The sequence below is a fragment of a genome, unplaced genomic scaffold, assembly GCF_019419815.1.
Source record: "Pyrus x bretschneideri cultivar Hongxiangsu unplaced genomic scaffold, Pyrus_bretschneideri_v1 Contig15, whole genome shotgun sequence".
Lineage (NCBI taxonomy): Eukaryota > Viridiplantae > Streptophyta > Magnoliopsida > Rosales > Rosaceae > Pyrus > Pyrus x bretschneideri.
In genome coordinates, this window is record NW_025999446.1 from 7254332 (window position 1) to 7326420 (window position 72089).

The following is a 72089-nucleotide window of genomic DNA, read 5'->3' on the forward strand; positions in this document are numbered from 1 at the left end:
GTTTTGTTTGTGGAAACTTGATGAAAGTTGGAGAAAAATGTGAGAGAGAATGTGGTTTTTTTTTCTTTCTTCAAATTAGAGTTGCTATGATCACATGTGGGTAAGGTTTGAAAAAAAAAAAAAAACAGTAAAAATTTCATTTGTGCAAAATTAAAGTATTGTCCATGATTTTATTTTGTGATTGAAGAACAAATTGACTTTTCTAAATTGTTTTTGGTTGAGAAAGAGATTTTTTCGCTCAAGAACTAAAATTGATTAGATCGAGGGAGCATGGTTACAACTAGTACCAGTACAATCAAACAATAGGCCCGAATAGTGACTGCATCCCATCCCAAATATAAGAGTTTGTACTTTTAAAGCCTAGACTAGTGACTGCATCCGCCACAAAGTTTTCTTCTACGAAAACATGCTTCCAGGATATAGACTCGAACGAAACCACCAAATAATTGATGTCCATAATGATATATTTAAGTTTCCAAGGTGTTGCGCTGATCCCTGTTACGGCGTCAATGACTAATTTTGAATCTTCTTCAGCATACACATTTCTATATCCTTTCCTTTTTGCCATGTACAAAGCATCTCTTAAAGCTAACGCTTCAGCCACAGAGATGGTATTAGCCCCAAGCCATCTTTGCTCCTACCATATCAGGTTGACCCTCCTCATCTCTAATGACAAACCTCGCTGTAGCATTCAAATTTTTTACGTCCCCATCAAAGTTAATCTTCGGCCGACCAGGATGAGGTGGAAACCAACTGATTTTCTGTTAGGGCTTTCCTACCAAGGAGCCTCTGTTGTTTGCCTGCAAGGAATCCGACCCCAACAAGAAGCAAGTATGACAGTTCTTCCGTGATTAAAATTCCCATTATTGAAATCACATTATTCTTCCAGATTTGCTAATAGACAAGTAAGACCTTACTTAGCTTAGAAATGTTATCACCATCAGAACTATCAAGATTTGTTAACCAATCAAATAGATCACTATTATTTGCCACATTCAAAGGAGATAACTAAGTCCCTAACGAACTTTCGTATAAGATTTACTAGGACAAATCCGCAATCCGCACTGGAAAGGTAGCCCTTCTCAGTCACACGTGCAATATCTAAAAACTTCAGACCCCGAATAGGCAAGGTGAATGAACAAACGCACAAAGACTTGGCAAATGGACCCAATTGAAGAAAAGAACCTTAATTATCCTGGAGGCCATTCCAGGTATTCACCTAATGACTCTTCACTTTTGGTCTACATCAGTGCGAAGGGCGAGTCTGGGGCAAGAGGCAAAGGCGGAGCCATCTTGTAGATAGGGTGGACATTTGACCCTTGTGAACTTTTAATGATTCCCATTAAAATATATAGTATGTATTAATATTACAATTTATTAATAATCTATATTCTTATACATTGACCTTTGTGGCCCACTAAACAACTTAATCCCTATTTGTTAGATGATCGAAGAGTCCAATATAGTAGAGTTATTTCTTACCTTTGTGTCATCTTTCATTATTTAATACATTTATAATATTTAGAAAATTAGGGAAATTTATATACTAAAAAGGTAATCAATCAATCAGCATTAAATTTTAAACTTGTCCTCCATCAACAAAATACTTTTAAACTTGTCCTCCATCAACAAAAAACTTTTAAACTTCTCCTATTGAAAGAATCGGGCATCTCCAACTCTAAGATAGCAAGCTTTCACCATTTCATCTTTGAAATTCCTTTCTTAATCAACAAATCAATTAGGTAATTCTTTCTTAATCAACAAATCAATTAGGTTATTCTTAACTCTTAGTTTACAATTTTCTTGCTCGTGACAGTGGAACTAATCTTACTAATTGCCACTGCTAGTGTCGAAAGAGTTTTTTTTTACTATGAATATATTGAAAAGTGGTTTTCGAAACCAAATGGGAAATATGTGGATGAATGACAACATGGTAATATATATCAAGAAAAGTATCTCTGATAATATTAACCAATGGTGTGATTATGAGAAGATTTTAGAATTTAGACAATGAAAACTCGTCCAGCAAATTGTAATTTTAGTAGTATGTTTTATGAATACCTATTAAGACTAAGGAATATTATTTTTATATGAGTTTTTCTTATTATCTTTTAATCTTATAATTTTTAAAGTTGACCCTCCTTAAAAGTTTTTTTTTCCATGGGCCATAAGTCTGGTATTAGAGTAAGGTGGTACTTCGATTATCGTGTTGGGAACCTTTATAAATACTAAATTTAGGAGATAGTGTTTCTCCGAATCAACACTACTTAGTGGGGGGCAACAAGCTCTGTCCCGGGCTCGCAAGCTTACTATTTTGGAGTTAGCTTAAAAGCACCGGGAGACAAAAATGCATCCTATCATGCAAGAACACCAAATAGCTCTGCTAGACAGGCTCAAACACTTAGGGTTGAATCATTCATTCTAATTGAAAGGAAAAATGCAAGCAAGCATGTTCAAGTACAAGAGCCCAAGTCCCATGACAAGGGCAAATTGTTCAGAATAATTATAAAAGGCACAAGCCCCCTTCCTAGACAAATGAGTGTGACTACGATTACTCAATGAGTAGCGCATCATCCTCAAGGATAGAATCCTGGAAAACAACGGTGGATGTCCGTCCAGAATGCCCAGAGCCTTGCCAACATCGCCTCTATCTGGCGAACCAACATTCGAATCTGGTTTCGACTCCTCAGAAGCTTCTAGCTCCACAACTAAGGCGGACAGTGATGGAGGTTCGAAAGTCCTACACTCTGACTTTCAGCCAACTTTCAATGGTCGTCCCACCCGTCGCAGTTTCCCTGACCTGCCAGGCCTGTGGCATATCCTAGATTATATCCTTCTACGAGTTTTAGATTAGCCGTTGTCTAAAACAGAGCTCAAACCTCCGCCAACTCTGAAGTGTTGTCCTTCATGACTTGATGAAATACTTCAATGTGCATTTTCTCCTTTTGGCTTATTTCTTGTTGGGCTTCTTTGAGCTTCGACTGAAGAACAGAGCAATATGCGTTCCACGAACCATGCTTCTCCGCAAGTGCACGTTCGGCATCGTCCCTGGCCTAACAAAATTGTGCGAAATTAGCTTCAAGATAGGCCACTTTCGCGCCCAAATCGCTTACTCTTCTTTCCTCATTACGAAGCGCTCCAATATCTCACTGTACTTGGTCAGAAGCCTCTTCAGCTCCGCAGTTCTTTCCAGCAGCTGTCTCTCTGCTTGGATCCTACGACTTAGCTTGGCCTTGCAGACCGCTTCAACCTAGAGGATTTTGCTTGTTTGACTCCAAAGGGTAGCTTGTCAAGCTTTGATTCTGAGATAAAACTGGAATTGGCTGTACATAATCATAATACATTCACATGTAGGAATGACATTGGTATCATAATCATAATCATAATACATAAGTATACTAGTAAATCTTCCAAGAGATCCTGGGCTTTGACTTCGGATATCAGAATATGATCCAAGTATTAGAGATCAAATCGGAAGAGCTTATGTACAGAGGGAATTAGTTCAACCTCAAACTCATCCATTTCCATATATGTACGAATGGCAATTTAACCCATTAAACCCGATCCCTGCAGGTAACCGATCCGAACGATTCGGTTTTGGGTACCAAATTTTGGGTTTTTTTTTTTTATGGTTATGGGTGACCATTGGGCAAATTGTTCGGTTTCAAGTTTGGTTATGGTTATAGGGATATCCATCCCAAACGCATACCCAAACCCACCTCGTTTTCTTTCCTTAATAAAAAAAATATAAATATTTTTTTTTATATTTTTTTTTAAGAATGAAATCCCTATTTTTTCTCCAGCAACTTTAATACTCCATCAATTGAGGGATTCTAGGAGACTCTACAGGTCTTGAGTGTGTAGACTTCAAAGGTCTCCAACTTTATTCCAAAAATTTTTATGCTTTTAATCAATCATAGAATTTGGAAGAGCTCAATGGTCAGAAAAGATGGTTCAATATTCAATTTTGGGAAGAAAAACCTATTTATTTTCTCTTACAAATTGACAGTAGCAGCAGATATTGCTTCAAGCCTTCAACCTTTTCCTTTTTTTTTTTTTTTTTTTTTTTTTATCAAATGATAGATTTTGTTAGATTAGATGTTAGATTAGCCACCAACAATGTTTGAATCCACGCTGTCATGCAAGGGCTCAGCAACTTTCTACCACATGCGTTGGCTAAAACAAATCTCCAAGTCTTTGAATCCATTAATATGTATGTTTTCTTCAAATTACTCTTCTTTGGGGTTGAAATACCTTCCTTCTCTTTTTGGGGTTGAAACTACCATACCATTGTTTTCATTAATAGGCATGCCTCTGGCCGTATCTTAACTAGAAAAAGAAAAAAAAGAAGAAGCATTGAAACTCTTTTTGCATTGGCTAAAAACATTGACTGATAATGTATTCTAAAATACATGCTCTTGTTTTGAACTTGCAGCCAGCAATTTGGGAATCATTTTGTCAAATGCGCCGGTGTATTCGACTGTGTTGGAGTTCTTGCTCCAGCTAGCTATTATGTTGCTTCTATACAAGCAGATTTGTGCCGCGTGATCAAATGACCGTCTCACTTCTTTTGGCCTTCTTGCTTGGATCAGGTAATCTAAAAGTCATGGCATTTCCAATATTTATGGACTTGTTTTAATATCTGAACACTTGTGTACTTGTTTAATTATTTGGTTCTTTCTTGTTTAATTAATTAGTTTGTTGTTGGATTTTATTCTTTTAATTTTGTTTGTAGGAATCCACTATGACTAAAAAAAAATTTTGTTCCCAACAATCTGATCAAATTGATTATAATCCAGAATCTCATCTGAATCCAAGCGTTCAAATCCAAGAAATACCAAATCACACTACTCAGCCCCAAAATATAGCAACTCCGAGTGTGGTTGATATAAGGAAGATGCTAAGGAAAGGGTTTCCAAACTTGAAGGTGAATGTATTACCTCAAATCTCTGAAGTGCGGTATGGAAACATTTCACCAAACAACTTGTTGATGGGAAAATGATGGCAATATGCATGTATTGTAAAAAGAAACTTGGTGGGGCGACATTTAAGGAATCATTTAAAGGTATGTGTGTATCGGAAACGAAAAAGATTGAAGCAAACATTGACACAAAATAGAGGAGATGGCAAAGTGGAGCTCTATGCCTTTGATCAAGAAACTACAAGGATAGAGCTTGCTATAATGTTAATATTACATGAGTACCCTATTTTTGTGGTGGAGCATTTTGGATTTTGAAGGTTCATGAGTGTTATTCAACCATTGTTCAAACTGGTGTCAAGAAACACAGTCAAGAGTGATATTTTTAAAATTTTTATTATGAGAGGTCAAAACTATGCAATTGTTGGACAAGATAAAGGAAAAGCTGCTATAACTACTGATATGTGGACTGCTAGTAACTAGAAAAGGGGATACATGGTGATTACAACACATTTTATCGATGATTCTTGGTTGTTGTAGAGCCAAATGATAAGGTAATATATATATATATATATATATATATATATATTTTAATATTATTGTCTTGTTCATTTAACTTCTAATTTTAAGATTGTTCAGAGACAAATAACAGAAACATAGACCTTTAATTTCGAAAACATAAAACCATATTATAGGTAAATATAGTACAAAGTATCTAATACAAATATAAGTCTAAAGTCTGAAGAAAAAAATATTTCATATCTTTTGCATTATCCTTGTCCAAGGTACCAACACCTAATCTAAAACAACTCAATAGCCTAGCCAATTTACTAAGATGATGATCATTTATGTACCATATTCAAAGGGGTTCCATTTCATAAGGTTTTTTTGAAGTTTTTGTGTAATTGCAAGTCTAAAAGGTAGATGCCATAAAACTTGACCGGATTATTTTTAGTAATCATTTTTCATGGAATTCTTTTTTTAGGTATCTATGTGCCTTGTCCCTATACTGTTGAGACACTTATAGGTGCTTTGATGGGGTTGCTTGCTAGATTGGAACCTTGATTGTAAGCTTTCTACCTTAACTATTGATAATTGTACTACAAATGATTCCATGATTGGAAAAACGCTTGAAAAGCTTTCTACTGGTTCACTTTTGCTAGTTGGAAGAAATTTTCATTTGCGTTTTGTGCACATATATTAAATTTGATTGTTAAGGATGGCTAAAAAGTGATTGGTAGCAGCGTTAAGAGAATTCATGATGGTGTTGCTTATTGGTCAACAACACAAAATAGAGGAAAAGTTTGAAGAAGCAGCATGTCAATTGAAAATTCCAAGCAAAAGGAAGTTGGTGCTTGATTGTAGGACTCAGTAGAATTCCACATTTTTTATGATTCAAACTGCCTTGCTCTACAAGGATGTTTTTTATCATTTAAAACAACTAGAATCACAATATAAGTGTTGCAGGAGGAGAAAGATTGGTTGATGGGAAAAAGGCTTGTGGGAAGTTGAAATTGTTTTATAATATCTCGGAGTTGTTCTCTAGAACTAAAAACCCCGTTGCTAATCTTTATTTTCGAAAAAGTTGTGAGATTAGAATTTCATTGTCTCGATGGCTTAACTCTCCATATGATGAAATAAAACTGATGGCAGCGAACATGATTAAGCAGTTTGATAAGTATTGGAGTGTAATTAGTGAAGTAATGGCTATAGCAACTGCTTTGGATCCTAGATTTAAGATGAAGTTGATTAAGTATTTTTTTCCCTCTCATCTATGGAAGAAGTGCTTCAAGTGAAATTGAGAAAATTCGCAACATTTATTATGAGTTGGTGAAAGAGTATGGGTCCAATCTCAACTCCACCATAGGGTCTCAAAAATCATTTGCTTCTTCATCAGACTTGAATTTGTTTGAATTTGAAGATATTGATCCTTTAATGGATAACTATGACTATTTTGTGTCTAGTACGACGACTACAATTAATGTGAAGTCAGAACTAGATCACTATTTGGATGAGACTGTTTTGTCTAGAACATCTGACTTAGACATTTTGTGTTGGGGGAAGTCAAATGTGACTAAGTATCCAATCTTAAGCTCTTTGGGTAAAGATATTTTGGCCATTCCAATGTCTATATTTGCTTCTGAGTCGGCTTTCAGTACTGGTGGGAGGTTTGAAAGTCCCCACTGTAATAGACTTCATCCAAAGACGTTGGAAGCCTTAATATGTGCTTAAGATTGGTTATGGAATGAAATTAAAGATGCTCAAACTCTTAATATTATCTGCATCATATTATATTCTTTGCTCTTATATACTATATCTACTTTATTAATATACTTTCAATTTTCCAAACAAATTTAGGTTTGTTGTTTTACAAACAGCTTCTTCTTCTGATGAGCATACTGGTTGTTGCTTAAACTTTGAGGATATGGACGTGGATGAGGTAAGTATTGGTAATCATGCACAGTATATTTTTGTTATTGCATAGTTACTTACATTGGCTTATTTCTTTTTCATTGTTGATTTATTTTTCAACTAAATAGTTACATATATTTTTATAACTGAATATTTTGTAATCATGCTTATTTCTTTTTCATAGTTATATACACTGAATTGTTACATACATTGAATTTTGCATATTAAATTTTTTTTAACTGAATGTTTTTTTTTTTTTATCATGCTTATTTCTTCTTGATAGTTATACACCAAATTGTTACATACATTGAATTTATGCATATTAAATTTTTGTAACTGAATATTTTTTTAATCATGCTTATTTCTTTTCTATTGTTTTCATTGAATGGGTTATGTGAAGATGGTCATGAGGGAGGAACTGGAACATCATGAATTATGGCTGCTTGTTTTGTGGACACAAGAAAAATATTAGTTGTTAATAAGTTGTAGGCATGACATTAGGTGGAGCATTTTGAATTTCTTTTCTTTTTTGCTACTGAATTTCCTTTTTTTGCTAGAGTGTATTGAATTATGATCAATTTTTCAGAACATCTAAGCATTGTTGTTATGCTTTTAAGATTTCAATTTGAAAGTGGTTGATATCTTGGATATGATCCTTATAGTGTCCATTTTGTTTGTTTAAGAATCATTGTTTAATCAGTTGAATTTTAGCAAGTGTTACAACACACTTGCTTAATTTTTCATAAGAAAGAAATATCATAAATTGATAGGGTTTTTATCACAAATGGTCCCTCAAATTGACCCTTGCCTTCAAGATGGTGCCTGAAATTAAAATCAATCAATGTAGTCCTTGAAAATAGGTGTCATAAATCAATATAATCCTTTTGTCAACTTTCTGTTAAAAATTTCATTAAGTGCTGATATAGCACATAAATAGGCCCCACAAGATTTATGGGTTTTTATCATAAATGATTTCTAAAATTGACCAACACCATTAAGATGGTCCCTGAAATTGACTCACACCATCAAGATGATCCCTGAAATTGACTCACACCATCAATATGGTCCCTGAAATTGAAAATCAATCAATGTAGTCCTTGAAAATAGGTGTCGCAAATCAATATTATCATTCCACCATAATTCTATAAAAAAATTTGTTATGTGCTGATGTGGGTTTAATAATTAATTAAAAAAGTTATCTAAATACCTTTTTACACAACGGAATTTTTTTTTCTTATAGTAGGGCCTAGTCCAAAAAGAGCTCCCTTCCATAAATTCTCAAAGGCACAGAGCTTAACCAAGGCCTAAGAGGGGATGTGGAAATAGTTTTCAACCAACAATGGATGCACCTCGGTCATAACCTCAATATCTCAAGGAAGATCTCGTCGTTCTTTGTATCACCAGACAACCAAGGAAGCGCCAAACAAGCTTTCCAAGATTAAGGTTGTGAGGATGTTGATCGCCTAAATGTTAACGATGATGTCCCAGAAGTCGTTGCCAATGGGCCAAGCCGTCACCAAAGGTAATCTCGATCCAGTTTCAATTCGATGAAGGGTGTCGAAGTGTGTAAAGGGTGTATTGAGATTTTTTTTAGAGAATAGAGAGCGAATGATGTATAGAAATGTGGACTGGGATCGAAAGTGATTGCAAGACTGGGTTTTCAGGTTAATTTTTTTATTAACTATTAAATTTTTAAGCCTATTTGTAATTTTTTTTAATTTAATTAGACTTGTGTGACCTATTTATGTGTCATATCAACACATAACAAAAATTTTGATAGAATTGTGACGGAATGACTACATTGATCAATTTTCAATTTCAGGGACCATTTTGATGTCGCATGTCAATTTCAAGGACCATTTTGATGTCATGGGTCAATTTCAAGGATCATTTGTGAGGAAAAAAGGGGGGGAGGGACTCATGGGGCCTATTTATGTGCCACATCAGCACTTAAACAAAAATTTAACATAATTATGACGGAATGACCACATTGATTTGCAACACCTATTTTCAGGGACTACATTGATTGATTTTCAATTTCAGAGACCATCTTGATGGTGAAGGGCAATTTCAAGGACCATTTGTGATAAAAATCCTAAATTGATATTGGGAAAATCGTTACCTGATGGGAATCCGTTACCCAACAAATTCATTACGGGGAATCCCCGTTCTGTTTTTTTACGGTTTTGGGTAAGGGAAAAACAAACGGGTTTGGTTTTGGGTATGGGGATGGCACATCCGAACCCAATCCGTCCCATTGTCATCCCTACATATACGTCATTTGCAGGAGTGCAACGACGTTTCAATCCTATTGATAATGATGTTGTCATACAACGTTCCCAAAATATGAGAACACATTGTGGACAATTATAAATGAAAGTATGATCAATTTTTGAATTCTATTTTTTGACCTTATCGTTTTAAGTTCATGTCTTTGCCACTAGTTAGACTGCACAACTATACAAATAATATACAATAACTGAAAAGTTTATCCCATTCCTCATGACATAAAGACTTTACAATTCAACTCTTCGTGTCGTTCCTTAGACCTAGTACCCATGATTCTCGACCAATTTGACCTTTATGTCTGTCGAAAGTATCGTTTCGAATACATGGAAACTCAAGAAACTGCATTAAGTAGATTTTAAATTGAAAGGACATGCTTTGCATTATTATTGGTCCATGTTTTTTTTAGTAAGAATATTGCGTTCTGATTAGTTAGGATCCGAGTATTGTCTCTGCCAAGTTAACTTTGACACTTAACAAGACAAATTTATGTAATTATTGGGACAAGAAAAGTATTTAACTTAAAAACAGCATCAAGATTTCAAATTATTTTAATTTTTTTTCAGCAAAAAAGCTTTAATTAAGAAAAAGAAGCATGAAAATTGAAAGAAACAACCTATAAAACAAAAGCTGGAATATCTCGTCTTCTTCAATTCTTTTTAGGAGCACAGTGGAATCAATTGTGTGTGGCTTGTAAACGTCCAAATCATTTCACATGCTCTTCAAAGAACCAAGATGTAGAACAAAAGTTTTACCTTCTTGTTGAATGCTAGAGATATCCTTCTTGAGTTGCAAAAGGCGAGCAATATTGTTTTGGATTCCATACATTTCCTTCACTGTTGTCCATAGTAGGAGTGAGGACTCAGATTGAAAATCTCAACTATTTTTTTTTCCATGGAATTGAGCAACCATGCCATAACCAGTTGGTCTTTGCAAAGCCAAGGTTCATAATCTGGTGATGTGGTCTTAGGAGCAAGAACATTGCCATTCATGAATCCCAGTTTGTTTCTTCCATCAAGAGCCAATGCGACTGCTCTTAACCATGAGATTAGTAGAACTTATTCAGTAAAGCTAAACTGATTCCTTGGTTTGGATTTATATCTATTACAGAGAGATTCTCAGGTAGTGAAGCAATGGTGCTTTCACCCCCTTGATTAACTGAGTTTTCTTCTGCCACGTTTTTGAAGCTGGAAGAGACACAACAAAAAGGATATACAAAGACAGGCTCAGAAGTACGCAGCTCTGATACTATGTTGACTTTTGAATGAAGATCTTTTCTGTCTGTATTGAATCGTGAAGAGATTACAAGAAATTCTAGGATATATAAGGAGGTTTGTGTGAAAGGAAAAAAAACTCAGTTACCTCATTGATTCACGCCATTTACGTTAACCATTGCTTCTCTAACTGCTTTAATCCTGTCAAACCTTTGTACTCTAACATAGATATTTGCTGACAACACATAGGAGCCCCCTATTCATTGCTTCTAAGTCTAAAATATGGTCATCCGCCCACTCTCCTACCACAATATCACCATGAATGCTACAAGCATTAAACAGTGATCCCCATATAATTACATTTGGTTCAATATCTATCCTCTCAATAAGCTTCCTTGCTTCTTTCAAAAGTTCAGCGTGCTCAAGAAGATCAACCATGCAACCGTAATGCTCAACTTTTAGGGTGATTTTATAATTTTTCACCATTAGATATCAAAGTATTACGTACCTTTTTCAACCAAACCACCATGCGCACAAGTATGTAAAATCGAAAGGAAGGTTACGCTATCTGGCATGGCACCTAATTTTCTCATCTCATCAAAGAACGTTATTGCAGATCCACGCTGCCTATTTGACGCACATCCACAGAGAACAACGTTCTATGTCGCAAGCAGTTTTCTATCCATTTGATCAAACACTTGTCTAGCTTATCAATAGAACCAGATTTTACATGCAGGTCTACCAAAGATGCACCTATGAAAATATCCCAAAGTCCATTCTACTCTGCGAATTTTCGAACCTAATTTCCTATATTAGCAGCACCCATATATAAGCACAAGTGGACAACAAGCTTGAAATCGTGACCTTATCAAACTTAACATCCAACAAAAAGAAAAAATCAATTGCTTCTTTCGAAAATCCGTTAAAGGAATAACCACTTATTTAAAGAGTTCCACACTAAAGACACACATCATCCTCAGTCAAGTCAACAGTGCCAGCTAGACTCCAATTCATCAGTACAGTCATCCATTACTTAGTGTAGAAGTTTTGTTTGTTGTAATTGTAAGTAACTAATCTTAGCTTAAGTTATTTAGTTACATTAGTTGGTAACTAATCTTTATTGATTGTTTTGTCTAAATACCCCAATGTAAAGAATTTTTTATCAATGAGAAATATATTTCTAATATGGTATCATCCCTTTAAGCTTAACCGCTTTTCTCTGATCTTCTTCGACGTCACTTCCTGCGATCTCTAATTTCTTCAATCTCCAATCTCTAATTCAGGTCAGCTATATGGTTCCTACAAAGCTTAAAAGAGACAATTATCTCATCTAGAAGGCATTGTTAACTCCAATTTTTCATCGATATAAGCTCACAGGAATTGTTGATAGCTCTGAGGTCTGTCCATCACCATTTATTATTGATGCATTTGGCAAGAACACAGGAATTCCAAATTCGGACTTTGATTTGTGGTATGAAAAGGATCAAAATATTATAACCTAGCTTAATTTCACACTTTCAGAAGATCTTATTCCTTCACAAGTCGATGTTACATAGTCTCGTGAATTATGGATCAATCTTGAGCAACACTTCAGAGGTGTTTTTGCTACTCACATCCATCATCTCCGATCTCGTCTTCATTCTATTCAAAAAGGAGATCTAGCAAATTCAAAATATATTCAGCTTATCAAAAACATTTCTAATGCTCTTATGGTTGCTGGAGCTCCAGTTTCTGATAGTGATATGATTGCGGTCACACTCAATGGTCACTCTGATGACTATAAATCTTTCATTGACTCAATTATAGTTTTTATCTCATCCACTTCTTTGGACGAATTACATGGATTGTTGTTCAATAAAGAGCTCTTTATGAATCACAAGAAAAAGGTTGTGGCCTCATCTGTCTCTAAACCATTTCAAGCCTATATGGCCTAGTATCCCTAATCACAAGCTCTTCTTCTTCCTACACCATAGGGTTATGCTACACAAAATTCTTACAATTTAGCTTCCAAACAATTCAATTGTGGCAAAGGCAATAACTATCATGGAAACAACTATCGTGGTAATAGCTATCGGGGCAATTACAGAGGCAATTCTAACAAATTCAATCTCAATTTTGGAGGCCATCATAGAAATTCTTTTGGAAATAGCTCCAGCCCCAAAATTCCATGTCAAATTTGTCATTCTTCAGATTATGAAGTACTGATTGTTCGAAAGGATGAATTAAGCTTTTGCTGCTAAAATACCTTCTGCAAAACTGGCAGCTATATGTGCTTACACCAACTTCAAACCTTGTACCCTTACTTGGCTTATGGATTCTTATGCCACATCTCATATTACGAATGACATTTCTGCAGTCCAATAAAATACCTTCTGCAACTCTATACAATGGTCAAGACAAGGTTTATATTGGTGATGGTCAAGGGATGCCCATCCATCATACTAGGTACTCCTATTCTTAATACTCCTGATGCAATTTTTTGTTTGCATAATGTTCTACATGTTCCTGCAATGAAGTATAATCTTCTATCTGCTTATCAATTCTTAAAAGATAATCACTACAAATTAACTCTTGATTCTGATGGATCCAAAATCAATGATCTTCTTTTGGGGATGATGCTTTTTTGGGGGCTAGTTAGACATGGATTTATCCTTTTCAAGCTAATCCTACTGCATCTAATTCTCCATCTGCCCTTGTCAATACTAAAAGCACCATTGCAAGTTCGGCATAAAAGGCTTGGCCATCCATCAACTGCAATCTTTAGAAAGACTTTAAATGGTAGTACTATTGTAATAATGATAAAAAGTTTACTTTTTTCTTTTGTTCAGACTGTGCAATTGGCAAGAATCACAAATTGCCTTTCACTTCAAGTGTTAGCTCAAACTTTGCTGCTTTAGAACTTATTCATTGTGATGTTTGGGGACCTGCTCCTACATGTTCTGTTAGTGGTTATATATATATGCTTTTTGTTGATGAGTTCACAAAATATAGTTGGCTCTTTCTATTGAAACTCAAATCTAAGGTGTGTTCCATCTTTATACATTTCAAGAGCTATGTAGAAAATTTGGTTGGAAATAAAATCAAAGTTCTCAAATCTAATTCAGGGGGTGATTTCTTAGTTCAAATTTCAATTGTTTTCTATTGCAACATGGCATTTTGCATAAGTATTGTTGTCCTCACGCACCTAAATAGAATGGCTATGTAGAAAGGAAACATAGAAACCTCACAGAAATTGCTAGAACTCTCCTTTCTACATCCAAGGTTCCACACAAGTTTTGGGTTGACGCATTTGCCACTACCTTGTATTTGATCAATAGACTTCCCATTTCTGGTAGTAATAAATCTCCATGGGAATTAATCTTCAACAAGCCACCAGATTATTCTAGACTTAAGGTTTTTGGGTGTAGTTGCTACCCCTGGCTCAAACCTTACACTAATTTCAAGTTAGATGACAAAAGTGTACACTATGTTTTTCCGGGATATAGTTTGCAGCATAAAGGATATAGATGTTTAGATCATCTCACATCTAGAATCCAAATATCTAGACATGTGTTATTCAATGAGGCACATTTCCTTTTTCATGAGTTCAAAGTGCCATCTTCACAGCTGCAGGTCACTCTATTTCATCATTTACCCTTCATTTTCCCATGCCATGTACCCCACAACCCCCAGTAATACAGTCAGCAACTCTAGCACAAACCACTTTTATCCTTTTACCCCATTAATTCGGTTCAGCACCATCATCATTTGCTACTCCAACATAAACTACTTCTCCAAATCCAAATCCCATTCCTTCTCCAGCAATACCACAACCTCCAACTACGACATACACCCATTCAATGATTAGAAGATCAAAAGCTAGGATCTTCAAACCAAAATCTTTGGCAACCACTAAACATCAACTTGATACTTTGAACTTTTGTCCCAGCTTCTTACTTACAAGCTTCTAAGCATAACCATGGGAAAAAAACAATGGCAGAGGAATTTCAAGCACTGCAATCTATAGGAACTTGGTCTCTTCTTTCTTATTCACCAAATCAGAATTTGGTGGGATGTAAATGGGTTTCTTAGACTAAAAGGAAACCATATGGTACAATGGACAGGTATAAGGCTAGATTAGTAGTCAATGGGTTCCATCAACAAGAGGGAATTGATTTTCAAGAAACCTTTAGTCTAGTTGCAAAGCATGTGACAATCATGATTCTTTTAAATTTAGCCATGCAGTTTGATTGGTTCTTGAATCAGTTGGACATCAGTAATGATTTCTTGCATATAACACTCAAAGATGAGGACTTCATGCAACAACCTCCTAGTTTCATTGATCAATCTAAAGCTTCTTATGTATGCAAGCTCAACAAATCTTTGTAGTCTAAAAAAAGCCCCCAGGGCATGGTATGATAAGTTGTTTCATACTTTAATTTCTCTGGGTTTCTACAACTCTTAATCAAATTGCACTCTGTTTGTTACATTTGAGCCTACTCTTGTCATTGTACTAGTATATGTTGATGTTATATTAGTTACTGGACATAATGCTTAAATATGCAAGGCTTTCATTCACAAACTAAGTCAGATTTTTCCAGTCAAAGACTTAAGTCCTTTACACTATTTCTTGGGTTTGGAGGTACATAGAAACTCAGAGGGTATTTTCTGTCTCAACACAAGTATGCAATGGATCTTCTCCTCAAGACACACATGTATGGTAGCAAACCTTGTGCTGCACCTCTTGGCACTTAAAAATTGGATTACAGCGGTACACTTCTCTCAAATCCACATGAATACAGATCAATTGTTAAGGCATTGCAATATTTGACTTGGACTAGGCCTGACCTTTCTTTTGCTGTTAATCAACTTTGTCAGTTCTTACATTGTCCTAGAGATATTTATTTTCAATCTGTCAAAAGAGTAGTAAGATTTCTCAAAGGTACTGTTGATGAAGAACTTTGGTTCAAGAAAAGTTTACTTAATCTCACTGCCTTCTCGGATGCTGGTTGGGCAGGATGTGTGTTTAACAAATTTTCTACTAGTGGCTACTGTGTTTATCTTGGTAGTAATCCAATTAGCTAGAGTGCAAAGAAGCAACACATAGTTGCTCGTTCCTCCATTGAAGTTGAATATTGATCTTTGGTGCATGAATTTGTAAAAGTCACTTGGATATGTAAAATTTTCAAGGACATAAGCTTCCTTCTATCCAAAGTTCCAGTTCTTTGGTGTGGTAATGTATCTACAATTTCTTTAGCATCCAATCTAGTCTTCCATGCTAGAACTAAACACGTGGAAATCGATTACCACAACATTAGGGAACTTGTCTTAGCTTATATTCTCAAAGTTCAATTTGTTCCCAGTCACAACCAAATTGCAAATATTCATAAGTCTCTGTCAAAAGCTCGATTTCAGTTTCTTAGGTCCAACTTTCACTTGGCTATCCTCTGTTCAACTTGAGGGGGTGTAAAGACACACATCATCCTCAGTCAAGTCAACAATGCCAGCTAGACTCCAAGTCATGAGTATAGTCAGCAATTACTTAGGGTAGAAGTTTTGTTTGTTGTAACTGTAATGTAACTAATCATAGCTTAAGATTAATTAGTTACATTAGTTGGTAACTAATCTCTATTGACTGTTTTGTATAAATACCCCAATGTAAATCATTTTTAATCAATGAAAAATATATTTCTAATACATACCACATCATTCTTCTCAGGCATTCCCTCAAACACTCTCTTTGCATAATCCAAACACGCACATTTTCATACAAATGAACCATTCCAGCACTAACTTTCATACTTAACCCAAAACTCCCCTCTTTTCTCACAAACCCACTGAATCTCTCTCCCAAATTTCAAGTTTTTTGACATTGTGCAAGCTGATATCAACGCCAAAACCGCACTTTCATTGTGTCTAACCTCTCCCACTGCCACCATCTCCCTAAAAACCTCACAAGCCTAAAAAACACATCCCATTTCGAGTGTAACACATTATCATATGATTCCAGAAAGCAACATCATTCACCGTAAATTCATCAAACACCTGCCTTGCACTCTCAATTCTACCACAACCCCATAAAAGTCCAACAAAGAACTACAAAAAAAACTACTGAAATCAAACCCAATTCTCACAACCACACCATAAGCCTACCACCCTTTATCCACAACCGACTTGCTAGCACAAGCCTTGAACACAAAAGGGTAATTAAACTTGTAGCCCAAGGCATTTTCTTGCAACCTCATAATATTATGAATCGACAAAGCAACAAATGGGGTTTTAGATTGAGATGTGCTCTGATCAGGGAATTGTAGATGAAAACGCTTGGTTCTTGGGTTCGAATCAATAAGCCGGTGGCGTAGTTCAGAGATTGAGGGAGTAAGAATGAATTGGTGATTTGGGTGAGGATGAATTGGTTATAGGAAAGGCCTGAGATTATAGATTTGGCGTGGATTTGCTTCGGTTGTTGAAGGCTTGTGTAGATCTCTATAAGAGTTAGGAGAGATTTGGGGACCTGAGAGTTCATTGGGAATCAATGGATCGTTGGGAATGTTTAGCTCTTGTGACGTTGACCTTCACTGTACAGCGGCGGGGAAATAAGGAGGGAAACGAAGAGCCAGCGGAACGTTTTTGAGTAACGGCATTTCAAATTTGAATTACTCAAATGCTAGGTCACACTCTCTTCCTCACTCTCTCACTCTGAGCTCGACATGTGTCCAAGCAACTGGATAATAAAAAATGCAACTCTGACTCTTGAACGAAGATGAGGTTTATACCCCTTAATTTGGTTTCCCCTTACTCCACTGTCGCGTCGGACTTGTGGCCGAGTTTCCGATTCAGCTGAAAAATCCTGGCCGCACACGTGCTGCGCATCGGATCCTCCTGCCCCGTCCCTCCACCTTCGACGGCGCCGTAGAAATGGGTACCGAAACAATCCCATGAACAGAGTTCAAGAATCTCAGGAAATTTTCAAGAACCCAGAAATCTAACCCACCCTCTTCACCTAAATCTAACCCGCCTTCGATTCAGCTCCATCTTTAAAAAATTAAATATTTTCACGGGAAGAAGATGATCAAAAGTGTTCAATCATCATCTTCTATTTTTTATTATTTAAATATTTTAAGTTCACATAATGAAGTTTTGTCAAATTTGTAGGACCTATTTAAGAGCCACATCAAAAATTAACAGAATTTTTGACAGAATTGTAACGAAATGATCAAATTGATTTGCAACGTTTATTTTCAAACACTACATTGATCAATTGTCAATTTCAAGGAGCATCTTGATAGGATAAGTCAAGGCCATGAATCATTTGAGATAAAAATCCTTTATATAATGCATGACAAAAGCGCGTGGGCCTCCAATAGTTAGTACACCTGCATTAGGATTTGTTTAAGTAAACAAACTTGTTTTTTTTTTGTTGAGAATAAATTTCATATTGATGAGAGGAGGGGTCTTGTATGTATTTATAAGTAATTGGGTTACTCTTAATATTGTCAATTAATTTTATGCAGAGCCTCAACTTCTTCATGATATCAAAGTAGATTGTAAAGCCAAAGGCCACACGTCCTCTCCATCACCAGATTTGTGTTGTCCACGTTTTAGGCTTGACAATTTACCACATGTGAGGAGTGTATTGAGAATGAATCCCACATTAATAGGAGGATGGAAATTTGCATGTGCTTATAAGTTGCAGATCAGTTCATGCATCAGCTTGAGAAGAATAAAACCAACAGATACAAATACTTGAGTTTTTGAAGTAAAGGGCTCCCGCGTCTACTTTTGAAATAGATATGTGTACATGTAAAACTTTGGGTAAATTACAAAAAACTATTTCAAGTTTAAGTCGAAACACAATCTTATAACTCATATTTTAAACATTGCAATGTCATACCTCAACTTATGAATTCATTGCAATGTCAGACCTTTGTTAAATTTTCTGTCAATTTGATTGTTAAATGTAATATGGCAGGAGTGGGGTCCACTCATTCTCCAACTAAAATAAAAAATTAATTAATTCATAAATTATTAATTAAAAAAGAAAAAAAGACACTTCGTCCTCACTCACTCTGTGCTGCAACTCCTGTTGCTCAGCCTCGCTGGCCAAGACGTCACGGACGCCCCAAGAAAAACTCAGCACCCACAATAAGCCTAGAGATCCATGGATCTCGATACAGGGCAAGATCTACAGTGCCTTTCTATGCGGATTGTCGATATCGTTGATAATGCGAACTTACAGTCAATATTTTGTTTGCATCACTTGTGTGAAACTTGTTAAAACACCATTAGTTTTGTATTTTTGGTCAAGAAAAATGATAAACACACCATTTTTCTCATCTTTTTATAGATTCCTGTTTAATTTTGTCCGCTGTTTCCGCCATAAATAGGATGAAATGAAATAATGGTTAGCCTAGTTTGGCGACAAACACTGCTCAAGGGTTTCCATACAAAGGCCTCCTCGTCTCCACTCTCATACTGCATAAGATTTATTCAAATACATGGGCACAATATTTTCATTTCCCAGTTCAATAAACAATATTTCAGAATAACATACAAATTTTAACAACTCTTGCTCTGATCATAGTTCTTTTGTCCCTGCTGAAAGAAGTCGCGAATTCAAATTTTCCATCATAACACCTGAATTTTATGAATTTTTTTTGTTTGGAAGTCAAATAAAATGAAGGGAAGGTGTTCCCAGGTAGATTGTCGCAACATATGGATACGCTCCCGCCGCTGCCATATAAAACACACTGCATTGTTAACTGATACTGAAAGCATTAATAACCTGGTTTGAGCTAATAAGGTCGATGTGGTGAGTGGAAAGAACCATCATGAAGTCCCAACAACACGAACATGATATGGTGGTCCACGGCAGAGAATTGGCTCATCGGATGATTTTGTTCTTGCACGAGCCCTGAGGATATCATTAGCATCATCGATCACTGAGGCAGCTACCAGCGTGTACTCACCCAGGACAAGAAAATACAAAGAGAGAGAATGTTTAATTTCTCGAAGTGGAGGAACCTCCGCAGTGATCCCGCTCAAAACACCTGCGTACAAATTCAATTATCACAGAACGCATGAGTAAGATTATATTGCAAATTTCAAGGGAAATTTAATGACACTGACTTCCAAACAAACGGTTTCAGAAACAAACAAAATATAGGCAGGATTCAACATTTGATAACAAATTAACCAGGTACTAAAATGCTTATTTCTGAAAAATTTACATGCACACTCGCACGCAGACACCCACACGCACGCGCACACATAATAGAAGGGTGAATATCACTAGACTTAAACAGGCTTGTGAAAAAGGCATAATCATAGACCATTACCAGAACACAAGACAGTTGCCTTTGTACACTCCACGCAATTCTCTCCAGCAACATCTCTGCATGTAATGCTAAGACTCATTTTGATCATCTCCTTTGTGTTATTACGAACCATAACTTCCATTGCAATTATTTCATGCGCCAGCGCAGAACCCTTAGATGCAAAAGGGTGACCATGAAAATTGGGCTCTGTGTGTGAACCAGAAGTTTCAGGTACACGGCCATTTCTAGAAAGGTGATAGGAGCATATTTATGCGACTTAATTGGTTTGTTCTCATGCATTTACGTTGTGTTTCTTTAGTTATTTTAGTCCTTTATGCCATTTTCGTGTGTTTCTAGGTTCATATGGCTAAGGAAGCAAAAAGGAGCATTTTGGAGCATTTTGGAACAAAATTGGGCTTGGAATGGATAGCTTATGTTTGAAGCAAAAGGAATGGACGAAATTGAAGACCTAATGAAGTTAGGATTCCTAATCACAAGAGGATTCCTAATCACAAGAGGATTCCTAATCACAAGAGGATTCCTAATCAAATGAGGAATCCTAGTCAAAGAAGGTTTCCTACTTGAAGTAGGAAAGTTAAGCCAAGGTTTCCTATTTTGGTTTAATCTTTCCTAAAGCCTTAATGACTCCATATTTCAACAATATCAAAGGATCCTACCTATTCTAGGTCACAAAACTTGTAACCTTAAGCCATGTCGTGAGTCCCTTTGTGTTCCCCTTCCTTGCCGTGCAAGGAGGGGCCTTGTTTCCTGTTTTAAACCATTTAAACACATTCCTTTTTCATACCAAGCTCAGCCATAACTCACATACCCTTTTCTATACCAAAATTCTTGCCTAATTTCAGAAATAAAAAGCATTCCTTTCTTGCAAACCCTTGCCGCAGCTTTTAATTAAGTTTCCTTTAAATTTCTGATTTGATTTCCTATTTCTAGAACCTTTGACTTAATTTCTGTTTACCTAAATAACCTAGGGTTTTAATTCCTGAAATCATATAAATAAACATCCTTGTTGCAGCCACAAAACTCTCCATTCTTTCACCATTCACGCCAGAAAATAATCCCCTCTCTCTAATACCTCCATACCTCACCATTCTCCATATTTTCTGCCAAAAATCAACCCTTGCCGTCCCCTATATCCATCCCAAACCTAAATTCATCCTTCTACATCATCCATACCCCCCCTAAATTCCCCAAAACCTCTTGTGCCGTGGCAAAGGAGAGAAGGAAGACTGCTTGAAGATTCTAGCTATTCAACGTTGGATCGTTGGAGTATTTAGGTGTTCTTTCTCATATTTACAATGTATACATCTATTTTCCTTTGTTTTACGAACATGAGGAACTAAGCCTTTTGGCTAGGGGGCTATTCAATACCATGATTATGCTTGCAAAATGATTTGATTACATCCAATTGTTATTTCATAAGTTGTGAATTCAATTTGCTTAACTGTTTGATTGATAACTCATTCTTGTGTGTTGATTAAGGTGGCCACTTAGTTTTTTATGCAGGGATTTGAAGCTAAAATATAAGGGAATTTCACCTAATAGTTATAACCTTATATTTGCTAGTAGTGGAGGTTATTTATCGACAATCGCGTTAAGTGAATTCTTGGCAAAAGTTTCATGCTTTTCATAGTAACAATTGCCTCGTCAATACTTATAGTTCATGAAACTTAATGATCTTTAATTGTACCTTTATTGTGCTTTTCACGTAAGGGACTTTTAGAGAATGTTTTGAGTTGTTGTATGCGCATTCCCATCTAATTCACTAGCTTAAGGAAAACTTGAAAGTTAAAAAAGTGCTGTTCACGGTTAACTTGGAGTATTGAGTTTCATGATTTATTGAAAGAAGCAATTGGAAATCAATTTGAATGCAAGTGTATCATGTGTGGCGAAGAACCCTCTAGTTAACTCATCATTCATCAATTCACCTAATTTAGTCTAAAGAATCTGTTTTCCTTGTTCTTGTCTTAATTTGTTTAATTTTCGTCAAAATCAATTCCCCCATTAATTTAAAGTGTTAGATTAGTTAGAAATCAATTTAGTTCATGTTTTTAAGTGTTTTGAGTCAAGTGATAAATTAATTTCGTCCAAAATTGAGTCTAGTGTTCAAAACTGCCCAGAAAGTGTTTTTAAGGCAGTTTTGAGTGTTAGTTTGCTGTTTCGAGTCTTTTGGTTTGTTTTTGTGTCTTATAGTTTAGTTTTGCATTCTTTGAGTCTAGTTGAGTGTTTAAACTTTGTTTTTACGATTTTTGAGTCAGTTTAGAGAGTTTAGCAATCCCTCCTAATCCCCGGTTTAAGAACGATCCTTACTTACATATCTACTACAATTGTCAAAAAGAGGGTTAATTTGCGTGTTAAGTAATTTTCACATCAAATTTTGGTGCCGTTGCCGGGGATTAGCAACTTTGCTAATCCCTCGTTATTTCTTTTTGTTTATTTTTCATTTGTTTTCTATTTTAGTTACTGATTTGTTTGTTTCATTGTTTTTAGGTACTAGTTTATGACTCGAAGTTCCCAACCTGTTGATAAGAATATTTTGGACTTTGACAACGATTTTGAGAGGACTTTGAGAAGACAAAAGAACCAGCAAGAGTCTAACACACCTAGCCCTGAACCTAACCTTGAAGAACAAGTTTTAGAAAAGGAAGAAAGGGGCACGGCAGAGACTTTTGAGGAAGCACCCATCATGGTAGCCGACAATCGAACAATCAAGGAGCTTTCGGCTTCGGGAATGGGCAATGCCGCACCTCTATGTATTCAATATCCCGAGGCAGCTCAAGGCAAGACCGATGAGTTTGAATTGAAGTCTAGCTTGTTGCACCACATCCCAAAATTCCATGGGCTGTCCATGGAAGACCCTAACAAGCACTTGAAGGAATTTGAAGTGGTTTGTTCGAGCATGACCCCTGTTAATGTCGATGGTAGCATCCTAAAGATGAAGGCTGTTCCATTCTCTCTAATGGACAAAGCTAAAGATTGGTTATATGAGCTAGCACCGGGGACAGTGACGTCTTGGGAAAGTATGAAACGAGCATTCTTGGAGAAGTTTTTTCCCACTTCAAGAATCATTCTCCTAAGGAAACAAATAAGTGGCATACAACAAAAGCAAGGTGAATCTTTTCCTACTTATTATGAACGTTTTAAATCACTTGTTGCTTCTTGTCCACAGCATCAAATGAAGGAAGAGTTGCTCCTTCAATATTTCTATGAAGGCCTTCTACCAATCGAACGTCAAATGCTAGATGCCTTGGCGGGAGGAGCTTTGGTAGATAAAACACCCATGGCAGCAAAGACACTCATTGCAAACCGTGCATTGAATGCACAACAATACGAAGGCATGGGACAAAGGGATAACCCACGGCCACAAGTGAATGAGGTAAGCTCTTCATCCGATATTCAATCACAATTAGGTAATCTTACTTCCATTGTGTCTCAGATGGCCGAAGGAATAAGGATGCAAGGACCAATGGTATGTGGAGTATGTTCTATCCAAGGACATGCCTCTGAGAAGTGCCCACAACTTATTGAGAATGGTGGATGGGAGAACGCGAATGCAATTGGATTTCCAGGCCAAAACCAACCAAGGAACGATCCATATTCAAACACTTATAATCCAGGGTGGAGAGACCATCCAAACTTCAAGTGGAGGGAGCCTCAACAACAACCACAACAAGAAGGATTTAGACAACAACCTCCGGGCTTCTACAACAAACCCTACGCACCCACACAAGCTCCTCCACAATCTGCCTAAACAAGTTCAGGTAACACTTTAGACAATGATACACTTCTTAAATTACTAACTAATTTGTCTCAGGGACAAGAGAATCAAGCTAAAGCCATGCAAAGCCAAGACAAGAGGGTGGATCAATTGGAGAAACGAATTGGGCAGATTGTAGATTTTGTAGGGAAATTTCAAGATCAAGGCCAACTCCCTAGTTCTACCATTCCAAATCCAAAATGAGGGTTCGAAAGTGCAAAAGTCCATATTGTTAAGAAGTGGAAAAGAAGTTGGGGCAGATTCTTCATCAAAAACAGGTCACAAAGAGGATGAAAAACTGCACCTTGAAGAGGGGGAAACAAGCAAACCCACGGCAAGGGTGGAACTCCCTTTGCCGCAAGTTCCTAGTGTCTCTAAACCATCCAATTTGTCCAATAAAGGTAAGAATGTGTCAAATTCAGTTCCTACTAATGTTTTTCCTTCGAATGTTCCTTTTCCTAGTAGGTTCATGCAAACAAAGAAGGAGGAAGCTGAAAAGGACATTCTTGAGACATTTAGGAAAGTTCAAGTGAACATACCCCTTTTGGATGCAATCAAGCAAGTTCCACGCTATGCCAAGTTTTTAAAAGAGTTTTGCACCACTAGGAAAAGGATTTCGACCAAGGAGGTTGTTAAGGTAGGTGAAAATGTCTCCGCCATCTTGCAACGAAAATTACCCCCAAAATGCAAAGATCCAGGTAATTTTACAATTCCTTGTGTCATTGGTAATGTTCGCTTTGAATCTGCCATGCTAGACTTAGGAGCCTCTACAAATGTTATGTCATACTCAATTTATGCATCTATGAATTTAGGAGTGTTGAAAAATGATGGTGTAATCATACAATTGGCCGATAGATCTAATGCCTATCCAAAGGGAGTTTTGGAAGATATTTTAGTGCAGGTTAACCATTTAATCTTCCCGGCGGATTTCTATGTTCTTGACATGGATGAATCGGATCATGCCACTTCATTGCCCATCCTCCTTGGAAGGCCATTCATGAAAACGGCCCGGACCAAGATTGACGTGTTTAATGGAACTTTATCCATGGAATTTGATGAGGAAGTTCTTAAATTCAATCTTTCTGATTCTATTAAGTACCCTAGTGAGGACCATTCATGTTTCTCTATTGATATAATTGACTCTTTGGTGCAGGGATATCTTGAAGATTTGAACGATGATGCGCTTGAAAAAGTCATTACAAGAGGCATGGAACGCAACAACAAGGAGGTACACCCTAGGCTAACCCACGGCAACCCTCAAGCACTTCATGCCGTGCACCCTAGTGAGGACCTTCGTGAGATGGTTGCTTGCCGTTGAGTTGTTACCTACGCATGATGGTAAGTCTCCTAATCATGAGTCAATTCCTATTTCGACTAACAAGTTGCTTCCATCCATAATTCAGGCACCCAACCTTGAACTAAAACCTTTACCAAGCCATTTGAAATACATTTTCTTGGGAGAGAATGAGACCCTACCTGCCATCATCTCCTCATCCCTCACGGCACAAGAAGAGGCGAAACTAGTTCAAGTTTTGAAAGAGTTCAAATCTGCCCTAGGATGGACATTGGCCGATATTAAAGGTATAAGCCCTACGACATACATGCATCACATATTTCTTGAGGAGGGGGCCAAACCAACTAGAGAGGCTCAACGCCGTCTTAACCCTCCGATGATGGAAGTTGTGAAAAAAGGAGATAATCAAGCTTCTAGATTGTGGAGTCATCTATCCAATCTCGGATAGTAAGTGGGTCTCACCTATCCAATGTGTGCCGAAGAAATCAGGTGTGACAGTTGTGGAAAATACCGAGAATGAGCTTGTTCCTATGCGCATTCAAACTGGTTGGAGGGTGTGCATCGACTATAGGAAGCTAAACGCCACCACAAGGAAGGACCACTTCCCATTGCCGTTCATTGACCAAATGCTTGAAAGGTTAGCGGGTTATGCTTTCTATTGTTTTCTTGATGGTTACTCTGGTTATAATCAAATTGTCATAGCACCCGAGGACCAAGAAAAAACAACTTTCACATGCCCTTTTGGTACATTTGCATATCGTCGCATGCCTTTTGGTTTATGTAATACACCTGCCACATTCCAAAGATGCATGATGAGCATATTTTCTGATTATGTTGAGAATATTATTGAAGTGTTTATGGATGATTTCAGCGTCTTTGGTGATTCTTTTGATGGTTGCTTGCATAATCTTAGTTTGATTCTAAAACATTGCGTTGAAACTAACCTTGTTCTTAATTGGGAAAAGTGTCATTTCATGGTTAAAAAATGCATAGTTTTAGGTCATATCATCTCTGAGAACGGCATTGAAGTTGATAAATCCAAAATAGATCTTGTACGTCACTTACCCTCTCCAACTTCAGTTAGAGAGGTTCGCTCTTTTCTTGGCCATGCAGGATTCTATCGTAGGTTTATCAAAGATTTCTCAAAAGTTGCACAACCTCTTTGCCGTCTCCTACAAAAAGAAGTGGCGTTTGAATTCACCAAGGAGTGCTCGGCTTCATTCAATCAACTCAAGGAGTTGTTGACCACGGCACCAATTATATCCCCACCAGATTGGTCCATTCCTTTCAAACTCATGTGTGATGCATCGGATTATGCACTTGGAGCTGTTTTGGGCCAAAGGAAAAACAAGCAGCCACATGTTATTTATTATGCTTCACGCACTTTAAATGATGCTCAATTGAATTATTCTACAACTGAAAAAGAACTTTTGGCGGTTGTATTTGCATTAGATAAGTTTAGATCATATCTAATTGGCACTAAAGTAATTGTTTTCACTGACCATGCAGCCTTGAAGTATCTTCTCACCAAAAAGGAGGCCAAACCAAGACTCATTCGTTGGATGCTCGTACTTCAAGAGTTTGATATTGAAATTAGGGACAAGAAAGGGTGTGAAAACGTGGTGGCTGACCACCTAAGTAGAATGGTGCGTGAGGAAGAACCCATCCCCATTTTAGAAACGTTTCCGGATGAGCAACTTCTGTCCATTCAGGTAAGTACTCCTTGGTATGCCGATTTGGTCAACTATTTGGTATCTAGACAAGTTCCTAGCACCCTAAACAAATTCCAACGTAATAAGTGTAAACACGAAAAATTTGAAATTTCGATGTCTACAATAAGCTTAAAAAGGATGCTAAATTTTATGTTTGGGATGACTCATACTTGTGGAAACATTGCTCATATCAGATTATAAGGAGATGTGTGCATGAATCAGATTTTCATTCAATTTTAAGTTTTTGTCACACATATGCTTGTGGGGTCATTTTGGCACCCAAAGGACAGCTTTAAAGGTTCTTGAATGTGGTTTTTATTGGCCTACTTTGTTTAAAGATGCAAGAACCTTTTGTTTAGCTTGTGATCGATGCCAAAGGACAGGTAATATAGGCCAAAGAGATCAAATGCCGCAGGTACCCATTGTTGTTGAAATTTTTGATGTGTGAGGCATTGATTTTATGGGGCCGTTTCCTTCATCTTTTGGTTTTACTTACATACTACTTGCCGTTGATTATGTTTCAAAGTGGGTAGTAGCAAAAGCCACTCGAACTAATGATTCTAAAGTTGTGGCAGATTTTGTGAAAACTAATATTTTTTCAAGATTTGGGATGCCTAGGGTGCTAATCAGTGATGGGGGGTCGCACTTTTGCAATCGTACAATTGAAGCCTTACTCAAGAAATACCATGTGACGCATAAGGTTTCCACACCTTACCACCCCCAAACCAATAGCCAAGCCGAGGTGTCCAATAGAGAGATCAAACAGATTTTAGAGAAGACAGTTGGACCCAATAGAAAAGATTGGAGCTTGCGTTTGGATGATGCTCTTTGAGCATATAGAACCGCATACAAAACTCCCATTGGTATGTCTCCTTTTCGTCTTGTTTATGGTAAACCATGTCATCTCTCTGTGGAATTAGAACATAGAGCTCATTGGGCTATCAAAACATTCAATTTGAATGTGGACCAAGCTGGAATTCATAGGAAGCTTCAATTATGTGAACTTGATGAAATAAGGCATGAAGCTTATGAGAATGCTAGAATTTACAAAGAGAAGACCACGGCCTTCCATGATAAGATGATTAGAGGCAAGACTTTTACAATAGGGCAGAAAGTGTTGTTGTTCAACTCCCGTCTTCGTCTCTTCCCTGGTAAGTTACGTTCCAAGTGGGTTGGTCCTTTTGTTATTACTAATCTTTTTGTGCATGGTGCAGTACAAATTAAGAGTTTGAGAATAGGGCAAGAATTCAAGGTGAACGGACATAGACTGAAGCCCTACTATGAGAACTTTGTAGAGCATGTTGTGGAAGACATTCCCTTGCATGTCGTGTGTTCCAACTTGGAGTGAAGGAGTTCTTCGTCCGGCTGTACGACGTTAAAGCAAGCGCTATGTGGGAGGCAACCCATCCATTCAACAAAGGAAGCCCTAGGAATCCCCCAAATTTCAGATTTGCGTTCCTCAAACCCTTATCTTTGTTGTTTCTAATCTGCCATGTTATGTTGTTTAGTTGCTGTTTGTGTGTTTACTTGTGTTTTGTGTGAATTTATGTTTAAAACATTGAGGACAATGTTTGATTTAAGTGTGGGGGGGTAACTAAGCATATTTGATGCAAATTCGTGGGATTTTATCACCCATAACTTCAAATGTTGTTCCTTACTGTTTTATAGTGTTTTTAAACTGTTTTGGAATGTTTTAGTGTGTTCTGTTTTATAAATCCGAAAATCACATAAAAATTTGAAAAACATGTTTTGAAAAGCCTAAAAAGAGTGTTTTGAGTCGTTTTTGTGTGTTTGTGTCTTAGGGTACCTTCCAACACAATGATGAGGATTTGGTTTTTAATTGCATGATTGTTAAAAAGAGTTATAAACATGGAGAAAAGTTTGATTTACTCTTGGTAGATGCTTGGTTATGGTTATAATGTATGACTTAACATGCAATCATAAAAGAAAAATTGGTTTTTGTAACATGCTTGAAGGAAGGAACTCAAACAAACACTACAACCTTGTGAGACTTGAACCTAAACGTTATTTGGAGTTAAAATCTGTGCATTATCGTTTTCTAAAGTCGTTGCATGATCTCATTATTCTTTGCTTGGTTACTACTTAGAAGGCGTTTCATCATATAGTTCCAAATGCTAGAACTCATGCCCATTTCATTCAAAGCATGTTATTGATTTGCATAACAGATATTCAAGAAGAAGTTGTGTAGTGACCACCACCAAAGCCAAATTACCGTGTATCCTACTTCATTATATGTTTAAGATAACCCCATTGAGCCTTGTTAAGCTTACCTTCTTTGTTAACTCACACTATCCTCATCTAGCCTAGATTAGGACCATCCATACCCTTATTCTTGAAGCATAGCAAAGCATGATTTGAATTGAACTCCCTTTGACTAATGTATGGCAGAAAACAAGTGTGGGGGAAGTAGCTTTTATGTGAGTTAGTGTGCCATAGGCACGGGTGAAAAAGAAAATAAAGAAAAAAAAAAAAAGAATTTCGTGGAAAAAGAAAAAGAAAAGAAAAAGTTGTGAAAAGAAAGAAAAAAGAGTATGAAATAAATGAAAATAAGTTCACATGTTTGTGGTAGTTGAAGAAAGGATCCAAAATGTTGAATATGACCCTGAGTGTTGCTTAGATCTTCCCTTTGTGTTAAAAGTTGATTTCTGCTATTAAAAGAGAGTTTAAATGTCAATTTCATTACTTTGCTTCCTATTGCTTTAAGAACCCTTGTTTTCCTCTATCTTTCCATTGTTAACCAATACCCCAAGCCCCATTACAACCCTTGACTTCTATCTTGAGTGTTGTGCATTTCAATTTGTGGAGTTTAAAGTTGATATGAGCATATGGTGTCACTGGTTCTCGCATCTAAGTAGTAGCATTCCATTCATGAGATCATATCTAAACATGCTTATTAACTTCAGAAATTGCTTTCTTTGTGATACATATATGTGAGTGTTCATTTTCATGTTTACATCAATCTTCTCACATACAACTAGATTAGGGTGTGTAGCTAGAAAATCTGAGTGAAAATTGAGTGCATATCTTGTAAGGAATTGAGCAAATTCTCTAAGGCATGTTACTACATTCAAAACATGGTTTTAAATGCTTAATTGTGAACTAGTATGTGGTGACTATGATTATGAATGTACTTAAGTGTGAAGATGACTAAAATCTGTGGAGATAATGAATTTTAACATGTCATGTGCATTGGAAATCCCTGAGGCAACGTTGGAAGGTTTAGATTGTCTTTTGTTTGTTTTGTTTTGTTTCGTTTTGTTTAGTTTGATTGTTTTGCTCGAGGACTAGCAAAAGCTAAGTGTCGGGGAATTTGATAGGAGCATATTTATGCGACTTAATTGGCTTGTTCTCATGCATTTACGTTGTGTTTCTTTAGTTCTTTTAGTCCTTTATGCCATTTTCGTGTGTTTCTAGGTTCATATGGCTAAGGAAGCAAAAATGAGCATTTTGGAGCATTTTGGAGCAAAATTGGGCTTGGAATGGATAGCTTATGTTTGGAGCAAAAGGAATGGACAAAATTGAAGACCTAATGAAGTTAGGATTCCTAATCACAAGAGGATTCCTAATCACAAGAGGAATCCTAGTCAAAGAAGGTTTCCTACTTGAAGTAGAAAAGTTAAGCCAAGGTTTTCTATTTGTGATTAGGAATCCTTATGTGTGGAAGAAATCAATTCATATCTCAATGGGTCATCCCAAACATAAAATCTAGCATCCTTTTTAAGCTTATCACGTTAGAATCTGTTTAGGATGCTAGGAACTTGTCTAGATACCAAATAGTTGACCAAATCGGCATACCAAGGGGTACTTACCTAAATGGACAGAAGTTGCTCATCCGAAAACGTTTCTAAAATGGGGATGGGCTCTTCCTCACGCACCATTCTACTTAGGTGGTCAGCCACCACGTTTTCACACCCTTTCTTGTCCCTAATTTCAATATCATGAAGTAGGAGCATCCAACGAATGAGTCTTGGTTTGGCCTCCTTTTTGGTGAGAAGATACTTCAAGGCTGCATGGTCAGTGAAAACAATTACTTTAGTGCCAATTAGATATGATCTAAACTTATCTAATGCAAATACAACCGCCAAAAGTTCTTTTTCAGTTGTAGAATAATTCAATTGAGCATCATTTAAAGTGCGTGAAGCATAATAAATAACATGTGGCTGCTTGTTTTTCCTTTGGCCCAAAACAGCTCCAAGTGCATAATCCGATGCATCACACATGAGTTCGAAAGGAATGGACCAATCTGGTGGGGATATAATTGGTGCCGTGGTCAACAACTCCTTGAGTTGATTGAATGAAGCCGAGCACTCCTTGGTGAATTCAAACGCCACTTCTTTTTGTAGGAGACGACAAAGAGGTCGTGCAACTTTTGAGAAATCTTTGATAAACCTACGATAGAATCCTGCATGGCCAAGTAAATAACGAACCTCTCTAACCAAAGTTGGAGAAGGTAAGTGACGTACAAGATCTATTTTGGATTTATCAACTTCAATGCCGTTCTCAGAGATGATATGACCTAAAACTATGCCTTATTTAACCATGAAATGACACTTTTCCCAATTAAGAACAAGGTTAGTTTCAACGCAACGTTTTAGAATCAAACTAAGATTATGCAAGCAACCATCAAAAGAATCACCAAAGACGCTGAAATCATCCATAAACACTTCAATAATATTCTCAACATAATCAGAAAATATGCTCATCATGCATCTTTGGAATGTGGCAGGTGCATTACATAAACCAAAAGGCATGCGACGATATACAAATGTACCAAAAGGGCATGTGAAAGTTGTTTTTTCTTGGTCCTCGGGTGCTATGACAATTTGATTATAACCAGAGTAACCATCAAGAAAACAATAGAAAGCATAACCCGCTAACCTTTCAAGCATTTGGTCAATGAACGGCAATGGGAAGTGGTCCTTCCTTGTGATGGCGTTTAGCTTCCTATAGTCGATGCACACCCTCCAACCAGTTTGAATGCGCATAGAAACAAGCTCATTCTCGGCATTTTCCACAACTGTCACACCTGATTTCTTCGGTACACATTGGATAGGTGAGACCCACTTACTATCCGAGATTGGATAGATGACTCCACAATCTAAAAGCTTGATTATCTCCTTTTTCACAACTTCCATCATCAGAGGGTTAAGATGGCGTTGAGCCTCTCTAGTTTGTTTGGCCCCCTCCTCAAGAAATATGTGATGCATGCATGTCGTAGGGCTTATACCTTTAATATCGGCCAATGTCCATCCTAGGGCAGATTTGAACTCTTTCAAAACTTGAACTAGTTTCGCCTCTTCTTGTGCCGTGAGGGATGAGGAGATGATGGCAGGTAAGGTCTCATTCTCTCCCAAGAAAATGTATTTCAAATGGCTTGGTAAAGGTTTTAGTTCAAGGTTGGGTGCCTGAATTATGGATGGAAGCAACTTGTTAGTCGAAATAGGAATTGACTCATGATTAGGAGACTTACCATCATGCGTACGTAACAACTCAAGGGTAGCAACCATCTCACGAAGGTCCTCACTAGGGTGCACGGCATGAAGTGCTTGAGGGTTGCCGTGGGTTAGCCTAGGGTGTACCTCCTTCTTGTTGCGTTCCATGCCTCTTGTAATGACTTTTTCAAGCGCATCATCGTTCAAATCTTCAAGATATCCCTGCACCAAAGAGTCAATTATATCAATAGAGAAACATGAATGGTCCTCACTAGGGTACTTAATAGAATCAGAAAGATTGAATTTAACAACTTCCCCATCAAATTCCATGGACAAAGTTCCATTAAACACGTCAATCTTGGTTCGGGCCGTTTTCATGAATGGCCTTCCAAGGAGGATGGGCAATGAAGTGGCATGATCCGATTCATCCATCTCAAGAACATAGAAATCCGCCGGGAAGATTAAATGGTTAACCTGCACTAAAACATCTTCCAAAACTCCCTTTGGATAGGCATTAGATCTATCGGCCAATTGTATGATTACACCATCATTTTTCAACACTCCTAAATTCATAGATGCATAAATTGAGTATGGCATAACATTTATAGAGGCTCCTAAGTCTAGCATGGCAGATTCAAAGCGAACATTACCAATGACACAAGGAATTGTAAAACTACTTGGATCTTTGCATTTTGGGGGTAATTTTCGTTGCAAGATGGCAAAGACATTTTCACCTACCTTGACAACCTCCTTGGTCGAAATCCTCTTCCTAATGGTGCACAACCCTTTTAAAAACTTGGCATAGCGTGGAACTTGCTTGATTGCATCCAAAAGGGGTATGTTCACTTGAACTTTCCTAAATGTCTCAAGAAAGTCCTTTTCAGCTTCCTCCTTCTTTGTTTGCATGAACCTACTAGGAAAAGGAACATTCGAAGGAAAAACATTAGTAGGAACTGAATTTGACACATTCTTACCTTTATTGGACAGATTGGATGGTTTAGAGACACTAGGAACTTGCGGCAAAGGGAGTTCCACCCTTGCCGTGGGTTTGCTTGTTTCCCCCTCTTCAAGGTGCAGTTTTTCATCCTCTTTGTGACCTGTTTTTGATGAAGAACCTGCTCCAACTTCTTTTCAACTTCTTAACAATATGGCTTTTGCACTTTCGAACCCTCCTTTTGGATTTGGAATGGTAGAACTAGGGAGTTGGCCTTGATCTCGAAATTTCCCTACAAAATCTGCAATCTGCCCAATTCGTTTCTCCAATTGATCCACCATCTTGTCTTGGCTTTGCATGGCTTTAGCTTGATTCTCTTGTCCCTGAGACAAATTAGTTAGTAATTTAAGAAGTGTATCATTGTCTAAAGTGTTACCTGAACTTGTTTGGGCAGATTGTGGAGGAGCTTGTGTGGGTGCGTAGGGTTTGTTGTAGAAGCCCGGAGGTTGTTGTCTAAATCCTCCTTGTTGTGGTTGTTGTTGGGTCTCCCTCCACTTGAAGTTTGGGTGGTCTCTCCATCCTGGATTATAAGTGTTTGAATATGGATCGTTCCTTGGTTGGTTTTGGCCTGAAAATCCAATTGCATTCGCGTTCTCCCATCCACCATTCTCAATAAGTTGTGGGCACTTCTCAGAGGCATGTCCTTGGATAGAACATACTCCACATACTATTGGTCCTTGCATCCTCATTCCTTCGGCCATCTGAGACACAATGGAAATAAGATTAGCTAATTGTGATTGAATATCGGATGAAGAGCTTACCTCATTCAGTTGTGGCCGTGGGTTATCCCTTTGTCCCATGCCTTCGTATTGTTGTGCATTCAATGCACGGTTTGCAATGAGTGTCTTTGCTGCCATGGGTGTTTTATCTACCAAAGCTCCTCCCGCCTAGGCATCTAGCATTTGACGTTTGATTGGTAGAAGGCCTTCATAGAAATATTGAAGGAGCAACTCTTCCTTCATTTGATGCTGTGGACAAGAAGCAACAAGTGATTTAAAACGTTCATAATAAGTAGGAAAGGATTCACCTTGCTTTTGTTGTATGCCACTTATTTGTTTCCTTAGGAGAATGATTCTTGAAGTGGGAAAAAACTTCTCCAAGAATGCTCATTTCATACTTTCCCAAGACGTCATTATCCCCGGTGCTAGCTCATATAACCAATCTTTAGCTTTGTCCATTAGAGATAATGGAAAAACCTTCATCTTTAGGATGCTACCATCGACATTGACAGGGGTCATGCTCGAACAAACCACTTCAAATTCCTTCAAGTGCTTGTTAGGGTCTTCCATGGACAGCCTATGGAACTTTGGAATGTGGTGCAACAAGCTAGACTTCAATTCAAACTCCTCGGTCTTGCCTTAAGCTGCCTCGGGATATTGAATACATAGAGGAATGCTAGATTTTAATACCTGCATAATGGATTAACAATGTGGGGTTACTTCCATCCTTAGACTGCCTCACAGTGCTTCCAGAGGCACTCCTGCCTCCAGAAGTCTCAGGATCTGCTACAACATGCCGCCAAGCTTTTAAGGTCACAGGTATAGTCACTTCCGCACCAGGTCTCAAGGGAAGGGCTGATCTTAAGGTTTCAGATGCAATCGAGATAACAGAATTTTGATTTTCTCCTGATAGTGATACATGAGCTTGCTCAACTGGAACTATACCTGCATTAGCCAGACTGATCCATACATCACGAATTTCACCTTCGTGAAGAATGATTGCACCATCACCACTGACAATACGTGAAATCAACAATGGTAATGGCGGTACCACATAAATGTTTGGAACAGATATATTTTTCAACCTCGCAGACCCACAGCATCTGAAAGGGTCAGAAAGCACAAGTCCTTGTGTAGCTCCAAGAAGCAGATTGTCGACATCCTTGAACAGGTGTTCAGTAATAACACCAAAGCAGTGGACAGTGCACCCAGGAATTGTCACTGGCCCAACTGTAGTTGGGATCCCAGATAAGGTGATCACTTTTGATGAATTGGGTGGAAGATTTACAGTAACAGGAAAAGCATCAAAATTTCCTGAAGGCACTGAGAGATATATGCTATCAACCCTCAATTCAAAGCCGCATGGGTTTGCCAGTTCAACCAAAACCTGCACTGGTTCTCCAACAATCCAAACCAGGTCCTGTTTGGCATTACTGTTTGTATCTCCCTTGCTGAATGGTGTATAAATAAAAGGGCCAGTATTAGCAGCTCCTGCCCACCAGTCTTCTCTTGCTGGATTGCGCTTCACAATGTCCATTTGTGAAGGATGGAGAGGAAAAGAAAACAATCTAGAAGCAAAGAAGATGATTAAATAAAAAAACTAACATAAAAAATTAACTGATACTTAAAAGAAGAGCACTAATGGTTATTTGTCCATATCCTTGTCATCAACAATCAGTTCAGGATCAACTTGAATATGAGAAGATTCCTAGAGAAACAAAGGAATAGATTTTTATTCATCCGCAATACGAAAAGAAGACTAATTAGCTGCACAAAAGGTTCTGAGCAAATCACACTTCTAAAAGAATTATATAGGCAAACATAATATTGTTAAAAAAAAATTATTTTAAAAAAAGAAGACTTGATGAAAACAAAACGAAAGGACTCTAGCATCCATAAGAACATTAATAAGCTGGCCAGAGCTAGCAGGTATTTACTTCTCATTGCTGCACACTCTCATGCTCGAGAAAGAATATCTGTCAGTAATTCAGATAGCAGAATATCTTCCTCACTGCTGCTCTGTTAGACTACGCATATTAAATGGACTTTAAAATTATGTTAAGACAATAGTAATTAGCTCAATCGTTGTTATCAGGGCCTGTCTGTGCAACTGTATACTTGTCTTGCAGAAAAGATTATGGAGAAAAATTACCTATAGGACAGCAAATACTATTGTTGTTATTAGGCTTCATAAGTTATAAAATGCTCATGTATAGACAGGACAATGACTTAGGTACTGATGAAGACCTAATGAAAGGTAAAGCAGGGTCAGCACAGCGGGTTCCAGATGGCAACATATCTGCTGAATTTGAAAGTGCACTAGCAAGACCATTTTGCCCGGCAGGTGTAATTAAGGGATAGTACGATCTCAGTAGTCTTGCAGCTGCACCCCAGGCAGCAAGAGGATCTCCTGCACGGACGGCAGATAGCAGTATCTCTCTGAGGACAACCATCTGTAGTGTGCTCCACTGAGACTCAAAAAGAGAGACTACTGACTGGTGGAGCCATTTCCCACCCTCTGCAAGACTTGACCCGATTTCCTTCTGTGAAAAATAAAATCAGAACGAGCAGCTAAAAACTTACTAGGAATATGCTCATAATCAAAGCCACGCACCATATAAGAATGTTACTAAAGGGTAATAACACAAGAAAATTACTAGGGAAATAAGCCTCTCAACCATGTTCTTCATTTCCTATTAAAGTTTCATTCCAAAATACAATAGAGAAAAGACAGATATGTGCCATCAATGATCAAGACTTCAAATTAACAACGTAAGTCATAAAATCCATCTCAAAAGACACATTAAAGCATGTGCAGGAGCATGCAGACAGACTTAAAAGCAACATATGACCACGAATATTTTGCTTAATAACACTCACTTTAGGAAATGAATCCTCGGAGATGGAAGCTCTGCTTTGAACACAGTATGCTCTTGTGGTCATTGATAAAACTTGCAATGCACTAATGGCAGCCAGTCTATTGTCCTGCTGTAGATATAACTGAGCCACTTGCCTTGAGAAAAAAGCAGCCTTTCGCTGATAACCAAGAGTTCCATATAAACGAGCTATTTCAACATATAATACAAGTCTATCGCTGGCATCAATCAGAGATTTAGCACCATCTGCTGCACTTGTTAGTAGTTCTACTACCTCCTTAGCCATCTCCCGTCTGGCACAGTAAAACCAAAAACAGATACGTAACAAAATGTAAAACCTAACTATTTCCGAAGTACTATTTGTCATCCCATGGAACATATATGATCATAAATGGTACCATTGTGGAGCACCTACTCCAACTTTTAGAGAGAGAATTCAATTCATTTATAATCATTTGCTGGGAAAGGAAGATTAAAATTTTAAAATTTTTAAAGTCAAGACTCACAGATAGGATCAGTATAAGAATAAGATGCAGACAGAATGTCATCCAGTGAAAGTAGTAGATGGTCTAATACAAGCTGAGCGCATCAAATCATAAATTTTGATAAACAAAATGTACCTGCAAAGAAACCTTGCCAGTTTCAATGTAGCCTCTAGTTCAAACGTTAAGGGTGAAACTCTGCACATAAATGATATAAAAGTAACAGTTAATAGAATACATACATTAATAAAGCAACAGCCATCTAAACACAACAGCATCTAGAAATTACCTCTGAGCATTTTCTTGTATAAAAGACTTCCTGTAGTGCGAGATTACACTCCTATATCGATATCTAACTCCATCGTCCACACCTGAATCCCTTTCGCCCAATCGATCAATCTAACATGTTTACAGAAATCAGTAAGTAGGAAATCTAAGAAATAAATAAACAGGGAAGCCATGAAAGTCTATTATGTTATCGAACACAGGTAGTCATGCAAAAATCCAGAGAGTGAGCCACTACCAGTAAGGCACAGACACTGCCCTCCAATGCACCGGCATACCAGAAAAAATCTCCAGTCAACCTAGCAAATTCTAGAGCAGTAGAGTAATGAGCATCGGCATCAACAGGTGATCCTGCCAACAAGCAATAATCACCCATTGTCTTCTGCGCTCGCCCGAGCCTCCGCTTCTTCGCCTTTATAACCTGCCATTTTAGATTTTTGTTAACTTCCATCTTTCGGCAACATTGAACACAGGAATTCACATACCAACACTCCAATCAAAACACCAACATTTCGATAAATATATAACACTGAATTAATTACTAATTACTATTGTAGTAACGGATTAAATTCTATAGGACACCTAGACATGAACCTCCTCTGAGTTGAGAGTCGCTTGAGAATCCAAAGGCGTCTTGACAATGGTCCCTGCAGGCTCAGCTTTAAGCACCCACTTCTCGAACTCCATCAGCAGCGACGCTGCGATATCCTGCATCATCGTCTGCAAGTGGAACTCCTGAGTCGCCAGATCCGCCGGCGGAAACAGCATCAAATTCCCTCCTTTCTTGCTGCCATCCTCCAACTGTAAACCAAACAATAAACAATAAATCCAAAAATTTCGAAATTTCGAAAAGGAAAATAGTAACAAATTGAAAACCAATCGAGATTCACATTCTCCTGACCTGAGAATCGGCGGGGCAGAAGGCGAAGCAGCGATCGACGAGGGCGGAGGAGTAGGCGAGGCGAGCCGAGTCGAATTGGTCGATGATGGAGTCGAGATCAGGGGACGAGGGGCAGTGGCAGATGCCGATGACAGCCAAGGTTTTGCGATTGGACTGGAAGTCCTCCCACGGGGACGGTGGGGCCCCGCCGAGGACGAACTTGAATCGGAGGTTGCCGGAGTCCCAGGGCTGGTGGGCGAAGGGGGACTTCTGGTGTTCAGTGTAGAAGGAGCTGATGGCGGAGAGAGGGATCGTGTGGTGGCGGAGCAGCATCGAGTGGTAGTCGCGGAGGAGGACGGGCGCCACGTGCCCGATGGGGAGGACGGCCACGCGGATCATGGCACTGGTTTCGATGCTGACGTCGGGCTCCATTTTGGCGGGAGATCGGAGGGTGCAGAGGGATTAAGCGCGGGAGTGAGAGTAGAGGATCGGGAGCATGGGAGTTGAGATGTCCCTGCGAGGAATGACAGATCGTGTTCTCTGGTTAGTTAAAACGGAGGAGGAGGGACAGGTGTTTGGCCGTAGGGTTATCCGGAGTCTGGATCAGGATAGAGTTGTCTTTCCACGAGTGCAGGAGAATCTAGTCCTTCAATTATGCAAACTACAAATTTGCTAATTTGGACTACGTTTGAGTGAATTTAAAACTAAAATAGAATGCAGAGATGTTGTAGTTTTCACCTTATGAAGTGTGATTTTGTTATAATAAAAGTGGATGACCCACATGAAAAAATATGCACCGTGTATTGCTTCTTGTCAACCAACAAATGTTGAAGTTCTTGTTAGCCAACAAATGTTGAAGATGTGCTGCCTACTTTCACATCTCTTGGCCTTAACAGAGAAGATATAGGTTTCCTATATCGACTCACAAATATGTAGAGAGAATAGAGAAGAAAAGCATACAATTTCTTGTTTCCATTGCTTTGTAATTTTAGTTTGATAATGGAAAAACTATTGTTACTACCCCAAGAACTTAGGCACACTTGCCTAATCTCGTAAATATTGTGTCTTATTTACTTTATGTTCCACTATACACATATCCTTAATCTCATAACACGTTATCAGCACGAGAAAATATGTAGAGAGAATAGAGAAGAAAAGCATACAATTTCTTGTTTCCATTGCTTTGTAATTTTAGTTTGATAATGGGAAAAACTACTGTTACTACCCCGAGAACGTAGGCACACTTGCCTAATCTCGTAAATATTGTGTCTTATTTACTTTATGTTCCACTGTACACATATCCTTAATCTCATAACACGTTATCAGCACGAGAAACTCTCGTGCCGATGGAAAGCATTATCTACCTCTCACATCTGTTGGCTGGAATCTCACAGATAAGAAAATATTTTACTTTATCTTCATACTTCTATACGACTAATTTTCTTAAAGCAAATATACATCTTATTATATAACTATTATTATTATTATTGGCAGAAAATATGACAGTCATGTAAACAACCTCTGAACTACAACTTCTTGACCATGGATTGAAATACCTTATTCTTGAAAGTTGTTCGTCCGCCCAGTACCTATAACATATCCAAATTTCAAATAAATCCAACGGTGCGATCATTGCAGATGTTTGAAACACCAACCCAATTTCCAATCTCGCAGAAAATTGACAGCCATTTTATGAGTGCCAAAACCCTATTTTCAGTAGCTCACTTCAAAACGGTTTCTTCATAAAAGTTGTTCGTTATCCTCTTATCCATATTATATTAAAATTTGAGCCAAATCCATTGGTTTAATCTTCCTATAATTCTCAAACACTACCCGTGATACATCACCACTGTTAGAAAGGAGAAAAAGAAGTACAATATGTTAATGTTTACTTTTTCCTTATTATTACTAACCTTGTTATAAATATGATTGGTGAGGTATAGTCGCCCATCATATACTATATATATTACAATATGAATGGTACCAATTGACCACCTTCACCCTTCATATATATATGAAATCCGGGGACGGGATTTCACATGCGGTAAGTCAATAATTTACATCGACATAATACTATTCAATAAATATTATTCATGGTCATAATTAAAATCCCACAAAAGTACGCATACTTGTGCATCTCGTAGGATTTAGGATAATTTCATAAATTTCGTCATTTCGCTAATTTTTATAAATATTAGACTAATCTAGGCTTATGTAAGAAATTATTTAAATGGAAAATAAATAAATATATAATATTTAAAAGCAAAGACCCACTCACAAATACTTGCGAGTTCGCAGCCGTTCGAACCAGTGCAAATTCAGAATCATAGCGTCAAAATACGCTAAGGAGGATCCCCGGCAAATTTTGTAAAAAGTCAACGGTCAACCCTAAAATGTCAACCAAGACGCCCCAGTGCTCAACTATGTTAAAACTTTAGAATTTTCCTAAATGGATGTCAAAAATGAACTCGGGACGTTGAAATTCAGATCCACGTCGCAGATCTGGGCTTTTTTTTTTCCTTATATAAGCTTGAAAGGAGAGGAAGAGAAATATACCACATGAGGTCCTGCCGTGGCTGGAATTGGCCGAAAAACGACTCAAAGTCGCCGGATCTTTCGCCAAAAAGTTGGGTTAATTTGCAGGGGTGTTTTCTACATCCAAGCATCACCAAAATCCTTCAATTTACCCTAATCGTACTACAAAACATGATCTACGAAGAACTTGGGGGTTTTTGAGGTTCACCTTTGTTGGAAAAATGAAGTTTCGCCGAAGGAGACGATGAACATTGGCCAAAGCCACTGTGCAGCCACATCTCGAACCAGGGTGCACTGAACTGACTAGATGACAGTAATGGTGATCTCTCTTCGAGGCTAGTGGTCTAGTTTCAATGGTTTAGACGGAATATGGCGATGCTCTGTCAAGGTAATGTCTGCATAACTACAGAGAATAGGAGAACGAGAAAGAGAGGGAGAGACATGTGAAGGATGAGGGAGAGGAAATCATGGCAGTCGACGGTGGTTCGTGACTAGCCTAGGTTCATGGTGGTAGTGCTCGCCAGAACGGCAAGGGTGTTATGGTTTGATTTCTCTGCACTTGCAGAGAAAGAGAGGAAAGGAAACTGAGGGATGAGAGAGAGTGAAAGCAAGGAAGCAGAAATGAAGTCGTAGCAAATGAGTGTAGAGTTGGAAAAAAAAAAAAAGGGATTTATGGGGATTGGGAAACACGAGAGAGAGGGAAAGAGTGAGGTGTGGGCCCTATGTGGCACATAGCTCAAAGTCACCAATGAAAATACAGAAAAATATCTCCTGTAACGTGAATTTACCAAAACGCCCATCACACTCCATAGTTTGTAAAATCTTCATCGTAACTTCAACTTCTGTTCCGCTTACGCCTATGCGTTCATACCATCAAGTGCTTCGAGAATACGGTTCAATAATAGCTCTCACGCGTCACAAAAAGACGGTCAAAGAAAGTCAACAATCTCTCTTTTAAGGGCATTTTGGTCAACTCCCACTTTTAAAATTTATAAAATCGTAAAATTAGGGACGGGTTATCACATTAGGGCTGAGAAAAACATTGGACAATCAAGATTAAATTTCAACCAGTCCAACGATCATCAATTTTCTAAAATTAATTTAAAAAAAAAAAATATATATATATATATATGCTTTTTAATTTTGAGCTCAGTTTGGGATTAAATCCTATTGTTGTTAATTATAATATTTCTTTTTAGTGGTATAAAATTATAAAATTAATATTTTTCTTATCATGTAATGGGTTACCCAAGTGTATACTTAGATCCATCCGTTATTTTAACAGGTGCTTCTCAGGTTACCTGATAATGACCCAATTCGTTATCGTGTCGACTCGAAAACTTGTTAATTCGTGTCAGGTTAACGGATCATGTCTTGCCAGGCCTAACATATACGTAGAAGGAGTCAAAGTTTTGCCTTATGACTTGAAATTACATGATCAGACGTTATTCAGGATGATTACGTAATGAAATCGCTCATTGTTAAGCGAAATTTCCAGTTTATACTATTCTACGATAGTGTGAAATGAAACTCTGTCTAACCTTATTTAAAAGGGAACTTTAATGAAAAGCTCCCGGTACTATTCACTTTAACAAAAAACCACATTTTTACACTAAAAAGTCAATCCTAGTACTATTCACTTTACCCTTTATTTTGTCATTTTCGTTAAAACTCAAAGTTTTTAAGTCTTTTTTTATTAGTTTTGTTTATTTAAAACGTCATGTTTGACAACTCATTTGTACTTATATTTCATCTTAATAACCTTGTTAAAAAAATTAAAAAAAAAAAAAACTCATAATTAATTTGTTTAAAGTTTTGCAAGAGAATAAATTACTAATCATGAGTTTTGTTTAAACCTTAACGTACGCGTGCACATAAAAAATAGATGGCAGTAGCTTAGAGCATCTTTAAAGGAGTCGTCAAATTCAAAACATCAAATTTTAATTTGATGGCTGACTTGGCAATTTGACATATTGTCAAGATTTTCCTTCCGCCTGATATACCAAAATTTATTGCTTTATTTATGTTGTTTTTAGACAAAAATAATAAAAGTTAGATTATTGATAATAAAAATAACTATCAACTCCAAACTACATGCAGCGTTTTCTCAAACGTGGCATCATTTTCATTGAAAAATGTTGAAGAGGCATCTTTTTAGATTGTATTTTGTAGGTTGTATTATGTCACAATTGATAATTAGATAATTAATGTAAATCATTAAAAAAAATTAATTATCAACTGTCACATCATATAATCTAAAAAGTATCGTTAATATTAAGAGAACTCTTTCTAAGTAGGACTCTTCATGAACTACCTACCACCTCATAGTTTAATGTAAATTCATGTGCCAACATTATGAACCATTGTGTAAAAAACATGAGGTATCAGAAAGTCCCTAAAGAGTCCCACTTTTGAGAGAGTTACCTTAACATTTCTCTACAGTTTAAGTAGTTGGTCAAAAGAAGTGTTACTAGAATTAACGTCGGTGGAAATTGACATGGCGAATGAGCGCTTTGGAAAGGAAAGGGTAATTCTTTCTAAGTGAGATACTTCCTAAGACACACTAATTCTTTCGATGTATCATGGAACTTGGTATTCAAACAGACCACAGGAAGCAAAGGTACCCGTCAAAGCCCTAAGTCTAGCTCAGGTTAAAAGTCCCCCAACAATCTCTTTAGGATCACTCTTTTAATTATTTATTGCCACAAATTGACTAACTATTTTACCAAAAATAAAAGATAAATAAATTTTCTAAAACTAATGAAATTAAAGTTGGCCTGTATCGGTCTCTAAAATTGACCAGACTCATCATTTGGATCCCTCAATTTGAAAATCGATGAATGTGGTTGTTGAATTTTATCACTGCACATCAAATTAGTCTCCACCTTCTAATTTTGTTAAATTTTCAGTTTATTTGATGACGTGACACATAATTCATCCAATAATATTGTCCTATGTGGATTAAACAAATGAAAAACAATTTTGAAATGATTTAAGATTTGGAAATTGTTATTGGTACTCTAAAAATTTCATTTTGTATTCAAAACTTTCTATAATTAGAAAGAAAAATACATTTATTATGAGGAGTGTAGAATGAGATTTTTGGAATGATAAAACAATTCTCTTAGGGTGTGTTTGTTGTATCGGACTTGACTAACTTTAGGGACTAAGCTAGACTAGCTTAGACTAGACTAAGTTGGATTGACTTAGTGATGCGTTTGGTGCAGTGTCGGACTAAAAAACAAGATAATTAATAACTATAATATTATATTATATAATACACATCTAATAATATTTTATTACTAAATCAAGCTTTTTCTTTTTTATTTCTAAAGCAGACACTCCACCTCTCGCTCTGGAGAGTTCTTCCCTTTTCTTCCTCTTTAGTTTCGTCCCCCATCACTTCTTTTCTCCATCTTTTTTCCTGCAACACAACATCCTTCAAACCATTTTTTCTTGTAAATCGTCCCCGTGCTACTCTCCCCTCCCTTTTTGTCTCTCCATTTCTCCTTGTCCCAAAGCTACTGTCTCCCTCCTTCTCTGTCTATTATTTCTGAAATTGTCTGGGGAAATGGAAAAATTTTGGACATTTTCTGGGAATTTTCGGGAATAAGGAAGAATTTTGCTATTGGGATTGTAGTTATCGTTTTGCATATATGTTTTGAATTTTGGTGTTGAGATTTAGGTAGTGGGTGGTGTTGGATTTTAGATCTGGACATGGGTTGGCAAACGGAGTTGCCCAAAAGCATTCTTGCAGATTTGCAGTTCACAACACTTGCTGCATGTGATCGTCCTACGCAAGTTTGGAGACGGGATTAGCAATCCCATGGTTTTTGGGGGGCTTAGCTAAGACTGGCTAGGCCCTGTTTTAGTTGGGACGAGTGAGAGCTAATCTCATTAACTCTAAGACCTATGGGGAACAAACACGAGACTGAACGAACCTTTAGTCCAGTCCAGTCCAGTAAACTTTAGTGAAGGAAAACAAACACCCCTTAGATTTTAGAAAAGATTAATAAACTTGAACAAAAACAAAATAAAACAAATGAAAAGAAGAAGGGGTGAAGGAAGAACAGCAAAGAAAGCTTATTGAAATCAATACGGGCTGATTGCAAATTTGCAATTCTTGTGCTTGTGCTTTGCACGAGTGTGGAGAAATTTGGGAAATAAGAGATCTGGAGAGGAAGAGTATCAAATCAAGAGGGGTCTTTGATTTTTCTGGGTTTCAAAATAAATAACTCAGCCACCTCCCTCCACCCTCATCCCCAACAGCGACAGCCACGAGTGTTATCACCTCCGCCATCTTCAAACTTACTTTCGCATGTTGAAGCAGCACCCAAAACACCACAAGCAATGATGGGGGGGGCAGGGAGGTTACGGGAGGGGGTCGGCGGGCCTCAAGGTGGCTCAGATGGAGGTGGTTGTTTCTGCTGCTGTTGGACGTACGCGTCTTTGATTTCGGTCGCTGCAAATCGATTTTGATTTCGTTGCAATCTGATTTCAGATGGAGTTGTGGGCATCTCGCTTCGGCACTAAACGGCTGGCTTTCGCCACGGCCAGCATCTAGCCTTTCAGAATCTTAGTTGTGGGGTTTTTTTTATGTTTATTTATTTTACTTTTTCTTTTAAAGTTCAATTTTATTTTTATTTGCACAGTTCCCCTGGCTGAATAGATTCACATGTGCCACGTCATCAAATTAACGAAAAATTTGGCAAATAAATGATATTAATATGCAATGATAAATTTCGAAAATTATATTGATTAATTTTTATATTAACAGACTAAAATAATGAGTTGCATCAATTTTTAAAATCATTTGTGATTAAAAAAATCTAAATAAAAAAATACAAGAGTCGTTGACAATTCAACACGTATTGTGGGACTGAAACTAGAATACGACGACGTTTTGGACTACAAAGAATGGTACAATTTTTGTGGATCTAATATAATTTCAACACGAGATTGAGAGAAGTAATGAGGGTTTTACCCTTAAAAGCAGGAACCCATGACATATTGGCAATGCTACTAATTAAACCCCCAATCAACTCCAAGTAATGGGGACCCAGACCAGGTTAAATCCGTAACTTCATCAAATACTCTTGACTTTGTACTTGTAGTAGTAGTAGTACCTACTGACGTGAGCTCCTGTGGCTTGAGCTATGTTAGACTGGCAACCGGGAAATCATCTTATTTTCATCAGCTCATCCCAGGTAGCATTTCCAAACCCGATTCCTCGCCGGATGGAACCATGTTTAAATCGGGCAGCAAGAAGGAGGTATCCCGGGCCAGAATAGCATTGCTTTCAACGCAAGAATCCAACCGCGGGTGTGGACGTGGAGGCAAATCCCAAGGAATGTAGCAGGCAGTGGAACTAGAAGAAGCTATTCTCTCATGGGGTTGGCTGGAAATCGATTTCCCTGCTCCGTCAAAGTTTGCACTCAAATTCCTTGCGGAATGCAGGTTCAGATCAATCTGCAACGACAAAAGAGGATCGAAAGTTGAGCGAAAATCCGTACAATTATAATTTGGTCCAGTAGAGGGATCAAGGAAGGAAGAGTAGAATCTGTGTCTCACCTTGATTCTCTTAAAGTTGTCATTTTTGGCTATTTGCTCCTTGAAAGTTGCTTGTAAGGTCGCTATTTCCTTTTCCAGATATGTCCTTTCCTTCAACAACGAACTTTCCTCCTCTTTTAGCTCAGCATATGTCTGCAAAATTACAACCACGTCCATGTCAAAAAACATTCCACTACGCCAATTACTAGTTCGATACCATTTTATTTTATTTATTGTAAATATATCGCTATATTAAAAAAAGGCCGAATAATTATTAAATCTATATAATTATATTCCCTTGAATAATGTAGGTGGACAAAACAAAATTTGGGGTTTAGTGTTTACCTTCTTTCTCCTTGCCCTCTTGGTGCCAGTGGTGGTGCTGGTGGATTCATGTGTAGCATTGCCCTGAAATTTCGATGCAAAACACACACCACAGCATATAATCCCATCAAAACAAAAAAATAATAAAAAATATGGCATACATAAAACACACAGAATGTCATATAATATAATCAATTTAAAACTTGAAGTAGGATGACCGACCACATCATTTATATAACCCGTCTTACAAAAACATTAATGGCACGTGTAGGTACCATAATCGGAAACCAAATACAAAATTGAATTTCAATTACGAGACACTCCTTTGTTTCCCTAACATAGAGGAATCTAAATTTTCAAAATTTAGTATCGCCCAATTCCATATTGATCCCACCCGATGCGAGAGCTGCCCGGATCAGAATATCTCACAACTGTATCCACTACCAAGCCTGCAATTTACCAGCTATCCACCACCCTAGTGGATAAAGCTTCCCCAGTTCCCAGTGATGAGTAAACCAAAGCCCTTGGAATTTCACATCATCAAAAATCCACGTGGCCACACATGAGAAGCTCCTTATTATATTCCTCACGTGACTTTCCTTCGCCATGGCCCTCCTCCAGTGATCCTATCCAATCCCAGAGTCCCCACAAATACTGCCTCATTGCCTCTCTAACAACTCCAATCTATTTACCCAAATTCCCCTCATTAAAATAATTAAAAATTAATTAAGATATTTTTAATTAAAAGTCCGCTTTTCTCGCCAAACAACCCCAAGACCGTCAGATTCGGAAAACCCAAAGGTACAATTCCCCAATCAACGGCCGAAACCAACAGAGTTCAATTTTTGCCGAATTTGAATTACATTATTGCTAGTCCGTTATGAGGTTAAGCTCACCTGCTCTTCCTTAGCAAAGATAATATCGTTAATTAAAACAATAAAAAATAATGATCCAGCTGGACCCTGCACCCTCGCCACACTGGATGATTACACCAGCAACCCCCACTAACAACGCCACAGCAAACCGAAACGCGGACCTATCCCTAAACAAAAACTCACCGGACCCTACATGCTTTAAGATGGCCCCCCTCACCACCACACCCAACCCCCATTTTTCCAGTTGACCGAAATACCCCTCCCAATGCCCCCTTACCATTCTTACTTTTGACTCGACGCGAGATGCGACTTTTGTCTCGAGCAAAAAGGATTCAGACGAGAAAAGATTGCCGTGTAAAGGAAGCTTCCGAGATTTCACACTGCGGTAAGTCTGGGAATTGACGGAAATTTCCTTGGTTAGCAGGAACAAGGACGGGTTTTTGGGAGGGTAGTTTGGTGAATCTAAATACAAGAGTGGACAGGTGACCGGCGAAAGAAGCTAGACGAAAACGTCAGGAGCTTTCGATCTGCTACTTCACGTGAGCAAAATATGAAAACACACCGGGGTAGGACCGGGGCATTTTGGGAAGAGGACACAAAAGCTACACCGTCCATGGCGACCACCGACGGTTGACCCTCGGTGATCGGCGAGCTAACCACTGAAAAGAAGAATCTAATAAAGAAAACGAAATGACGCATTTGACCTCGTCAGCGTTAACGGCTCGGGAGACGACAACCGAAACGCTATAGAGGAAATCGGAAACGTCGGTTTCGAAATCGTGAGTATAAAAAGGAAAAAATTGGCGAACAAGGTAAATAAATTAAAGGAAGAGGGACAAAATTGGTAAAGTGAAAAGCAGGCACGAAACGTGTCGTCCCATGGCCACGCGAAAAGCCTCAGCAACCATAACGAAACTCAGGCTCTCCGCTAACGGCGCTGCTCAGCAGAGCTATTCGTAAATACGAACCGCAGCCGGTCGCCGTGGGTAGTTCGGTCAATTAATAAACAGACTCGAACGTGGCCTCACACACTGCGGGCAGAGATCAGCTAGCGGGAAATCAAAAGCACAAAAACCGAAGAGCACAGAGAGAAAGTGAGAGAAAGAGAGAGGGACCTTGGATCTGGGGCAGCTAGACTCTTCGAAGCCGTCGGCGGTGGCGGATGGAGAGCCGGTGCCGCCGCTCCATGAGAGAGGCGTCGTTGGGCTGCATCTAGTGGTGGAATCGGCGCCGTTCTTGCCGCTTCTCCTCTGATGCGAGACGCCGCCGTCGAATCTGGAACCGGACGACGCCGCTTTGGAGCGTGGCATCCTGACACCCCACCTGAGCGTCAAAAGAGACTGCGACATCGGACACGAAGGCCCCGCCGCCTGCGCCTGCTTGAGCCGCAGCAGTAGCTCGACGACAAGCACGTCGTCGGTCATCGCCGCTCTCGTCCACTCGTCTTTGACCACCATCTCTGAAAGTACAAACCCAGAGTCCTAGATAGAGAGAGAAGGTTTTTAGAGAGAGAAAGGAGGGTGGCGGATGAGAGAGAGAGAGAGAGAGAGAAAGAGAGGGGATGCGGGGGTTTAAAAATATATATATGCTGGTGGAGGAAAGTAGGAGTTGATTCTTCCAGTTTTTCGTTTTTTGTTTCTTCAATTTTTTTTTTTTTTTTTTTTCAGGGTGGGTCTGTGTGATTCTGACTCTTTTTCTTCTCATTCTTTTCCTTTTTATTTCTCTATATTTTCAAATTTCTTCCCTTTTTTATCAGTCGGGTCCCACCGGGTGACGTGTGGGCGCTGACAAGTTTTCATGTTGACATGGGCTTGGCTTATTGGGTTTTATTCCCATCTTTTTTTGGGCCTTCGTAATATCTATTTTTTAAAAAGAAAGAGTATGCTATCCACACATCTTTTGATAATTTCTGTCCGTGGATATTTTTTAATTCATCCGATCCCACTGCTAAAAATTAACAAGGTGTGTGAGAAGTAAAATGGGATGTGTGGATATCACATCCCAAAAACAACACTAATGAAAAGGATTTGAAAACTTTGAGTTTTAACTTTTGAACGCATTTGTTTATTAATACTTGATTTGAATAGTGAAATTTATATATTTAGTAACATGTAGTGATTCTATAATACTAGATTCACATAATTTAGGCCTAATTTTACGTAAGTATCAATTATTTGTTAATTAAACTCACATTAAGAATATGAAAGAAACTTACCCAACCCAATCCGCTTAAAAATAGGTTTGGGTAGGATGGTTTGCTTATTTTCTTGAGTGGCAATTAGTTTGAACAATTCAAACCCAAGCTTATTGAATTCACCAACGCTGCTTTGAAGTCTAACCTGACCAACTCATACAATTCCCACACCCAACCTCTATAATAACTTCACAAGTTTCATACACTCCTCAAGTTTTAAAATGTTATTATTAAATATTTGAATGTCAAATTAATATTTGAATGTTATTATTTCTCTTTTTCTTCCTAATTTTTAATGTATTAATTTTATTTTATTATAATTTTTATTTTCATTTCATTTATCCTAATATATTTTATTGTAAATATTTAGATAAATTAATTTTGTTATACAATATATTTCGATGTACTTTGTCTTATTCATTTAGGTACATTAAATTCATTGTAATACTTTTCGGTGCATACATTCAGGTACACACATTTCAGTACATATATTTCGATAAAAACATTTAGATACATTAATTCAATATAATACATTTTGGTACTAACATTTCGGTGCATACATTTTGGTACACACATTTAGGTACATTAATTTAATATAATACATTTCGGTGTATATATTTTAGTACATACATTTCGGTACTAACATTTAAATACATTAGTTCAATATAGTGCATTTCGGTAATAACATTTAGGTACATTAATTGAGTCTTTGAAGTTCGAAGAATGTTAAATAAAATTAATAAATTAAAAAACTCTTTTTTGGTCAAAAAATAAATTAGAATTTGTATATTAATAAATTTAAATATTTAATGGAAGACATTAAATAAAATGCACATTAATTATTTTGAATTAAGGATACATGAAGGGATTATAATCAATATGTAATATAACACTAGGTTTACTTTAAATTTAAATCTTCTTGAAAGATTAAAGTTAAAAAAGCCCATAAAAAAAATCGTTGAAAATCCAAAGTTCCAGATCATTCATGGATTGAAAATCGAATGGTTCAAAAATTGCCACGATATATACCAGTTTGTGGCCCTTGGACTGATGCAGCGGTCTCCACAACAACCGAAGCTATCGGCCTACTCGTTGAGTTCACGGGTGCATTGCACGCGCCAAACAAAACAAATATCCAAAGTCCGAACATGGTGAACGTCATTTGGCAATGCTGGACTTCAAATGCTTGGACTCTTGAGTGGGCTTTGCGTGGCCCACCACTTGACCTTGCCAATTTGGACAGGTGAATGAGGGTTTATAGGTTGGAATGCAACTTTAGGGCCCCTTGCCCTTGCCCTTGATGGGTGGAGTTGCTCTTACAACATACATGGAATGAGAGAGGTCTGGTGTAGGGTCAAGTGTCGTCCCTTTCTTTGTGCCCATTTCTTCCTTTGGTAGGCAGCCTTCTCAAGGAAGGTCAAACATGTCTATAAATAGTGGTGATGTGGCTTCTTTCTATCCAACAAATAAATATCTTATTCTTCTAGTTAAAGGGTCTCGAGTAAATTGCTGGTTTTTTTCTTGAACCTTTACTTAGCTTTCAATTTCCCAATTGAACTTTTTAATTATAAAATTAAGGACATAAACTATTTTCTTTGGCCAATTTTAATTTTCATTTATTCCATCGAAATTTATGCTAAATTGAAGCATATGCACAATATGTGAGGGTAGTTTAGTCGCTTCATTCTTTAAAATAATTGAAACCCTATATTTCTACAATGTCAACCTATAGAAATCTGTGTGATTCTGTAGTTTTTTGTGTCTGAAGGTCTAGCAAATTGACACTTTTGTACTCAAGGGAGAGCCACGTAGTGTGCAAGTGATAAGAAATAATGTTAAATTGGATGAAATCTAAGAAAAACTAAAGGGAAATCGGCTAAAAATTAGTTTAAGAAGGAAATCAAAATTTAAATGACAGTTAAGAAGGAAATCAAAAGTTAAATGACAGTTCAAGAGATAAATCGACAGTTTACTCAAGGATCCCTTCATTTAATGGTAATCTACTAAAAGAGCTAACCACTTGAAGGAGGTGGTCATCCAGAAGTGCTGACCAATCACGAGAGGTGGCCACCAGCCTTAACCACTCAAGCCCTTACCATGTTTGCCTATGTATCTTAAACAGAATTATAAATAAATAAAAAAACAAACAAACAAAAGAAGTTACCAATGGCCTTAAGCTAAAAGAACTCGAGTTTAAACTCAAAAAAGACCATTTTATACCTTGAATAATTAATTATGAGAATAAATAGGATAAAAGTTCAATGCATGTGGCCACTTATAAACTATGTAAGTGATATTCTTCTCCACTTTTAAAAGTTTTGGAATCCAGACAATGAGTAGAATACATTCTCGTAGATGACGAGTTCACGTGTGCATTGCACGCGCCAAACAAAACAAATATCTAAACATGGTTGACGTCATTTGGCAATGTTGGACTTCAGATGCTTGGACTCTTGAGTGGGTTTTGCTTGGCCCACCACTTGACCTTGCCAATTTGGACAGGTGAATGATGGTTTATAGGTTGCAATGCAACTTTAGGGCCCTTTGCCCTTGCCCTTGATGGGTGGAGTTGCTCTTACAATATACATGTAATAAGAGAGGTCTGGTGTAGGGTCAAGTGTCGTCCCTTTCTTTGTGCCCATTTCTTCCTTTGGTAGGTAGCCAAGCCTTCTCAAGGAAGGTCAAACATGTGTATAAATAGTGGTGAGGTGGCTTCTTTCTATCCACCAAATAAATATCTCATTCTTCTAGTTAAAGGGTCTCGTCTTCTAGTTAAAGAGTCTCGAGTAAATTGCTGGTTTTTTTCTTTACTTAGCTTTCAATTTCCCAATTGAACTTTTTAATTATAAAATTAAGGACATAAACTATTTTCTTTGGCCAATTTTAATTTTTCATTTATTCCATCCAAATTTATGCTAAATTGAAGCATATGCACAATATGTGAGGGGGTAGTTCAGTCGCTTCATGCTTTAAAATAATTGAAACCCTATATTTCTACATTGTCAACCTATAGAAATCTGTGTGATTCTGTAGTTTTTTGTGTCTGAAGGTCTAGCAAATTGACACTTTTGTACTCAAGGGACAACCACACAGTGTGCAAGTGATAAAAGTTAACATTAAATTTGATGAAATCTAAGAAAAACTAAGGGGAAATCGGCTAAAAATTAGTTTGTCTTTGATTTTTCACTTAAAAATTTAAGAAGGAAATCAGCAGTTAAATGACAATTCAAGAGATAAATCGACAATTTACTCAAGGATCCCTTCATTTAATGGTAATCTATTAAAAGAGCTGACCACTCGAGGGAGGTGGTCATCCAGAAGCGCTGACCACTTGGGAGAGGTGGCCATCAGCCTTAACCACTCGAGCTCTTACCATGTTTGCCTATGTGTCTTAAACAGAATTATAAATAAATAAAAAAAACAAACAAACAAAAAAAGTTACCAAGGGCCTTAAGCTAAAAGAACCGGAGTTTAAACTCAAAAAAGACCATAGGGCCTTAAGCTAAAAGAACTCGAGTTTAAACTCCAAAAAGACCATTTTATACCTTGAATAATTAATTATGAGAATAAATAGGATGAAAGTTTAATGCATGTGGCCACTTATAAATTATGTAAGTGATATTCTTCTTCACTTTTAGAAGTTTTGAAATCCAGACAACGAGTAAAATTCACTCTCGTAGACGACGACGAGTTCAATACTAAATCATTACCACTGACTCAATGTTTGACTTAACCGAAATCCATCACTAGCTAAATTTTTGGATTGTGAAACAACAGTAGAAAGTTTTCAGTTGTCTCTAAAAGTTGAATGATTTCCACTGAAATTTTTTAAACCGACACGCTGTGTCGTCCAAATTTAATACTAGTTTAGGACTTGGATCGTAATTTGGTAGATGTTTAGAGTCCAATTTTCAGCTTTCAATTCTAAGAGAGTGTTTTGGGTCTGGCATATTTCACTTAAAGCTGCATCCCAATTCCCACCGACATCAAGTGACGAATTTCTGGGACCAAAAGGGCGCAGAAAAAGAGGTTCATAGGCACCTGCACCTGCGCCTGATTCTGCTTTTGCTTTCGACAGCTGCAAGTTAAAGTGCTTTTTCCCCAGCTTTCCGAATTTCATCATTTGAATGCGTCCAGTGAAAATCCAAGCCAGGGAACTTATTGTCTCATTGTTCGTCTTTCGCTTCTTCAATCCAAATATCAAATATCCAAAACAAGGACGGAATCCAATCACAAGATAAAATATATTATAGTAGAAAAATAAAACAACTCGACAAAGGTGAACAAAATTACATGGAATTTAAAACGAAATTTGACTTAAAAACTTGGGGATATACATGTAGAAATATACACCCTAATTTTAGAGATACAGCTCCTATTCTCCATCTTCTTCTTAAACTTAAACCTAATTAATAGAAAAGTTAACTAAAACAAATTGAAAATTAAACGCTAAACCAGACCGACTGTATTATCTCTGCACACTAATTATCCAACCCATAAATTAAAAAGGAGAAAAAGCGTTAGATCCAATTGTGATTTCCTCCATCTTCCCTTTGAAAAAATAAGGGGAGGAACGACAGCCACACATCTCGAAAATTAAGCCAAAATCCAAGAATTTACACTGCAATTTGGCGGTCCACTGCTGGACCGGCGACCCAACTACAAATTCAGCCGCAGAAGCTTCAGCAGCTCGCTTGCCGCAGCATCGGTGTTTGTGGCAACGCCCTTCTTGGCGAAAAAGGATGGCAGAGGCAGAGAGCTCGGAGGCGGCGAGGCTATGCACGACGACGATCCGGCGTAGAAACTGGCAGTCCGCTTCGGGTCCGCCTGTTTGCTCAGCTTGGGAACCCGTTTCGGTTCCGGGCCCATCCGGTTCGTGTTTCCGAGATCCGGAGCTTGGGGCTTGGGATTCTGCTTCTGTGGCGGCGGAGCCGGCACTAGGTGCTTGAAATTTTGCTTCCGTAGTGGTGGAACCGGCACCGTTTTGGGGATTTCTTCGCCCCGCTTGAGGATTTTGATCTGACCCATGACAAGGTTTTGGGGGACCGGGAATTTCTGGACCGGGCGAGGAAGGTTATTGGGCCGGTTAGGCCTTCGGTTCTTGCCGTCGGGCTGGGGGCGGCTTGGGCGGCCGAGGCAGCTAGGGTTACGGTTCCGATTGAAATTCGTTACTGACTGGCGTGAGAGTGAGTCCTTGAGGCAATCCTTGGGACTGAGAACTTCAACAGCCATCTGAGACCACAAAAAATTACAGATCTGAATATTCGAGCTTTCTAGAGAGAGAGAGAGAGAGAGCAAAAAATTACAGGTCTGAAAATTCGAGCTTTCTAGAGAGAGAGAGAGAGAGAGAGAGAGAGGGGGAATTTACAAAGATTATCTGTGATGATTGAGGAGAAGGGAGGGTTTGAGTTTTATAGGGGAAGAGACCTAAAACTAAAAGTAAAAGAAGTTCCAGAGGCGGTAGCGTGTGTGACCCACTTGCCACAGTTTGGGTAACTATTCCTATTCCCTTAGTAAAATGGGTTTTCCCTTCCCATAATATAATTAGGTTTTTAGGGAAAATGTTATTTACATCATATATTTTAGTTTAGGGGTAAGGAGTCCTTTAACGATTAGGTTTCCTATAAGCCATTTATCTGAAAAGAGTGGCGTAGATGATAAGTTTTGCGATTAAGGTAGTACGAGTTATGAGCATCTTTCGTTATCACTTATTTATCGTCAATGGGAACCTGACAATTTGTTATTTTATTTCTTAGACCTGAAAATATAATAATGTATTGAAGCAAATTGTCTCAAAGTGTAAAGATTTTTACAGTTTGATTTACTTACATCGGGATCCTAAAAAGGACAGTTGATTGAAACCAATTGGTTCGGAATACAAATGTCTTCAAACCAAAAACAATATGTTGAGTTTGTACATCTTTCATGTCATCACTTTCTTCCTTATGACAATTTTCATTGTTGGATAATCCTTTTCAATGTCCAAAAGGTCATTGCATGTCACGTTTGTATTGGTAAGAAGAATAAGAAAAATGTTAAGGAGACTATTTTAAAGTGATCTTCCATCAATTTTCTATCACTTCATAGTTTAACGTCAATTCTCGTGCTAACATTATAAAACATTGTACCAAAAACATGAGGTGGCTGATAGGAGCATATTTATGCTACTTAACTATGTTGTTTCCTTGCATTTAAATAGTTAACTACTACTTATTATAGTCTTTTAAGCTATTTTCATATGTTTTTAGGTCCTAATGGAAAAAAGAGCAAGAAAGTGCATTTTGGAGCCATTTGGAGCAGTTTTGGGCATGGTTTGGATAACTTAACTATGAAGCAAAGTGGATGGACGAAATTAAAGTCAAGAGAAGCTAGGAAAAGCTACAAATCTGGAGAAAGAAGTTTAAATGCAAAGAAGATAAAGAAAGAGCAAATGAAGGTTACGAATAGGGCTGGGATACCGAACCGAAAACCATGCCCCGAAATAGTTTTGAGATTTCGGGACAAATCGGGAATCCCGAACAGTTTTGGGCTTTTGGGCTATTGGGCTGAAACTTGACATATTGGACCTTTGTCCAAAAAAAGGTGCTTCAACGATGAAGACCCACTTGACTCTATATGTAACAAGCCATATGTACCAAAAAGATGCATCAAGCAGTGCACAAGGAATACACCAGAAATAGAAATATTATATCTTAGGTCCATTACAAAGATTAAGAGCAACCATAAATCAAGATAAATGAACCATTATGGTTTCCACTCACTAAATCAAAGATCAGTGCATGATAATGCTGTATTAGTTCCCCATGCTTGGCTGCAAGTCCCGATTTCACAGAGAGAGTTCAAGGAGGAAATAAACGAATTATAGAAGAATTGAATGATTAAAAACCCCAAATCCAAAACCCTAGAATTCAAATGCCCAAATTAAAAAACGAATTGAAGCCACAAACAGACTTTACCACATCAAGATTACTTGATGAAGACAAGAAGATTACCTTAATGAAGGGACAAGTACAAGGAAGCATATGTGGCTGTATTGATTATCGAATGCAAAGGAAGTTGTCAAATGCCAAAAAAAAAAAAATGGAAGACTGGATGTAGTGTGAAGGTACGAGTGAAGGTCGAGAGAGAGAGAAAGTTAAGGAGTAAAGGTGGGTTTGGGGCCGCGTGCAGAGTTTCAATATTTCAGACTCAGATACTCTGAAAGTGAAGGTAAGGACCGTGAGGTCGCTGAGACTGAGAGAGGGTTTCATTTTGAATCTACGGCTAATATTAATTCTCAACCAATCCAACCGCTTATAATATCTAAAAATATATATATTTTAACTTCGGTTCAGTTTAGGATTAGCGAAAAAATCAGATTGTGAGATTGATTCTCTTATCGAAATTTCGAGATCGATTTGGGATTGGGTATTGAAAATTTTGAGATTTTCGGTTTGGGATTTTTTCGTTATGATTTGAGATTTTTGATATTTTTTTCCACCCCTTGTTACGAGTCTTTTGACGAAGGGACATGTCTAGTTTGTAATTAAACTTAAACCTTGAGGGCCATTATTAAGAGTCACATGACTCACATTACAATCAAAATTCAAGGGAAAATGATAGAATACGCGCGTGCTGGATTAATTGGCCCACGTGTCACTAAAATAATTAGATACATACACGTGGAAGGAAGACATGGACCAACTGCTTCAACCGACTTGCAAATGACGGCTCAACTCCAACTAGTCTGAATCACCATTTTCTGTCTAAGCTGGTGCCCAGCTGGAACCTTGGATGGCATTTAGGTGGGCTGTAGATGAGTAAGTTTAGGGGTGCATCTTTGTCATAAGCCACCTCTCACATAAGGTGGGCCGTAGGTGGGTCCAGGAATAGAATTCACTCTGGATATCTCTGTATTCAGTGTTTGCGGACTGAAAAATCCAAACCATTCTAAAGAGAGAGCAAGAAATTTAGACCTTTTAATTTTTTGGGTTTTAATGAAGTGAGCAAGTGAGATGAGTTAATAAGGTTGTAGGATTGAAACGAGTGGTCTGAATCTCTCGATATGAAGACTCTGAACACAGATATCCATAGTGAATCTTAATCTCACATACATTGATTCTATCAAAGAGTTGTTCAATAGACGTGTGGTAACATTAAAAGTGACAATTTCAAACACAATATGTTAACATTATTTGAAATTTACACTCGTATAAAGATCTGAAATGTAAATCTTACTTTACCCATAATAAGTATTCTCATGTCCAAATATTAGTTAAACTAAGGGGGTTAATTATTAAATTCACAATAACAGGAAAGATTCGAATTTGTGTAGAGCACATTGCTCCTACAAACTTAACTAAACTAATTTTTGTAATATTTTATACTGAAAATGTGACTTTACCCTTCAAACTTAATTTTTTTTTACATAAAACCCACAATAATATATTTTTCTAACAAAAACCCAATGACTAGGCTCCACCTAAGCAAATTACCTAATCGAGATTGTGCGTCATATTTAATATTATTTGGATTCCCCAAATTACCCTCAGTTAAGTCATTGTAGCAGTTTATGTTGATATCAAAATTAAAATGGAAAGCTTTTTTAATTTTCTTGTAACGTGTGTAATGGCTTTGAAATTTTAGTTGACGTAGGAATAAAAATTCAAAACGTTTTGAATTCAACAATAAATTTTCAGATTAATGTACCCTATTGCGATTTAATAAAAACCATGCTTTTGTTTTCTTTAAAACAAAAGTGGTAAAAAATGATGTGTACAGTATGTTTTGTTTTATTTTTCGAACATCAATGTACCTATTTTTTTTGTTTTGAAAAGATTAGTGTACCTACTTAGTACTAATAGTTTTGGTCATTTTGAAAAATAATGCACCTGTTATTAAATTTTTGAATCTGGAAAATATAGGTAAATTATTTTATGTAGGTAAATTAGTATTAGATTTCATACATGTTTATCATGGATCCTGAGCCTCTATTAGGTGGCATATTGTTAATATTTCTCATATAAAATATATTTATCATTTAAATTAGTGAATCTACAAAATATAGGTAAATTAATTTGTATAGGTAAATTAGTATAATATTTCATACATGTTTGTCATGCATCCCGAGCCTCTATTAGTAGGCATATTATTGGTATTTCTCATATAAATATACTTATTAGGCAAACTATTGATGTTTCTCATATAAAATATATTTTATTATTTACATTAGTGAATCTAAATATAGGTAAATTAGCATAATATTTCATACATGTTTATCATGCATTATGAGTGTCTATTAGTAGGCATATTATCGATATTTCTCATATAAATACACTTATTAGGCATACTATTGATATTTCTTAGATAAATATAATTATTATTTAATCAACAAAAAATATAGGTAAATTTGTTGGTATAATATATTAACAGTATAGGAGCTTGTTGCTCATCATAATTAGGGTGAGTTATGATAACCTTTATTGACTTAATTAGGGAGTTGTGGCATAAGTTGTAAATATATTGTAACAATAGGTCACTTTTTTGCTTACATGTCAGTTTGTTTGAAAATTGGGTTTTATTTAGAGATTTACATTTATATGGGTTTTTGTTTATGAAATGTAATTTGTCCGGGCTTATATCTAAAGAACCCTATTTTATATTCGTGTTAATCAATTTGTAAATTGATAAGAAGACGACATGTATGTAGATAAGTTTCCCAAACACAACCTTACAGCACACAAAATATTGACCATTACTATTGAAGGAAAATGATTTCCACTTCCTCAAACTTAGGAGGTGCCAAACATTTGTGATAATTAAATCATATCGTGTTTTCATTGACACGAGATTTGACAATGCTAATTTAACCATTAATCGGACGGAGGATATCAAATCTTGGGTTTAAGGTACAAGGCCGAGGAATATCAATTTCCCCGCCATAGCTTCCACCCCACCCATCAAAAGAACCACCATTCCGAATTCGATCCCCTCTGAAACCACCACCCATCGAGGTTGCAGCGGAGAAGACTAGAGACGACGCCGTTTTGGCTAGTAGTCCCTTCAAATTTTTTGATATTAGTTTTAATATTTGGCAATAGGAATAAAAGAAAGAGCTAAGAGCTCTTTTATTCCACATTTAAAGCGGAAGAGCATTTGGTAAACTTGGCATCCTAATCCAAAACATTCAGGAAAAGCAATAAAGGGAAAGAGCATTTGAATTTTGAATTAAATCAAATTCATCATTTATTTGGGTTTGCATACTCAAAAGTCGCAATCAAAAGCGATCACTAATCTCTTGACCAAAAAAAAAATAATAATAATAAATGGCGATCACTAATCTAATGCATCAAAACAAGCCGAAGGCCTGTGTCTGCAGATTTGTGTTGATTGGATTCTAGGGCTCTTTTGACAGACGAAGATTGGGGAGAAGGAGTGAAGGGGAGAGACACGGCTAAAACTAATAGGTGTAAATACGCGTGTATTGTAGGGCATGCGCACTAAAAAAGCCCTAAGGTCATGTTTGGTGGGCAAGACGGAATGGATTATGTTCAATTAAATTGGACTTGTAGTATCTCCAAATAAGATGTCAAAATAGCACAGATATACCTCAGTAAAAAATGACAGCAAATTTTGTTCAACCGAGCCTTCAATTTCTTACGTGGAGCTGAATCAACTGAAAACGAAGCCTTACGTAGTCAAATTTAAAAGCTTTTGTGAAATTGATTTAGAACTGGTCTGGATGTACTTTTAAAATAACTGAAAGCGTTTTTGGTGAAAATGTTTTTAGAACCAATTCTTAGTAAAAATGCAAGTAAATCTTAGAAAAACACTTAATGTGCTTCCTGGAAGAAGCATATAACTGGTGCTTCTTGCAGAAAACACTTAAAGTGCTTTTGGTACCCAAAAATATTTTCTCTATCCAAACGAGTCGTTAATTAATTTTTAATAGGTGCAATGCAATTAATAATCAATACTACTGTCTTCTAAGTATTTGATTGATTGTTTCAATAATTGGATCCCACAAAGTGATACAAGTATCCCAACTTATCTCTTTCAACTCATTGCCTAACTAATCCGAAATGCAATAATCTACCATATGTCCAACCCACCAAACGGCCCGTCAATGTCCTATGGCATGAATGTTCCTTTCCTGAACCTCGACATCAAAATGGAAGCCCTTATATATTAAACTAAGTGGGCCGCAATCCAATCTTGTATGTAGTCCAACCTAGCTTATATGGAAAGACTTGTTTCAGCCCACATCCAAATGTTGGTTCCGCCAATGACAGAAAGGATATTGCTTATAGTATATAGCTTTTAAGTTTATGGTAGATTCGTCTAGCTTTGACAACTCAGGTTTCACTTTTGTTGGAAGAGATGATAAGTTCACATCTCGACGTTTAGAAAAAGAACAAGGCTAGGTTGCCCAATGTGATACTTGGTGGATAAAATTCTTCATATGTGCCATTAACCACAACGGGAATAGGAAAGAAAGAAGGATAATGTGTTTTTTTCTCCTCACTAACTTTCACTTGACAAGATTAGACTAAGAGTTAGTATCGTCTAGTGTTTGTTGATAGTAGAAGCTAACTTTAATGAGATTAGGAAGGATTCAACTAAAAAAGACATCCAAGCGCTCCAACCCCAAGTCACCTTCGTCTCCATAATATGCAATAACAGTTTCGACATACTTATGTATATATGGGTTATTATTACGTGTTGGTAGGGAGAACGATGTCGGTGGACAATGAATCAATGATGATGGCTACATAATTTAATCTTTTAAATAAATTTCTAAGTCTGCACCAGAGACTTTGCACCGGCACCAATCAAATCAAATAGTGGAAGAATACTATTGTACATGTTTTTGTCATACGTGCAATTTCCAACGTCATTAAGACATACTTTTTTCCAATGCTCATGCACGCGTACTCCACAGTCCACATGCTTGGAGATACAAGGAGATATTAAGAAGCTTTTATATGTTAGGCAATCTCCAACCGAGGGTTGGTCAGAGGACTCGTTTTAGCCCTCTAGTCCTTCAAGATTCTCCAAGATATTAATATTTTAATAATCAGTACAGGGCCATATTTGCTTCTGTCTCCAACCGAGGGCCAGAGAGCCAGAGGGCTCATTTTAGCTCTGCCACAAAAAAGCGTCTCCAACCAAGAGCCAAACATAATTTATTATTTAAAAACTACAACTTAAATTCAAATCCAACGGCTAAGTGACGTCAGCTAGCCGTTGGATTTGAATTTTTCTTTTGCTATAAATATGGTAGATATTGGGCTATAATTCACACAATTTTGAATTCAATCTATTTCAATTCAATCTCTTTCAATTCAATCTCTTTCAATTCAATCCTTTTCAATTCAAGTTTGCAATGAATTCCAACTTTGGATCCTCTTCGGATTCCAATTGGGGGTCATCATCCAATTCCAAATTGGAAGCAAAATAGGTGCAAATGAGACGAGAAGATGAAGAGTGTGATGAAGAAGTTCAAGTAAGGCGCAACAAACAAAACATAGCAGCAGCCATGACTGCGACCATGGTGTGTCAGCCAACTGAGGAACAACCTTAATGGGGTGGCTTTATTGCTGGTCGCTCTTACAAACCACGAAATAGAGCGATGTCGCATGCCAATCTGATGAGCAACTACTTCAACCCCAAGTCATGCAAAAATATATGATAGGCCTAATTTGCCTTTTAATCCAAGAACTGGTAGTATCTTTATGAATGCGTACATGAGGCGCTATAAAATGATACGTTCTCATGCCACAAACAAATACCTACAACATGATCTTGTTGCACATCTTTGGGCCAAAAGAAGCATAAAGTAGGCGTTTAAGTTTTATGTTGTTAAATGTTTTTTAAAATGTTGTTTAAGTTTCATGTTGTTAAATGTTTTTTTTATGTTGGTTAATGTTATTTAATGTTATTTCATATTGTTTAATGTTGTTTCATGTTACTTAATTTAATTTAATGTTGTATAATGGCTTAGGAAGTTATAGGAAAAAAATATAATTTAAAAAAAATATGAAACAAATTTTGTGAAATAGAAGTTATAGGAAAAAAATAGAATTTAAAATAAAATAAAGCAACTATGTGAAATAGAAGTTATAGGAAAAAATGGAATTAAAAAAAAATGAAACAAATTTTGTAAAATAAAAGTTATAGGAAAAAATAGAATTAAAAAAAAAAAAATTAAAAATAGAAGTGTGACATCCCACATCGCCCAGGGGACTGATCCTTATATGTATATTCCATCTCTACCTAGCGCGAGGCCTTTTGGGAGCTCACTGGCTTCGGGTTCCGTAGGAACTCCGAAGTTAAGCGAGAAGGGGGCTAGAGCAATCCCATGATGGGTGACCCACTGGGAAGTTGCTCGTGAGTTCCCAAAAACAAAACCGTGAGGGAATGGTAAGCCCAAAGCGGACAATATCGTGCTACGGTGGTGGAGCGGGCCCGGGAAGTGATCCCCCCCGGGCCGGGACGTGACATTTGGTATCAGAGCCTAACCCTGGCCGCGTGTGTGCCGACGAGGACGTCGGGCACCTAAGGGGGGTGGATTGTGACATCCCACATCGCCCAGGGGTGATCCTTATATGTATATTCCCATCCTTACCTAGCACGAGGCGTTTTGGGAGCTCACTGGCTTCGGGTTCCATGGGAACTCCGAAGTTAAGCGAGTAGCGCGCGAGAGCATTCCCAGGATGGGTGACCCATCGGGAAGTTCTCGTGTGAGTTCCCAAAAACAAAACCGTGAGGGCATGGTGGGGGCCCAAAGCAGACAATATCGTGCTACAGTGGTAGAGTGGGCCCGGGAAGTCGTCCCACCCGGGCCGGGATGTGACAGAAGTTATAGGAAAAATTTTGTAAATAAAAAAAGAATAATAAAACTATAAAAAAAAAAAAAAAAATTCAAATGCAACGGCTAGCTGGAAACGGCTAGCTGACGTCAGCTAGCCGTTGCATTTGAATTTGTTTCTTAATCATTCCTGTCGGTTATAACCGACAGGAAACCTGAATTTTCTGACCAGCCCCAGGCAAGCAGCCAGCCCTCCAGCCCTCTAGCCCTCTCCGATTCCGTGGGGCCCTCTCAGATTCCAGAGCCCTATGGCCAAGCCCTCAATTGGAGACGGTTTTCAGGCTATTTTTGGCCCTCTGGCTCTCTAAATTCTTCGGTTGGAGATGACCTTAATACTACATATATAGGCCTCTTTGGAAATGCTTATGTAAAATGTAATTATGCTTAAAAGTGCTTCTAGTGGACACAACTCTATTTAGAGTACATCCAAAATTTAAAAAGATTCAAGTGCTTTCTTAAAAAACACTTGAAGTGCTTTATGAAAAAAACACTTGAAGTGCTTCTTAAAGAAAGCACGATGCTTCTTCCAGATATCACTTCAAGTAACTTTTCAACCAAAAACACTTTCAACTTTTCCTACCAAACAATATCAAAAATGTTTTTAGTGATCCATTAGTTATAATCGTCAATAAACTAATCAACAAAGCAATAAAAAATTGTAACTCAAATGGTTAAAAACATTCGCTTTTGCACTAAGACACAAATTTCCCTCATCTAATATCTGTTAAAATGACATGATACACAAGTAAAAAGTTGCTCATTCGGCAAGTTATCTGCAGGCATAAAAGATCCCATTCTGCAAAAGAAAAATATACACACTCGTCATTGGTTTTACCATGTTAATAAGGAATGCTCAAAATGAACCAGATCATCTTCAAAGCAAGTTGGCTTTTGGCTAAAACCACATTTTATCTTTCTATTTTTTTTCGAACCAAAAAGCAAACACTCCGAAAAGGTTCTGGAAAGCAAAGAAAAGAGATTGAGGGATGCATAACATATAAAGTATAAAGTAGAGAAAACTGTGTATTGTTGAGTCCACAACGTTTTCCACTAACATTTTTTACAAAAGTATGAGAGTCTAGGTTATCATAATTTCAAGGAAGTTTTAACGAAAAGGGCTTGACACTATTTATTCTTAATCAAAAGGACATTTTGTGTCTAAAAAGTCAATAATGGATCAAACTATTTTCTTTATTTACTCTTATGCCATTTTTATTATTATAGCGGGGTCCACAATGATGTTGACATTTCCGTCTGGAAATACATAATTGTACATGATGCTATTCAACTTATGCTAATTTGCTACCAGCTCCTCATGCTTCCATCATGTTGTCAAAGTTATGCAACTCTTCTTTTGTCAAATTGTTCTAGTACTGTTCATTGCCTTCTACTAGCTCTGCATGTCTTTCTCTATATTCTTTCACCTTGTAGTACATTTCTGTTGTTTCTTCTTTGAAATTTTGAGGCTTCCAATAAGGCTGATGACTATTTCTTGTCTTGCTGTAAATATACATTTCTTCCTCTTCTGCTACTAATACCATATCATACCTAAAATCTTCAAAATCATCTAAGGCTAGCATTTGGATCCCTCAAAATTTTAGAATATTTTTGTATGAAGGAGTCCACCTATGTGGGGAGATAGGGGATAGTCTAAAGGACTCTTCATTAATCAGGACTATATACATAGCTTTCTCCTTATGTATATGTACATACCAATCTGGAGGACTACTAATAAAACTTATGCAAATTTCTTTCCATCTTTCCAAATAATCTTTTGGTACTTTCAAAAGCTTTTCAGGAAATAATTCTAGCTGGGAGACATGGTTGATAAATATTTTATCAAGATAGCCAAACTCTAATAGTAAGGCTGGGGTAACTTCTATCACATTATGCTTTTCCTGATACTCATAACTAAAATGCCATGGTCTATAATCTCTCATGTTAATCATGGCTACAGCTATGGTAACGTCCGGTTTACAAATACAATTCTCTGTACTATTACAAAGACGTGGTGGATACATCTTTGTAATAATATTCATCCCTGACTTTGAATCAAAGATAGACTGATACAAAACACATTGTAATTGTAATTGCAACTCTTTCATGGATTGTGATGCTCAGCTCAGGATCTCATTTTGCATATCTGGTGACATTATTCTTAATTTTGCTTTTGAAATTTCTTCTAATAAAATATTATCTATTATTAAGTCTAAAGATATATTCCTAAGAAAACTTTCATATTTTTCTTGTTTTCTCTGTCACTCAGAAGCTGATGCTGCCCGTTATTTTGATGTTGCTTCATTTCAATGTCTTCTTATAAGAGCTCAATATTGATTTCTTCTATGGGTTGATTAGCCTCTTGTTCTATGAGTTCAATAACCTCTTTTCCTTTATTCTTATGCTGATCAGTTTCCAAATGTATTTTCAATTCTCTTATCAGGGTGTCACTTGCCTTCTGCTACATTCTAAGAGATTGGAGTTCTTGGTTCATTTTGGTAAACTTACTAAGTAACGACTCATGGTCCTTGGGGATGACTTGAAGGTTGTGCTCAAGAGAATGTATATGCTACTGGCTTTGATGGAAATTAAAATTAAAATTAAAATTATCAAACTCTTGTTCTAAGGCTCTAATGAGTTTTTCATGACCTAACCTCATGCTTGGCTATTTGATTTGGATGTTCCAAAAATTATCTAAGAGAACCTCTGCCTATCAGAAAGTCCTGGTACTTTTGGCCTATATCTCAGAGTTGAATTTATGATTCCTTCAACAATATTGCCATTAAAGTTGAAAGTAGGTACTGGTGGTGATGTTGGTCTGCCATTTTGAAATCCATTGAATAGAGGAGGTCCATGATGCATCATTATGCTACTGAAAGGTGCTCTCTGCTTTGTGGTCTTATGCTATTTGAGGATAATGTTCCACGATATTCCATACATATTCAATGAATTAATATTGATAAAATATCAGCTAATGTATTGTCATTACCTTTTATATGTTCAAAAATTGGTTTAAAACCATTTCCTGTGATTGAATCAACAAAATTAACCCATCTTTGGGCTGCCTATTTATTAACATGTATCTTATTATAATGATAAACTATATTTTGACAATTTGTTCTAATCGTAAATACTTCATTATGTAAAAATAAAGAAAATGCTTCCAGTGAATTAATTATTCCTAATATTTCTAAATCTGTTGACGGTAATCTTGATTGTACATTACTAAATTTTCCTAATGAATATCTACAAACTTGTTCGTTAGACTTTGGAGACTCCTTATGCTTTTTCTGGTATAGTATACCTGTCCATCCTAATGATAAAGCATCTGTTTCAACGATTTTGTAACTATCATGTAATGGTAATGTTAATGGCTTAAGTTTAGTAATTTCTTCCTTTATATATTTAACTAATTTAATATCTTCACTATTAAAATAATTTTGTTCAGTTTTACTAGTTTTACTGTTTAATACTGCTTTTTTTTTTTTTCTTCCTAAATCAGGGATAAATTTTTTTGCATAATTTAACAATCCTAAAAATGTTTGTAATTGTTTTTTGTCTTCTAACTTATCTAGAAATTCTAAGACCTTTTTAGCTATATGATCTTGTAATTGTATTGTACCTGACTTGATATACATTCCTAGAAATTCTATATCTTGCTTTTCTAATGCTATTTTATTTTTGCTAATTACAATTCAATTTTCGATAAATTCTTGTAAAACTATCTTTAAGTGCTTCCTATATTCATTTCTATTTTTACTATGTACTAAAATATCATCTACATAAACACCACAAAATTTATCATATTTCTTGAAAATTTGGTCCATCTTTCTTTGAAAAATTGATGGAGCATTTTTAAGTCCAAATGGCATAACAAGCCACTTAAAATGTCATTCTGGACAAGTAAAAGCTGTCCACTCAATTGATTCTTCTTTGATGTGATATATAATAGCACACAAATTAAATCCTATAATTGTAGTATATGTAAGTAGGGATCGTTCTAAGCCGGAGATTAGAAAAGATGCTAATCTGCCTAAATTAAACTCTAAAACACTAAACTAGACTCTAAAACAGAAAACTAGACTCTAACAACTCAAAACAAGCCAAATAGATTCAAAACACACAAACTAAGTTAAATTGACTCAAAACAGGTCCTAGAAAGTGATTTGGATGAAAATTTGATAGGAGCATATTTAGGCGACTTAGTTAGCTTGTTTTCGTGCATTTATGTTGTTAGTTGATAGTTATTTTAGTAGTTTAAGCTATTTTCGTGTGTTTATAGGTTCATATGGCTAAGGAAGCAAAAAGGTGCATTTTGTAGCATTTTGGAGCAAAATTGGACTTGGAATGGATAGCATATGCTTGAAGCAAAAGGAATGGACGAAATTGAAGATCTAAAGATATTAGGATTCCTAATCACAAGAGGATTCCTAATCAAAAGAGGATTCCTAGTCAAAGAAGGTTTCCTACTTGAAGTAGGAAAGTTAAGCCAAGGTTTCCTATTTTGGTTTAACCTTTCCTAATCCTAAAAGACCTCATGTTTCAGCAACATTGAAGACTCCTATGCATTTTAGGACACAAATCAAGCCTTCTTTGCAACTTAATTGCCCTTGCCGTGCATTCCACAGTGTTTCCCTTCCTTGCCGTGCAAGGGAGGTCTTTATTTCCTATTCTATGTCATTAAACCACATTCCTTTTCACCCCAATCTCAGCCACACCTTACATACCTTTTCTATCCCAAATCCTTGCCTAAATTCAGCATTAAATCACATTCATTTTCATTCAATTGATGCCGCAAGTAACCTTTCCTTTTTCCCTTTGATTTCTGATTTCATATCTCCTTTTCCTTAGGGATTTAGGGTTCCAATCCTTTCTTAAACTATGTAATAAACCTTAGGATTCTTTCTCTCAAATAAATACCAAAGCCGCACCCCTCATTCAACCCTAATCATTCACCCACACAATCTGCCATCCTTCATCCTTTCTCCAACCTTTGCCGCACCACCCTACCAACCTAAACCCATTCATAACCCAGAAATTCATCCAAAATCACCCCTAGACTCTTATGCCGCAGCTTTGCAAGGAAAAATAGAAGAAGAAGAAGCCTTGGACGTTTGTGCATTCAAGTTGGAGTGTTGGAACGTTTTTAGGTGTAATCTATCTTTTGTTTTCAATGTTTAATTCAAGATTTCTTTGTCTTGTTGTGAACATGATAGGCTAAACTCGTTTTAGCTAGGGGAGGCTTTGAAACCATGATTATATTTATGATATGAATTGATTAAGTCCAGTTGTGATTTCATAAATTGTGAATGTAATTTACTTAACCGTTTGATGGATAACTTATTCTTGTATGTTGATTAGGGAGGCGTACTTAATTTGCATGCTTGAATTTGGTGCTAGAATATAAGGGAGTTTCACATAATCGTTACAAACTTATATTCACAAGTAGTTAAGGTTGTTTTCACAATCATGTTAAGTAAATTCCTAGCATGAGTATCATGATGTCATAGTTACAAGTGCTTTGTCAATACTTATGATTTTCATTGAACGTAATGATCTTTGATTGTATCTCTATTATGATGTCATGTAGGGAACTTTTGAAGAATGCTTTGGGTTGTCGTATGATGTCATCCAATCCGATAACTTAAGGAAAATCTGAGGGTTAATCTGGGGTGTTGAGATTCATGGTTTATCAAAAAAGCAATTGGAAATCAATTTGTGTTTGAATGTATCATGTGTGGAAAAGTATCCTCTAGCTATCTAATCATCCATTGGTTTTCCCAAATTCGTAAAAATCTTTTTAAGTCTTTTAGTTACTTATTTTTCTCTTAAATTCATCCAAAACCCAATCCCCTTTACTTACTTGTTTCAAACCTATCCTAAAGTGTGTTTTTGAGTCTTTTGAATCAAAACCAATTCTATTTTCGTCCAAATTAAGTCCTAGAGTCTAAATTGAGTCTTTTTGATTGGTTTGTGTTGTTTTGAGTCTTTTAAGTTTGTTTTGAGTCATATAAGTTTAGTTAAGAGTCTTTGAGTTTGTTTAAGTGTTTTTAAGCATATTTTTGTATCTTTGAGTCAGTTTTCATTAGATCAGCAATCCCTTCTAATCCCTGACCTAGAATGATCCCTACTTATATCTATACTACAATTGTCAAAAAGAGGGTTTAATTTGAGTGCTATTATTTATCACATCAAAATTCAACTCAAAAGACTCAAAATACTCAATAGGGACAAATTTTGACGAATTTAAACTAAACTAACACAAATAAGAACTAAAGGGTTATTTGGACAAATTTCAAACTTAACTTGACTCAAAACACTAATAGAAATAGACTTAAACAGATTCTAACTAAGTTCAAACACTAAATATTAAAGGGGGATTGGTTTTGACGAAATTAATTAAACTAAACAGATTGCATAAAACTAAACAGGTTAGACACGAAATTGGGTGTTTTAAGGGTGAAAGGCTAGCTAGATGGTCATTCTCCACACATAACACATATGCATATACATCGATTTCCAGTTATTATTCCTTTAAACCATGATTGACAATGCCCCAAATTAATCATGAGAAGCACAAATTAACTTTCAGATTTTCCTAAATTCATTGAATTAGATGGATAACGCATCAGCAACAAAATTATTCTTCAATAGTTCCCTACATGAACAACATAATAGAGATACAATCAAAGATCATTAAGCTTTGTGAAAATCATAAGCATTGACAATGCATTCGTAACTATAAACTGCATGATACTCCTGCCATGGATTTACTTAACACGATTGTGACTAGCAACCTCTACTACTTACAAATATAAGTTCATAACTATTAGGTGAAATTCCCTTATATTTTAGCATCAAATTCATGAATGCAAACTAAGTATGCATCCTTAATCAACATACAAGAATAAGTTATCAATCAAACAGATAAGTAAATCGCATTCATGTTTTACGAAACAATAACTAGAGGAAATCAATTCATATCACATATATGTTCATAGCTTTGAATTCACCTCTAACTAAAAGGAAATTAGTTCCTCATGTTCATCATAATTGAAAACCAAATTAAAATAAACATTGAACTAAAACTAAGGATAGAAAGAACCCAGAAACGCTCCAACACTCCAAAGTAGGTTGCGGCACTCCCTTGGATGGTGGCAGGTACGGCTCCAATCCTTCTTCTCCTTCCTTCCTTGCTGCGGCACTAGAGAGATTTATGTGTATGTGATGTGAATTATGGTGTGAATATATGGGGTGTGGTGGTATGAATTGTGCGGCATAATGAGGTATTTATAGGCTATGGTTCACACAATTTCTGAAGGAAAAATGATTGCACAATCCTAGGGGGAAAAGGTTAAGGTTACACAGCAGAGAATGGGCAATCTAGAAGGAATAGTGCGGCATCAATGTAGGAGAAGGATAGGGCTTCTAGAACCATATATTTAGGTGATTTAATGTGAAATTAAGTCCTCTTTGTAGCTGGAATTAAGGTAGCAAAAGATTAGGATAGGATAAGATAAGATAAGGTTGGATAAGGTTTGGATAAAATAAGGTTATTTGGATAAGGTTTCCTTCTTCTTAGTTGATTCCTTATCTTCCAAGTCTCTGATTTAATTTTGCTAGATGTTAAGCACATTCCTAGCCTCTTTTGATCTTCAATTTCATCCATCCACCTTGCTCTATATGCAAGCTATCCATTCCAGCCCAAAATTGCTCTAAAATGCACCAAAATGCACTTTCTTGCCTCTTTTGCCATTTAAACCTACAAACACACGAAAATAGCTTAAATTACTACAATAAATAGAAATTAGCTACGTAAATGTAAGAAAACAAGCTAACTAAATCGCATAAATATGCTCCTATCATTCTGCTAATCGTATTTGCCAAAATCTTGATTTACAATCAAATTTGCTAAAATATTTACTCTCTTGAATTTTATTTATAAGTTCAACCTTATTTGGTAACTTATAACTATCTTCATATGTATTATCATTTAATCTCTTGTAATTATAAACTATTCTAGCTTTACCTTTCTTAAGCTCTGAATGTTTTCTCACTATAAATGTTGCTGATCTATGTCTAGACTTAGAGGGTCTAATTACTTTTAAATTTAACTACTCTTTTATCTGGTGCTTAAACTCTTATTTATCTAATAAACTACAAGGCATA

General features: G+C 37.0%; 4 protein-coding genes across 5 annotated transcripts; all 4 read right to left on the bottom strand.

Moving 5' to 3' along the window:
- Window positions 1-19291: 19291 nt before the first annotated feature.
- LOC103934598 (trafficking protein particle complex II-specific subunit 120 homolog) lies at window positions 19292-39034 on the bottom strand. Of its 2 annotated transcripts, none has more exons than XM_048580518.1 (8): window positions 38618-39034; window positions 38311-38517; window positions 37955-38137; window positions 37721-37830; window positions 37570-37629; window positions 36954-37242; window positions 36321-36616; window positions 19292-19859 (listed from the first exon to the last, which is right to left on the bottom strand). In XM_048580518.1, exons 1-8 carry the CDS (start codon window positions 39026-39028, stop codon window positions 19811-19813), a joined length of 1605 nt encoding a protein of 534 aa, XP_048436475.1. In that variant the 5' UTR covers window positions 39029-39034; the 3' UTR covers window positions 19292-19810. The 2 variants fall into 2 exon arrangements, with proteins under 2 accessions (XP_048436475.1, XP_048436474.1); XM_048580517.1 differs by lacking the exon at window positions 19292-19859 and adding an exon at window positions 33965-35641.
- Window positions 31289-32660, bottom strand: LOC125475571. The gene is made up of 2 exons (XM_048580519.1): window positions 31807-32660; window positions 31289-31330 (listed from the first exon to the last, which is right to left on the bottom strand). Exons 1-2 carry the CDS (start codon window positions 32526-32528, stop codon window positions 31318-31320), a joined length of 735 nt encoding a protein of 244 aa, XP_048436476.1. The 5' UTR covers window positions 32529-32660; the 3' UTR covers window positions 31289-31317.
- Window positions 39035-45984: 6950 nt separating the features above from the next.
- On the bottom strand, window positions 45985-49705 carry LOC103934597. The gene is made up of 4 exons (XM_009344352.3): window positions 48996-49705; window positions 47027-47089; window positions 46703-46834; window positions 45985-46600 (listed from the first exon to the last, which is right to left on the bottom strand). The coding sequence occupies exons 1-4, from the start codon at window positions 49335-49337 to the stop codon at window positions 46325-46327; spliced, it is 813 nt and encodes a 270-aa protein (XP_009342627.1). The 5' UTR covers window positions 49338-49705; the 3' UTR covers window positions 45985-46324.
- A 5028-nt stretch (window positions 49706-54733) lies between these two features.
- LOC103934601 (uncharacterized protein UU044-like) lies at window positions 54734-55306 on the bottom strand. The gene has a single exon (XM_048580566.1). The coding sequence runs from the start codon at window positions 55304-55306 to the stop codon at window positions 54734-54736; it is 573 nt and encodes a 190-aa protein (XP_048436523.1).
- Between the last annotated feature and the right edge of the window lie 16783 nt (window positions 55307-72089).

What these genes read in the sequence shown, in the direction of transcription:
- LOC103934597 (XM_009344352.3), bottom strand. Translation starts at nt 49,337, where the DNA reads ATGGTGGTCAAAGACGAGTGGACGAGAGCGGCGATGACCGACGACGTG. An exon ending in CTAGCTGCCCCAGATCCAAG is followed by an intron (nt 47,090 to 48,995) that starts GTCCCTCTCTCT and finishes TCGAAATTTCAG; the next exon opens with GGCAATGCTACACATGAATC. An exon ending in AGAGGGCAAGGAGAAAGAAG is followed by an intron (nt 46,835 to 47,026) that starts GTAAACACTAAA and finishes GTAATTTTGCAG; the next exon opens with ACATATGCTGAGCTAAAAGA.
- LOC103934601 (XM_048580566.1), bottom strand. Translation starts at nt 55,306, where the DNA reads ATGGCTGTTGAAGTTCTCAGTCCCAAGGATTGCCTCAAGGACTCACTC.
- LOC125475571 (XM_048580519.1), bottom strand. Translation starts at nt 32,528, where the DNA reads ATGGAACGCAACAAGAAGGAGGTACACCCTAGGCTAACCCACGGCAAC.
- LOC103934598 (XM_048580517.1), bottom strand. Translation starts at nt 39,028, where the DNA reads ATGGAGCCCGACGTCAGCATCGAAACCAGTGCCATGATCCGCGTGGCC. An exon ending in GCAGTGTCTGTGCCTTACTG is followed by an intron (nt 37,831 to 37,954) that starts GTAGTGGCTCAC and finishes TAAACATGTTAG; the next exon opens with ATTGATCGATTGGGCGAAAG. An exon ending in CTGGCAAGGTTTCTTTGCAG is followed by an intron (nt 37,243 to 37,569) that starts GTACATTTTGTT and finishes TTACTGTGCCAG; the next exon opens with ACGGGAGATGGCTAAGGAGG.